A 72,089-nucleotide genomic window follows, 5' to 3' on the forward strand; every position below is an offset into this window, starting at 1 on the left:
ACCACAATAGATGTTGACCTTGATGGGAAACGGACACATACTTTTTCACTGTTTCTAAACCACACCGGCAAAATTTGTTCGGACTCGATGGTATCTAACATCCGGCACAATGACGGAACATTAATAGACAGAAGAAAGCTAGGTTTCTCCTTATTTATTTTTTTTTTTTATGATATCGAAGAATATTTATACATATACAACTATTTTCTATTGTGAGATGCAATATTTTCTACAACCGTTCTATATTAACGGAGAAATAAGTCAAAATGCATGTCAAAATGACGAATTGAGTGAACCTTGCCTCGAAATTGTTTAATTTCTCGTTAAATTGTTCACATTGTACGGAAAGAAAGGTACGGGAAGATAGATATTGACACGGAGATTGCAAATTTAGTTATTATGAGCATCTCCATAATTGTATCTCTGTGTATGGAACGAAAGAAATGGGTCATGTCAAAATGGAACTGGCCGGTTTCGTCAATGTATACAACCCGGTTTCGTCATAGATTTCAAAATGCATAACCCGGTTTGGTCAAATAAAAAAAATCATAATCGCATTACATTATAATTGATTATTTAACTTCAGCGTTCAAAAGGAGTTTTGTGGGTCGTTGGAAAACAAGTTCGTTCACCGGACAACGGCTTATTATTTATATGAGTCTCAGATTCAAATAAATAATAAGCAAAAACTTGAATTCCTACTCTTATAGAACACAAATATTTTAATTTACTTTGCATTCCGAAATTTTTTAACAGCATATTGAGATTAAAGCTCTCTAAATATGCGTTTTCTATATGAGTTATGGGAAAATATGTTGAACATGTTTAAACTTGAAATTAAAGTTTACGGTCTTAAAAATCGAAACACACAATTAATATGTGATTTTCTCGCACAAAAGGATGGACACCTTTATAAGTAATCTAATCATTCTATGTATGTAATCTTTTCTACAATCGTTAAAAATAAATCTTCTTAAGGATAAACGTTGATAATAAGACAACTGTATATTCATGCATAATCGACATAAAACATGAATGTAAGATTACAACTACCATGCATTAAAATATTTTTTTATCCCTTATTGTAACTATACTGCTATGTCCAAATTAGTATAATAGTCTCAGGTCATCGACAAAATTCAATAATAATTATTTTGTTAACATTACTAAAAAAACGAGTCTGTACTGTCGCCGTTGTGTTATGATGATCGTACACTGACGTTGGTCAATATATTTTGACAATATATACGGACAGACGGATTCAGTTTATTTCAAAGTGGACGTAATTCGAACAACTTTTACATACCGACGAGCTTAGCGAGTCGAACAATATTTTGATTTTTTTTTTGCTTTACAAAATCGTTAAATACAGGAATCAATATAGTTTTGGCAACCAAAGGTGGGGTCGGGGCGTGCAACCTATACGTCATCTAGATTCGCCACTTATCTTATAAAGTGTATACCGAATTAAAATATTGTAAGAAATAAGAAAACAGGGACACCCGGGAAATCGGATTATGTGAGTTGGATTATGTTTATTATAATAAATGCCGAATATCAAGTTCTTTTTATCGATTTCTGTACATTTTTTTCAAATATATATAAAAGTTATATAGCAAAAATGATAAGGCAGACAAATATACAAATAAATCGACTTGGCCGATATCCTAATACAACTTATTGACCTTTAATTACGAGTTTTTTTTCATTGCTTTGCGTTTTTACACGCCCGTCCCAATTTTGACAAGACGTATTATTGTATACGTCCGTCTGTCCGTCCGTCCGTCCGTCCGTCCTTTCATCCATCCGTTCCTCCATCTATCAGTCATTCGGTCCGTCCGTCTGTCCGTCTATCTATCCGTCTGTCCAGCACCGTAACTTCAGGACAGCTTATCTTAATAAAAAAAAAACAAATTATTTAAAAATGTCTATCAACATGAAAAGTTCATACAAATTCCAAGCGACAACAACCCGACCATAGAGCATAAAACAGCCGAAGGCCACAATGGGTCTTCAATGAAGCGAGAAACTCCCGCATCCGTTGGCGTCCTTTAGCTGGCCCCTTAATAAATATTTATACTAGTTCAGTGATAGTGGACTTCATAGTAAACTGCGAATACATGTATATTTATTATATTTAAGGGATAATTTTAACTATGATACAAGTTTTGGCACACATCGCGCATTTACTATACAGGCTCTGTCATCGGACGAGTTAAGGTTTTTTCATCATTTTTTATTATTTGTACTTTTGTTGTACTGTTTGTGTCAGCGACAACACTTTGACTCAGTCCATTCCCGAATCGCACGCTTGTAATTCCATGGTTGTCTTTGGTTGATTATATATATACCATATGTGTTTTGAACATAAAATAGGCAGATCATAGATTTCTTGTTTCAATTGTTTTACATTTATAATTTAGGGCCCTGTTATAGCTTGCTTTCATGCAGTTTGTGTTTTTTTCTCATTGTTTAAGGCATACGCTGACCTAAACTTGATTAATTCAACATAATGTTTGTGTCTAAAAGAAGGTTGTCTCATTGTCAATGTTTATGGGATAAGTGGTTACCGTCACTTCTTCTTAATAAGACCTAGATATAAATGACGTTCATGTTTTGCAAACCAACTTTTATTCACATTGAAAATACAAAACTGTCAGATATTGTTTTTGAAAGTTATCTTGAAGTTTCAATTGAATTTGAACTGTACAAAAAATGAATTTGAACTGTAAAAAAAAAGTGAAAAACATGCCTATGAAAATAAATGTGCCTACCAGAAACAGGGAGAAAGTTACAAATCTCACTGCTATGTTATGTATGCTTAAGTGTGAAAACTCTCTTTAGTGCGCAAGTAACACAGTATATATAGTACCAGAAAATCTGGCAGGACTGCATGCATGATTAATTTGTGCAGAACAGTATAGACTATAGTCGGTTTGGGACTGTTCGTCAATCATGATTGAATGCATAAATGTATTAATAAGTGATAGTAAATATTGTGAACTAAGTGTATATAATATAGTATAGTTAATTAAAATTATGGCACAATCAAAACACATCCTTTTATTTTTCATCTTTACATACTAATATTATAAACAAAGAAAATATAATAATGTTACAAAATAATTAGATACCAGTGTTTGCTTTTCAGTATTTATATTCCATTTAAAATTAGTTTGAAGTTAAGTGAAATAAGGGATACGCCTTTCATTAGGAAAATGTGTATTATCATAATTAACTATGTCCAAAAGTGTCCGTTTAAAATAGATTTTAACACGCCAAGTTTACTTTACAATAAATATATATTTAAATTCTCGAAAGACAATTTTCAGATCCGTGCCAAAGCAATCTAATTAAAAACCGATCTCTCATAGCTCCCGTTTTCTGATATGTCGCGTGGGAGATCTAACGAAACCCGCTTTGAGGTCACATGTGAGTGACCTCGTAGGTGTGTCTTTTTCGACCAATGAAATTGAGTCTTCCACGATCTTGGAAGTTTAACGTAAGGTAAAGGGATGTAACTCATTTTATTTACGACAAAATCGTCAGTCAAAATAATTCATAAACTTTTTTGATTGGCTTATTAATAGGTCGTCAACTCATTTGAATATCATTATAAATTCATAACTTTTAGTTCACTCACATGTGACCTCAAAGCCGGTTTCGTTAGATCTCCCACGCGACATATCAGAAACAGGAGCGATGAGAGATCGGTTTTTAATTAGATTGGTGCCAAAGCTTCTTTTCATAAATTGTTTGTTAAAAAAAAACCAAAAAAACCGGGTGATATATATAGACGAAACCGGGTGATTGTGAAATAACAACATTGACGAAACCGGTTTATTTTAATTTGACATGACCCTTTTCTTTCGTTCCATACACATAAATACAATTATTGAGATGCTCATAATAACTAAATTTGCAATCTCCGTGTCAATATCTATCTTCCCGTACCTTTCTTTCCGTACAATGTGAACAATTTAACGAGAAATTAAACAATTTCGAGGCAAGGTTCACTCAATTCGTCATTTTGACATGCATTTTGACTTATTTCTCCGTTAATATAGAACGGTTGTAGAAAATATTGCATCTCACAATAGAAAATAATTGTATATGTATATATATTCTTCGATATCATAAAAAAAATAAAAAAAATAAGGAGAAACCTAGCTTTCTTCTGTCTATTAATGTTCCGTCATTGTGCCGGATGTTAGATACCATCGAGTCCGAACAAATTTTGCCGGTGTGGTTTAGACACAGTGTTTTTGTTAAGTTCATGTATAATAAAAATTATGTCGTTTAATAAATTGTTCACTTGTTCAATTTCAAAATTTGATATAATACTATTCAAGTTGTTAAATTAATGCATTTTCAAAAAAACAAACTCATCATAGAAACCAGGATTGGAATTTTATATTTCCGCCAGACGCGCGTTTCGTATACAAAAGACTCATCAGTGACGCTCGTATCAACTAATGTTAATAAGGCGAAATGAAGTACGAAGTTAAATAGCACATTTATGTTTTAGTTACATTACTTGTTGTATTTGTAATTATTTAATTTTTTTGTCTGATTTCATAAAAGTTTATTGTTCAGATTTTGTAGAATCATACTATTTATTTTCCCTCATCTTAAAGCATTTGAGTATTTCCATATTATTTGTATATAAGCGCTTATATTGTTCGTCTAAAAATGATTTTCGTTTGTGTATGGAATTAGTGTCCTTTGATGCAATGAATATTTATACTTTTCCTACTTTTGACTTTTTCATGATTATACTAATATTATCAAAAAATTCATTTGAGCGGAATTTACTGTAACTCAAATTACCGGTAATTTTTTTTAATCCCTTAATGTAAAAAAATCCCGTTCTTTAACAAAAAATTCTTAACCTACATTGTATATACAAAAATATCAAATGTTAGAGAAACGTGATCATACTTATAGGTTGCACTTTGTAAATACAGCTATTTCTCAAACCACGCCTGTTTTAGGGAGATAAACAATATTCATGGATAATTAATTTTGTTAACGTATTGGTTCCCAGTTATGATCTCTAGGTTTTATCTCATAGAGACATAACCAGTAAATATACATATGCATATTGGTCACATTAAAATCTATGTTAATCCTGGAGTCAAGGTAGGGGTTGTTAAGATACGTAGTGTGAGTTTGAACTCTTAAACGTTTGACCTTTGAAAAAATTAGTAGTGCATATGACCTTTTTATTCTAGAATATATTTTTTTTCAAAACCTCATAGTAAAAGTGGTACAGCTTTAGCCGTAAAAGGAATTCCTATGGGAAATTGCATTGTCCATATTTACAGAAATGCAACCTATAGACCCTAAAAACAAGTCAGTATTTATTTATGCTATACATTTTCAAAATGTTCATATGTGAATCAAAATAAAATAGTTTTGGATTATGACACCTTTAAAATATATAAATTGGGACAAAACCTATACTTTCTTATATATATTTTAAATTCCTTGACAAACACAAAGCAAAGAAAATGAAGATCTGAATAAATTTAAAAATCTACTTATCCGGGCTTCAACAATGTAACTTTACCTTTTGATTTTTCTGTAAAAGCTAAAAACTACAAAAATACCGAATTCCATGGAAATCCAAGACGGAAAATTCATTATTAAATGGCAAAATCAATAGCTCAAATATATACAAAAAATAAAAAAACAACTGTCATATAAAGACTTGGTAAATACATTTCCTCATGCAGAGAATTGTTGATGAAACCTAGTGTTATAGCTAGCTAAACCTCTAACTTGGATGGGTCACATGTGGAGCAAAATCTACTTACCATTCTGGAGCAACTGAGATCACCCCCAGTTTTTGGTGGTGTTCGTTTTGCTAACTTTTTTTGAATTTTGGTTTCTCAATGCTGTTCAACTTTGTATTTGTTTGGCTTTATATCTATTTTGATCTGAGCGTCACTGATGAGTCTTATGTAGACGAAACGCGCGTCTAGTGTGTTAAATTATAACCCTGGTACTTTTGATAGATAACTATTTACAACACTGGGTCAATGCCACTGCTAGTGGACGTTTCGTCCCCGAGGGTATCATCAGCCAAGTAGTCAGCACTTCGGTGTTGACATGAATATCAATTATATGGTCATTTTCATAAATTTCCTGTTACAAAATTTTAAATTTAAAAAAAAATAAGGAATTTCTTATCCAAGGAATAGATTAAGCCCCGGTCACAACAGATCGTACGATTTTTGTCGTGGCGCTGTCCTACAAAAGGTAAAAAAAATGTCTCAAGTGGTCACATCAGCTACGACATGTCCGCGATGGTTCCGCGATGAGTACACGACATAAAAAAAAATTGTAAATGTACTGTTGTGTTGTCGCAATTCGGTCTTGCATGTTTTCATGTCATGGGATGCGCGTTTTACTGTCGTGTTACTGTCGTGTTACTGTCGTGTTACTGTCGTGTTACTGTCGTGTTAATGCCGTGTCACTGTCATATCACTGTCGTAAGACTGTCACACAACAGTCGAGGGTCTCTCGTGCGTTTCACACCGAACTTCTAGTATATAAAGAAGGCCCGATTAATTGCGTTCCATTTGTCATTTGATTTCAATATTGTTCAGTGTCATTATATGTTTGGTCCAAGTAACGGCGTTTTTCGTATTAGTTTATATCATAATTGTTCAGCGAATTTAAATGTTTCGCTGGTTCCTATTCTGTTCACGGGCTCGAATCAAGGCTTAGAGGACCATATTTTGCTCTTGTTGGAGTCCGGCAATGCCCCTTTTCAGCAACGCCAAGCGTAATCGTTCTAGTGGAATAGCCACCCTCTTTAAACGACTAAATAATCACTGTCGTACGACAGACAGTTAATGTAGTGTGATTATAGTACGAATTTTGGTATTCGTGACACAATGGTGCGACTGTATCACGAGTGTCTTGCAACAGTCGTGAGATTGTCGTACGACAGTTGTCCGACAGTTGTACGATTGTTTTCACTAAAATATTTTATATTGGTACCCATGACAATGTGTTTATCGCACGAAAGTCGCACGACTGTGGTAAGATACTCTCACAACAGCTTCAAGACCGTGACACGACAAAAAAACGTAGAACAAAATAGGTGCATATCCAATTTTCGTCCCACAGCATACGACAGCTCCAAGATTGCTCATAATATCGTTCTACTGTCGTGCGACTGCCGTACGACGGTCACAGATGACCCACGATTTGACAAAAATTCATGTCGTGGCGCTGCATAGATGTGTCGTGGGTTTGTTGTGACCAGGGCTTCTAGCCGTATTTGGCACAACTTTTTGGAATTTTGGGTTCTCAATGCTCTTCAACTTTGTACTTGCTTGGCTTTATAACTATTTTAATCTGAGCGTCACTAATGAGTCTTATGTAGACGAAACGTCCATCTGGTGTAAGAAATTACCTTTGATAACTTATTAGTCTCTATTAGTTTTCTATGTTGTGTCACGATACTATTATTTGTTTGTTTGTCTGTCTTTTCGTTTTCGCCATGAGGTTGGCTGTTCATTTTTGATCTATGAGTTTGACTGTCCCTCTAGTTACTTTTGCCCATTTTGTGTGACAGTCGCAGCAACTTCAACTTGAAAGCAAAAATGCACGCGACACTCTATGGACAGAACACATAAGAACAATTGAAAGTTAAGAATACAAAACCAATTCCACAGCACACTTACATAATTGCATTATGTATAAATACCGTCCATGCGAAAATGATATCACCAAAAATGAACAAAACAGTAAAGGATAACAAATACAAAGACAAAGAACACAACAACAGGTAATTTAAAAGAGTTAATACAACGACAGTACTTAGAATCTTAGAAGTATCAAGTTAAGTCGGATACACATCTTGACTTACATTTAGACATTGCAAATGAGGTTCGACTGAAAACTAAACTTTTCGACAAAAGAGATGTCTTCAGCTTCCCAATTGGGAATTTTTTTTCTATGTAGCAACATTACAGCAGCATCGTCAGACGGAGTATATACCTACCAACTGATACGATATTTCTGGGCTTGTATATGTCCTACCATGATTTACTTGATAGAGGATTGCTGCTTACAAGCTAAGGAAGATATTAAACAAAGATTTACCGAGGGTATAGTTTGCCGGCTTCGATGGTCGAGAGACCCGCGGTAGTCCAAATGGTGAAGTTAAAATCATCCCTTCGTAAATTTTACGGACACCATCAAGAGTTGGTTGACCGTTATGGAATAACCGTTGCACGGATGATATCGGCTATGTTTCTTGTGTCGTAACTTAAATTCCCTTCCCTTTATTTACATGAATATGACTTACCGAATTATAGTATTTACCGCGTTTGTAATAACATGTGCAACACAAAGGGTGCCACATGTGGAGCAGGATATGCTTACCCTTTCCGGAGCACCCGATATCACCCCAAGTTTTGAGGGTGCGTGTTGCTTAGTCGTTAGTCTTTTATGTTGTGTATTGTATTGTGTTGTATTAGTTGTCTGTTTGTCTTTTTTTTAGCCATGGCGTTGTCAGTTTATTTCTAATATATGTGTTTGACTGTCCCTCTGGTATCTTCCGATCCTCTTTTGTAAAATTGAAACAAAATATTCATCAACAAGGACTCGGTATCAGAAAACACCAAATGGATTCTTTATATAGCAACTGTTCATGTACCTGCACATGTAAAGGAAGATAACCTTTCATAAAAAGAAATGCATTCCTGTATGAGTGTAGCTCTTTTATTGATTTCCCACTAGGATAATTGAAAACCAAATATTTTAAAGTTATGCATGTACAAGTAGCAATTACCTGTAATAGATATCCAAGGTAGCATACCTATACTTTTATTTGAGCATATTAAACTTATAGACAATACAAATCAGACAAAGGTCAAAGACAGGTGTTCAAACAGTATTAATATGATGATCAGAAACAACAATGGCCTAATTGTGTGACATTTTTCTGTTTTTGAATCACTGCTTCATAGATAAATACTGTGCTACTATAATACCATTTTCTGCATGTATTCAACAATAGTGAAAACGTACGTTTGAACAATATCTACCAGAATAAAAGTTGGAATGATCTGATGTGTTCAAAAAAGGGAGACACTATCATGCTCCAATGTCTACTAGTATTATCATAAAAGCACATCAAGGTTCACATTGGCATGAAAATAAGAGCGCATGATATTATATTAATTTATTCAATAAATGTTTTAAAAATATTTGGACTGCGTCAAAAAGGTCTTCTCCTAGGGGAGTTCAGAGGTTGATTGACACTGATACACCACTTTCTCATTCTCGTAATTACATATACAGCTCTGGTAAATTAAGCCGTTCATTTTAACATCAAATCCAGAATCTCCAACTTGACGACATTTACCTTGTATATCTCTACATTCTGTGTAATAAAAAAAAGATTTTTATAATAATGGTTGTTTTACTACATTAATAATGATTTGGCAACAAAATAATATACGTTTTAAACCCGCCACTTTTTCGCCTCTGTCTCAAGTAGGGAGCCTTGCTCGTCAGGTGGTTTTTAGTTTTAGTTCATTGATCTGTTTTGGAGTTTACTATCACGTCCCTTTTCACTGAACTAGGGGCCAGCTGAGGCCCTCCTCCGGGTATAGGATTGTCTTGCTGCTTTTAAGAACCATTGGTTGCCTTTGGATTTTTCTGCTTTTTGGTCGGGTTGTTGTTTCTTTGACATACTCCTCATTTCCATTCTCAATTTTAGTGACATTAACAAAATTATAGACAAGATATCGAATTTACTGGAACTGGTTGATTATTAACTTTGCTTTACTGCGATGAAGAACCATTGATGGCCTTAGGATGTTTTCTGCTCATGGGAGTGTTTTTTTTAATAGTGTCTTCGAATCATTCCCCGTTTTCATTCGCAATTCTTTTGTTCGGTCACAATCTTTTTGCATTCGTGTTTTTTATGCATTTACTTTTAATTGTAATAAATAGGAAAGGACTGCATCTGTTGATGTTAATTTGTTACTGTATAACCTGCAGATATTGACCACAAGTTCATTCATACATTAATACCTACAATCTTATTTCCTTTGTTTCTTCAGGTTTTGTTTCATTCTGCTTTTAGAGCAACATTCTTTGCTTGCTTTACAAATGCTTTTCTAACCCGGATTTGTTTTGTTATTCACCATGACGACTTAACCTAAAACTTTTTTTATTTGATTTGATGTCGCTTATTTTGTGCTCAAATTACAATGAATAGAATATCTCCTGTAAACCATCTAATTTTCGCGAGCGATTTATTTTATCTACTTTCGCGAGTAGAAAAAATATCCCGAAGTTCAATCGTCGCGAATATGTAAAACTTGGATCTTTCCGTATTTAACAACATCAAGTTAATTAGAAAACCGCGAAATTAAATTGCCGTGAAATGGACTCGAAAGGGCTAAACTCGAAATAAAGTATCCACGAAAATAAGTTGGTTTACAGTATTTCATCAACGGTGATTTTTTATATTCTTGTTTTGATTCCAATGTGTCAAAGATAAGCTAAAACTAATTCATTTATTCTATATAACAGGGAAAATTGTAATCAACAAAGTATATTCATATTAAATTGAGTTTATTGATTTTTTTCTGAAAAAATGTCTCATATTAATCGCGACTAATGCTACTTATAAACAAACTCACCATGTGTAATTATTTTTTCGAAATAAGTTAAACCTTCGACGTTACATGACTTTGTTACACACTGACTTTCTGTATTTTCATCCCATACTGAACCAACAGAGTGACATTGTCCAGCTGCATCTTTACATCCTATTTTGTAAAAATAATTACGAGTAAAGTAATAAGCTTTTTCATAGGTCCTTAATTACGTGATTACTTGTCCATTTATTTTTATACTTGTTCTTTGATTGACTAGACCAAATATTTCGTGATCAGGACCCAGCCTTTGCGCAAGTAGAATTTCTTAATGATATTACTCTATGTTGTAAGCGAAACCCTAGCAGTTTAGTAGTAAAACAGGAATGTTTTAGTGCCTATCATGTGAAACTCGGTTTAAGTGCATTCTTAACAAGAATTACTCAGATAGAAAAATTGCATTATTTATTTTGAAAAATATAGTACATAAACCGCAAAGTGATAAAAATTATGATAAAAACATATTTTTATATACGATAATATATTTATTATATATTTCCTATCGTTGCTGCAAGCTTATAACTCCCAATTTAAAGTATCCATCAAGACAACAGTATTAGTTGAAATGACTCTTGAGATCTTGAATACAAACTGTAAAATTCCCGTTCGATAATTATATCACTGTACTAAAATTAAGGTTTCAAATAATCATATAAAAATGACCATGTGAGGTTTCTGTTTTTCTGTTATGCATTTATAGTCTTATGCACCAAATTGATTTACACTTACAAACTAAATGATTCGTGAGAGCATAATAAATATGTTAAGAAACATGCATCGTACCAATATTGACTATGTTTTCTCATAGAAAGCAATTGACACATGTCATGTTAATCATCACATGTTCATTTTATTCATCGTGAACACTATTCTTTATCATGCATAGAAATTATGCGGCAATAAAGTGTGACACATAAATCAAACTAGTATGTTTTTTCCTATTTGAACACCTCATCAACTGATCATGAGAGTTGAGACAAATCAACAGGAGGGTATAGAATGATAAGTATCCCAAAAAACAAGTTAGGTGAATTTTGTACACTACCTTGTTGTGATGAAAGTTGAAGAACACCTTTCGACCTACTGCAGGAGTACTGTGCACACTCTGCATCCCAGGCAGATTGATCTACAGGATAACACGTGCCGTCATCTCCTCGGCATTCTGCACAACAAAAATAAACAAAACAATGCATATGATATAAGGCTAATATTTATTCATGTTCAGCAAAATGAATCCCTTCGAGCTTAAGCACTGGAAGGGTAATCATGTCTTACAGTAATGAAGTAACATATGTAGGTAGCAAAACAAAACAAATCATTCAACTAAATAAAGTAAGATAAATCTTTCGTGATTACAGAAATAAGTGCGAGGTGTTTAAAAGTAACACGTCTCATCTATTGTTGCCTTAGCATCAGGTATGTTTTGATTTAAATGCATTTGTTTGGGAAACTTTTAAATGTATTATCTGCAGTCGATATATTAGAAGTTCATTGTAGTCACGTATTTTTTCTTCGGTAAAAATGAAAATTATGGATAATAGCTATGGTAAGAAAACTTCGCTCAAACTCTTTGCAAGAAAAAAGGACCACTTCAAGTTCACAAAATTACGTACGAAACAACGAGAAAAGCATTCACTTCACACAACAGTTGAGAAAAAGAGAAATTGTTTACTTACTTTCCCCGATTTGAACAAATGTAGCTGCATCAATCGTCTTGACACATTTATATGTTTTACATTCCATTATAACCTCGGCTCCAACATCATATTCTTTGCCAAAAGCTGACATCTTGCATTTATGATCTACATTAAGAATAATAATAAATATAGAATTAATCAATGGCTGGTCACCACTTATAAAATGTTCTTTAATAAAGTATCTTTTGCAAAGAATTATAAAAACGATTGTTATAGATGTAAATTATGCCAAGGATTTACTCTTACATGTATATTAGTATATGTACCCCTCCTTTGACCTCTCTCAACATGAATCAAAACTAATGCAAATAAGAGGTACCTGTAAGGATAATACTCAGATACATTTGTTCAGAATCAAGATGATACAAACTGATGCTCCGTGTAGGGAGACTGCCAAGTTCCTTGCATTCAAAATAATCCTATTCCTGAACTTTCGAAGGCTCTGTAGGTGATAAAAGAGGAACAAAAAGTCTTTTGCAAGGCATATTTCCTGTTCTTATTCAATATAGTCTCCCCCAAGAGACATACCTTTTACAGTAACAAGTAACCTTCTGAAATATGATTATGATGTATGTTTTACCAGTGGTGTCACTAAGATGTGGATTTTTTTTTAACAATTCTAAAGATTTAATGCAAAATCGTCAATTAAAATCTTTACCATTTTGATTTTTTGAACCATTATACTACTAAAGTGTTTTAGTTTCGTATTTACCGACAACGACTGGTTCCAGGTCTCCAACTTCACCGCAAACATATGTCATTTGCTCTGTTCCTTTTGTGTATTCATATACTTCATTAAATCCGATACAGTAACCATCAGGTGTCATACAACCTGTAATATCAAATTGAAATCATTAAAAAGAGGTATGTCAATGAAACAAACCCTACGAAAAAAAAGTCACTTTAGAGGCCAATTTAAAAAACAAAACAAGCACCTCAATATAATGTCAATATTGGAGGCGTATTATGTATTATCTGTTACAAACTGTGTATAGTTCTGTCTCATGAAAACCTTAAATAAACCAATCTACAAACACGTGATCTCCGATGTATAACTTGTTGAACGGTCCATTAATAAAAATATGTGACACAAGAGTCAACAGTAAAGAGAAAGTAGTGCATGTTGCTACTCTACATTTTTCATTCAACCTACAGAACAATCGAGAGTCAGTTGATTTTTTGCGTTAAAGCAAGATGCATTATCCTTTCATATTCCTATCCATCCTTATTGTTCAACAAAACACGGTCTGTTTTAGAATCTTTTTACCTATCAGTAAATGCAGCTAATATTGTACTCACGATTAGATATAGTTTTTGAAAATCCACCAGCCATACATTGAGTTGTTTTACAACCATGAGTAAACTCGTCTCCAACACGATGGCATTTATGGTAACAATCCCAACACCCTTTGGAGTAAATGTGTACATTCATGTTAAATTCCATCAAATATATGAATAGAAAACAATAAATATCTACTGAGTATAAAACTCTTGATATATTTTTTTTTTAAATAAATTAAATTGAAAAACAATTCAATAAACCATTCCGTTTCAATTAATCAATTAATTTGTTTCAAATATGAATAATTCAATATCTATAAACCTTTTAAAAAGTAAAAACCCATTTACGTCTTCTAATGCTGATAGAAGCATAACTTATCTTGTGATTATGTTAGTCACATGACGATGAATAATTACATTAGAGATTAGTAAATGTTAAATACTCCAACATAAAAAGGAAGGAAAGACCATCTTACGTTACGCATTCTTTAGTGTGAATATCAAATGAATATGTTGTGCATTCCACTGTTTAACGATTAAAAACTAGCTCAGGAATCAAACATTCATACGTCCACAAATGTCAATGTGACTTTATTACTAATTTTGTCGTAATCCTGGCTTTAAATGTTAAGTTACAAAAATTTTAATTTCAAAAAACGCCATGTTCCGTAAATAGTTCACACGGTTCTATTTGTGTTCTTTCCCATTTTCGTATGTTTTACACACTGACGTGTCTTAATGGTGTAAAAGTCAACATCTATCAGTGTACTACCTCGATATGAAAGATAGAGCAATATATTTAGCAAAAGGCCTTATAAATTCTTCATTTTTAATTTTAAAAAAATAATAATATTTGAATAAAAGACACGGAACTGTATGCTATCTTACCATGCTCAGTTATAAGTCTAGTATCAATAAAGTTTGGACCCTCTGCTGCAATCACACATTTCTTCCACGAACAACCTTCTTGTATGCTCATATGTAATGGCAGACATTCTCCGTCGTATTCACAACCTACATCATTGTATATGGTAGAACATAAATATAATATCTTCCTCTTTGAAACTGTTTAACTGGAGTCATTAACTTGGTTTTATTAATATTTGTGGCGTTAACTTCTTTTGCATAAAGAAACCTAGAACACAGTATTTTACTGTCTTCAATCAATTGCTATGGTTAAATTGTGTTCAAAATATTTTTTACTCATACACGTTGAAGGTGGTAGTATTGTTTGTGTGATTTTGATCGGTACTTGTTTACCATAACATTTATAGATAAGTTTTGATATAAATACCAGTGTATTTACAGAATCCATGATATCTCGGCCTATAACAAAATCCGAGTTTGTTCAATATAATTCTACATATACATGATGATAGGCCGAGTTTGTTGAAGTCCGAGTTTGTTATTTTTCGATTTTGTTATATGCCGATTTTGTTATAGGCCGATTTTGTTTAAGTCTGAGTTATCCAGCAGCGCATTTAAATGTTGTCATTACGAAAATATTGTCTAAACATTATCGAAGACATAACATTAAAATAATGTGATAGTAGTGTTTAGTCGTTTTCTTGGGTAGCCAAGAAATTATATCCAGGAGGTGGTATATTTAAATACAATATATAACTTGCACAATGTAATGCTCGCCACAAATTTTATAAATTAGAGGAACTTCACATATATAGTATCTGATACATGATTTACGTCCTTTAATAAAGTATGTGTTTACCACAAACCTTATATAAATCGCATGTTAAGGCATTACCTTACTAACGGGAGATATATTCTAATCAAATCAAATTGGTAAAGCTACATAGGCATTTCGATATAAAGTAGCCGTTCTGTTTAACAAGTGAAGTCTGAACACTAAAGATTCTAATTCAAGGAACTATATCAACATACAAGTGGTAAAATAGATTTAAAACAAACTTAAATTAAATAATCGCCATTCAAATATAAATAGTATCACAAACCTATATCCGTTGGTACCATTTTTCCTTGTTTACACTGGAACTTGACACAATCTTTTCCCTTCACTCTTGCGCCTGGGCGTACACATTTGTCAGCAGTTTGACATCCTATAACAATCATTAATTAAGGATGTTATAACACAACACAAAAGATATAATTATGTTGACAATGAAATAGAGGTGTCCTGGTGAATTATTTTCCCACCAACCTTAAGTCAAGGATTTTGAACAAGTCTTTTGCTTACGTAGACATGTACCTAACATTTGCATTGAACAAAAAATGTCTAACTGATATTAAATGTAGTTTCCCAATTATTTAAGTTTTACAATTTAATGCTTTGTACCCAGGGAAAGCGATTATTCTCTTATCTTTGCATAACATCTTTAAAAGAACCAAGTATTTATTAATCAATTTTATCAACAATAGTTAACGGATAATTAAATATAACCAAAAACAACGAAGAAGTATTTTTTTATTATGAAAAGCCATCAATACGTTCAATGTGTTGGGCATAAAAACACCAAAGGTCATTTCCAATATAGTAATAACATTTACTTTTATTCTCGAACTCCATTCTATATAAACTTTGCCAACTCCAAATGATTGGTCCCATGTTCCTACAATAGGGTCACGTTCTTTATGAATAAGGTAGGCAGCACCACTGATTGGACTTCGGAGTCCTTGAATAGACATCCGGCCTCATAATAATAATAATAATAATAATAAATTCTTTATTTAAAGAGGGTAACTCAATTCGAAATAGTCTAATTTTCATTGAGGCCCTCATGATACACAGGCTCCGGGCTATATGTATCATGTAGCCTGGGTTGATACTAACACTAAAGGCAAAGATGGCCTTAAACATATTTTGCCCAACTATTTGAAATTTGCTTTCCAAACTCAACGATTTCATTATTGATGTTGCCTTCCAACTGTTTGATAACGACACAACTGATGGTAATAAAAAACCGAAACATGCATCTGCTATAACTGAATAAAAAGCTAGTACCTGTATTAATTTCTTATATTACATACCTGAAATTCTTTCTATGACGTCAACATCGTTGGTTTCTGGATTGTAAACACATCTGTAACCCAGACATGTCTCCTTGTCAAACCATTTATCATCGATTTCCTTACAGACTCCATTAACGCTACAAGCTAAAAAAATTTATTGAAACTCTTGGTTAGATGTACAATGTGTATTTTGTAAGCACATCTCATAGAACTAAGTTTCAATAACCTGTTTCCCAATCTACTATAAATAAATATGTTTAAACTAGAAAATGTATAGCCCTGGAAGATTATAACGGTAGCCTTAATTAAAAACAAACTAAACGGATATAAACCATACAAAAAAAAAACAATGCAAAAGTAGTTGATGATACTGTGGCAAATGCGTTACTTATTTGTTTTTTCAAACTACAAATCTTACTATATGTAATTATTGCAAAATAAATACATCGACTCGGATCCATAAAACCCCCCGTTATTTCAAGTCCTGCGATTTTCCAACATCGCAACAACTCTGCAAACTAGCACGCATTTCTTATGTTGGCAGAAAATACTTTATACCAATATAACTTAATGTGTGTGTCACTGGGACAAGTCAATCAACAAATATAAGTCATTCGAGGCGAACAACAGATCGCTTTATCAATAGATATATAAGCTGTGTTGCAAAGCTGATAAAGAGAAGTCACACTGGAATTCGAATCAACATTCTAAACCTAACGATGATTGCAAATCTAATAATTGGTCATACAGTGTTAACACGTTTGTGATTACAGAGCTGGGGAAGACTAGTTACTCTGATGTTTAAACTATATTATGGAAGGCAAACGAGGGAGGTCACACTGGCATAGATGCAGGTTTTCAAGGTTTACGAGGACAGGCTTCGCAGTGATACCTACACATATGAACTGGTTGCTATGCTTAAAAGATCAGAGTACCGTATACATGCTGGTTTTCAAAGTTAGCAATGACTGATCATAGTATACTTACCCATATGAACTGGTTGTAAGGCTAACGAAGACGGGTCACACTGGTATTTGTTACAGTCATTATCTATTGTTTCTCCTGGTAATACACATCCTCCGTCAAATCCAACACAGCCTGTATACAAGATGATATTGAAATCAGTTATAATTATATATATGCCATGCTATGAATTAAGTTATATCAGCGATGCATTTTGATGACACCCACTACTTGAACTTGAACGAATTGATTATTGAAGAAAAAATAGAATTAATAATATATCATTCATTAATCAAAAGTTTAAAAAAACATAGTTATTGAAGATTAAAAGAAACCACATGTTGATTTACTTTAACTGACCTAATGGTACTTAGTGAATAACTTCGAACGCAGCATGTGTGTATGACGACTTTAGTAGGCGCTTTCGATTGGTTATATTAAATGATAAATATCCATTGATTCGATTCTTAAAAATTATATTTAATTTATTTTTATATCTTCATGCTTAAATAATAATTGGTTAAAGTCAGATTTATGTAATGTTCATTCATGTTTATATATAATGTATATATTGGAGAAGACGTTACTTAGTTGAAAAACTTGTGTCTAATCCATTTGTCTTTTTTTGGAACAATAACATATGTTTTAACTAAAGACACAAATTGCATTAATTGTCAAAATAATTGGTAAAAGCTAAAATCCTTATAATAAAAGAGTCTTGTTGACTGAAATATTTTTTAAAACGCATTACCGGTAGTAGTATAAACTCATCATATATACCAGGACTAAATTTTGTATATACGACAGACGTGCGTTTCGTCTACAAAAGACTCATCAGTGACTATAATTTTGTTAAATGATGTAAATTGATGTAAAGCAGTCGTTACATTAAATTATGTTTTATTTTTTTCACTTAAGATGATATGTCTTTTTATGTCAAGATTAAAGAACAAAAGGCTGACCAAAGTTCTCCTCTTCGAAGTCTCCTCCTGGTTTGCATTTGTATGATATACATCCATCTCTGAAAGTTTCTCCTGGCTCATAACATTTACCATCAACTCCAACACAACCTGTTTGTAAGAAATGAACACAAATCATTTATAATTTTGCAAAAATGTAGCAAACCTACTCCTGTAAAATATTTCAATAATGAATTGGAACGAAAAGTCAATTTAGCCACTGGGAATTACTATAAAAAATCAATGTTGAAATACACAACAATTTAAACAACTTGATGTATTCAATGCAATGTTCAGTGGTTTTCTTTTGTTTGTGTGGTTCATAAGTGTTTCATGTTATCGTTTTATATAGATTAGTTTTGTTGTTTGAATGATTTTACACTGGTCATTTTTGGGCCCCATAATAGCTTGTTGTTTGGCATAAGCCAAGGCTCCATGTTAAAGGCTGTACTTTGACCTATAATGGTTATCTTTTAAAAATTGTGACTCGGATGCAGAATTTCCTCGTTGATACTCAAACCACATCTTGACAAGACCATATGATGGAGTCATAAAACCCCAATTAAGCTCGAACAAAATATAACCATCAAGGAGAATCAATTAATTGTACTTTCAGTCATACAAACTCATAATAACCACAATACTCCCCTATTTTTGAAACTAGTTAGTTAGCCAAGTCACAGAAATTATAAAAATATAGCACATATTATGCTGGTAAAATCCTAAACATTAAACATTTGTCAGCAGCTATCTCATAGAATGACGGCATGATCATGACACGTATATAATATTGATATTTGTACAAATAAATAATGTTTTACTTTGCAAAATATTTCTCATTTTGAACTTTAAGAGATCTTGTTTCCATTAGCGACAACATATAATTTTATGGTGAATTGTGTTTTAAACGATCTACATCTACTAACCGTGACGTTCTGCGATCTCGGTTTCTACAAAGTTAGGTCCTTTATCGAGCATAGCACATGTGTACCAAACGCATCCTTCCTGCCATGATTCGTCAATAGCGTAACATTTGCCGTTCTTTTCACATCCTAAAATGATCCAACATGTTTCCAATAATCAAAGTGTGTTTCAAAGAAAGAGATATATGCCAGATTAGAAGATATCCTTTATGTATCACTTTTTCTTAAGTTTTTTTTTCATTGTTTTTGCCTTACTCCGAGATGTTTAACAATGGCAGATAAAGTCGTGAGTGTAAGCCTTAAACGGCCAATATTGTTAGCTGTAGTAAAGACCATTTCCTTCCATCGGTATATCTTCCTGCCATAATTGTACTGCTATTTTTGACATTTTTACTCTTTGAGTATGTTTGTTTTGTTCACGCATCGTTGACAATGTACTGGAATTTGATGCGATTGTCATACAGGTGAGAGGTTATGCTAGCTATAAAACCAGGTTCAATCCACCATTTTCTACATTAGAAAATGCCTGTACCAAGTCCGGAATATGACAGTTGTTATCCATTCGTTTGATGTGTTTGGACTTTTGATTTTGCCTTTTGATTTTGGACTTTCCTTTTTTAATTTTCCTCGTAGTTCAGTATTTTTGTGTTTTTACTCTTTTTTTCAATATTTTTTAACTTGTATTTGTTTAATTTAAAGGTTTTAAAAATGCATACGTATCACAGTTGATGTGGTGTTTACACTCCTAAAGTGGCAATATATAAACAAATCGACTAGCGTAACTGCTATATGACATCACACATAATTTTTTATATCAAGATTATATTTTATATTAATTGGGCTAATTAGAATCGTTAGATTATATTTGTTTTCATTGAGAATAAGAAACAAAGCAGTTGTTGGTGAACTTTTTATTTTGGATGCTGTCTCATTTAAGTTACCATACGTATTCTTCTGTTGATTAGTCTATAGTTCCATTTAGTAGATGTGTTCCATATAGAATATTCAATTCTAAAATTTTATAACAATAACAGTTAATATTATGTTGTGAAATAATTGTTTGTTCGGTACATGAAAATAAGTAAACTAAGTATATTTAGTTATCAAGGTTTTTTATTACCAAAAAAAAGGACTGCACTTACCTGCTTTGACAACTTGGAAGTTTCCCTTTGCATTACAAACAAATTTATTACAACTTCGCTGCTTTCGCTGGCCTTTGCTGAAACATTCTCCACTTTCATCTTGGCAACCTGAAACACAATAACATACACATAGCGATGATGATATTCATTTTATTTTTTGTATCTACAACTAGGATTATGTGAAACACAATAGCATACACATAGTGATGATGTTATTTATTTATTTTCTTATATCTAAAAGTGGAATAATGTATTACATATTGCTGTCTTGTAGTGCTTTCTAGTGGTTTTTCCTAGCCAGCTATGAGGAGACGAAATACCAAAGCCGTATCGAAAATCATAAGTCGAATAGAAACAGACAACGGTATGGCCAAATGAAAATTGACATACAAGACAAACAATAGTGACATAACATAACACGTACAAGGAAATCAAAAATGAAGCTAAACAAATTCCAACTAAACAAGATTCTTCTCCACGTGTGCCACCCTTCTTGGTATTCAAAGCAACAAATTTGCAGCGATCCATCGCATCTGACAATGTGCTTATTGAGGAAATGGAATGGATTTTGCTTTTTACAAGTGGAAAAATGAAAGACCCTTTGTGAAACAGATATTTCAAACCGGTCTTTGAAATCAGGATCTTTTAACTTTCAACGAAATGGCTTTAATTTTAAATTCCATTACAAACACATGTTGCGGTTCATAAAGTCTAAACCCTGCAAGTACTTCTGTGCTAGTACCGCATTTATATATAATCCGGCAACCCATATTAATACTGGTGACATGAATATAGTTTGTCAATATCATTTCTTTGTAAAATATGCTATCTAATAGAACGAATAAAACGTAAGCTTAAATCCATCAGTTTGAAATACAATGTTAGAATACTAATTGATTTACTTGATTTAGTTTTTGATTATGCTAGATAATGCGCTTCGCGCGCAAAACAAAACCTCATACATCCTTTCTTTGTTGATACAAGAGGTAAGTTCGTTGATACAAATTATAAATTGTAACAAAACTGAAAGTGTCTATGATTACTCAAGTTAATTTAAACTTCAAAGACCCAAATGCTTCATCTGTCAAAGTTAACCTCCATGACAAATATGTAATGACCCGCATATAAAACCAAATAACTATAAACTTTGTGCCCTAAGTCTAATAAGTTTATTCTAGATCATATCATGCATTGATATAACAAAAAATATAGTTCTGTTAAGGCATCAGGGATATTTTCCAATCGATTTTTTTTTCTAAATTCGATATTAGAATTAATATTTAATTAACGGAAGCATGCACCATATTTTCATATGTTGGTGTTATCAGTTTTTATACAATCTGTGAAACAATTCGTTGGTACTTACATGCTTCAGGTCACATTAAAACTAAGTTTGTGGTACTGTTCTGAACATAAATTAAGTATTATAAGCTTAACTTTTCAAAAGGTACGGTCGCTTTTTCAATGGTGGCGATAATACTTTCAGTACGTGTTTGTCGTAAACTTTTAACCCTTTTAAACCATCTTTATCAATTTACTGTCTCAGGAAACGTTTTGCCCTTTATTTCTCCGAATTGAATTGCCTTCAGTTTGCGACGTTTTTCATGCTTTCCTAATTGTTGGTAACAGATGTTATACAAACACCTACCATATTGTTTTTCTGTTATGAATAAATCGTTTAATACTTGGTCATAACGACATTGGTATGTTATGCATGTCCTTGGTTCCATCCATGTTGAATTGAGTGGTTTGCATTCCTTCCAATGCATACATCCTACAAAAGTTTAATATAATTTTGCAGTATTAAAATGTATATGGAAAGGATTTTACAGGTAAAATTTAGCAATTTTCTCTATAAGAGAGTTTATATACATTATAGTATTAAAGAAAAACGAAATTTTAATCAATTTCTTTTAGTAAATTTAGAATCATATTTCATTCAAATAAAATAGAAATATGAACACTAAAAAAATTAAAACGTATTATGAATGAACTAAATTCACTGGCTCAATTTTCATATATATACTTAGTTGAAACTTTTCATTACCCTAGAGATGCGGGTTGATTGCTGTAATATATACGTCATAATCAAGGAAATAACACGTCTAGTAGTAGTTTTTAAGGTCGCATTTCTGATTGTACTTTCCTAATTATTTTTATTAATTTTGTTTTTGGCGTATTCTCGTATTGTGGCTTAAACTCTTATCATTATATTTTCCCGATTTCAAGAAACACTGTTGCTTGAGTCATTAACCTAGCAAGTACTTTCGTAAAGTAACTTCATTACATAAATACCTTGACCAGTTATGACAAGTCCTCCTCTGCTCGTATCACATACATAATCAGTACATTCGTATCGTCTAGTATCGCCCTGTTTAACACACTTTCCATCTATTCCTTTACATCCTTTTAAAATAACAGAAAATGTTAAATTCAAATATTCGAACCAACAAATTGAAAGTAAAAATCAATTTGGAGGGGAAAGGGAGGGTCAAAATTTGAAACTGCTGTTATACATTTCTACAACTACAAGTTATTGGTTGTATTGCTGATAAAAACAAGCTAGCTCAGCCAGCAGTTTACATCCGTCTTCCGTTGATTATCTGAAAAAGTTCTTCACATGCTTGTTAATAAATTAAACCGTACCTTAAAACACTCACATATGTATTTGTAAAACAAGTGTGTTTCCTTTTTAAATCAATTATTGTGACATTTTGAGAAGTAGGTATAAGGCGGGTGAGTAACATATATTAAAGTGTTTTTGTACTTTTTACATGCTTAGCAAAATATCTGAAGTATTAAACACTTTTTACCTGGCTTTTCAACTGTATGCATTATAACCCTTGTTGGACTGACATTTTCACGCTTGCACTTATATGTTGTACATGTTTTTGTGTTTCTCCACACAGCTCCATCAGCTTTACATTTATCATTGTAAGGACATCCTGAAATGCAAAATTAACTAAATAACTATCAAAGACGCTATATGTTTATCATGAATATTGTCATACAAATTTGTTATTTTTAAATGGCTATGACGAAATCAAATACCACCTCTATCATAAGCCGATTCAGACAACTACGATTAGCTATGTTTTGTGTCTATCTATTCAAATACTAATTTGAACAATTTTAGAATAGCCTTCACTTATATTACCCTTTCGATCACCTATTCCTCTGTCCCTCTGGTATCTTTCGTCTCTCTTTTTTTCGTACTATATATAAAATCTATACTTTACGTTTAGACACATTTGACTCAAAATTATTATAAAAGCGCATTTAAACATTTGTTTTTAGACGAAATTCCTTTATTTTTGCTTAAATATAACTTACGAAATCAAAAATCTAAATACTCGACTTTGTAATAGGATTTTAAGAAGTGACCTTGGTTTCTACTATCAGCTCCAAATTATGTTCCACATTAATGGATACTGGTTTTAAAACGTCAATTCAGCATAAAGATTCTCTTTTATATCAATGCTCACCAAACAAATAGTAAATAGCACAAAGCTACAAAAACAACCCCGAATACTCACCAACTATGACTGGTACCATCGTACCATATCGTGTGCATTTGTATTTAATGCATGGATTGTTCTCATCTTTGACCTTGGCGCCAAATGGTCGACATACTCCAGATTCATCGGTGCATCCTTTAATAAAATAAATAACTCTGTGATATGACAATAAAAGTCCATATTCAGAGATTTAAAAAAAAATCATATAGCCAAATGCATAAACTCCTCGAACACATCTGTCTTAAATTTGTATTCGATTTGGCTTAGGATAAAAGTTTATAGTACAATCTTTTTTTGAAAATAATTTGTAAATACAAAACGTAAATGGTACACCAAAATGTATTTTTATATCGATAAACTACTGTTGTATCTTATTCCGAATATATCGATTTCTGTAAGTTACCCAAGAACTAACTTTGTTTATTAATTGTAAACCACATTAAAAAAAATCAACCAAACTTACCGTATGGTGATGGCAATATATCTGGGAACATGTTTCCCTCTTCGTATCCGCATGTCTCTCTAACACATAAATCTTGATTGACCCATGAGGAATCAAGCGGTCTGCACGCATTGTCTTTTAGACATCCTATGAAAGAACATATTTGTGTACGAATTGCTTGTAGTTCTATAACATGGACATTTAAGAGTATATGGAAAGAAAATATGCAATATCTGTTATGCACCTTGCATTATAAAATTTCAAACTACTCTGAATTTCCCAAATGGCATGTTTAAAGTGTTCATTGTTGGGGTTTTTTTTCAATTTGCATTACTTTTATCTTGATTATTACCCATACTCATTAACAATATTAGCCGATTCCCTCCATTGCCTTTCAACTTTGACTATAGGCAAGTTATGATTAAATGAAATAAAGTAGTTACCAATTTTAACAGGGACAAAACTGGGTCCAGCATCTGTTTTTTGACATTGATGTACAACACATCTTCTCAATCTCCTTTTCCCACCAAACTTAACACACTTCTTTCTTCCCATGCAGCCTTTAATATAGAAATGATTAAGACAATAATGAAATAACATGAAATAACATGAAATATCATGAAACATGTATTCGTAAGATCATGATAATATTTTATATATATAGATATGTGAACTATTTATTTTGTCTGCCGTGTGAAAATATAGTCTTAATGTATTAAAACAACATTTTTATTTATATGCGTCAAATATTTAGAGTCAATATATCTTACCCCATACAAATGATTTAACAACTGGTCGACCAGTTAATTTGCTTAGCTCGCATCTGAATTTCTTGCACTTTTCATCATTTCTCCATTTTGTTCCTAAAGGTATACACTGTCCAAGAAATTCACATTCTGCAACAAAATACAATTTCTTGATAAAGTTAGTTAGCAATCAATATCAAAATGAGGGCCGAATTGACAGAGAATTTAACACATTAAGGTCATCATACGGCCTTCAACAATAAGTAAACCCAATACCATACAGTCGGCCTTGACAGGCCCCGAAATAGAAAATGTAAAATAACTAAAACAAGAAAAAAAAAGTCATTATTAATGAACAAAATCATGAAAGAAAAACAAATATAAAATAAACATCAACAAACGGAAACCATTGAATTACAGGCTGCTGACTTGATATAGGTACATACAAGCGGCATGTAACTAGTTTTAATGCGCCAACTCCCAGCTAACATTACAACACAAGACGGTTGAATAAGCATCTCGCAAAATCATTTCTAGACAAATATAAAGTCGCAGTCTGAAAAGTTGATTCCTTAAATTTAATCTATATGACTTGTTTACGAATTTTGCGAGTATCTGATTGCACGATTAAAAGAAATAGTATTCATCTCCTCTGAAATTATTTAATTTTTCAACTTGCAAACAATCAAGCTGATTTGTTATTTTTCTATTTAAGCGAAGGAGTTCACAGAAAAAAAATAGTGATATTCTGAATCATGTGACATCAAATTAAAGATCATAAATAACGATCTGCTAACAGATGCATTATAGAGTCTAAAAATGTATCTATAATACTAAAATTACGAGGTTCAATTTGTCAGCCGTCATCACGTAAAAACGACGAAACACAGAATTCAACTTTATATATAACTAATATAGTACAAAGGTGTAGATTAAAAATTACACCACTCCAGGCCCTTTTGTTTTCCACGTAATTAACATTGCCAATAATTAAGAAGTTCCGGGTCGAGTCCGATACCGATACCAATAGTATATTCACCTGTTACCTATTACCTTATCTGTACGTTCCGCATCTGATAGGCGCACCACCAAACGGTGTATTCAGGATTAATATGCTATATACACGGGTCATAATGGTGTAGATTAAAAATTACACCACTCCAGGCCCTTTTGTTTTCCACGTAATTGATATTGCCAATAATTAAGAAGTTCCGGGTCGAGTCCGATACCGATACCAATAGTATATTCACCTGTTACCTATTACCTTATCTGTACGTTCCGCATCTGACAGGCGCACCACCAAACGGTGTATTCAGGATTAATATGCTATATACACGGGTCGTAATCACAGGGTTGACATTACTAAATTGTCAAATTGTTACCTATTGTAATATTTTAACCAGTAAGACTTTTTAAGATAACAATACGAATACTAAAAATCTGGACTAAAAATAAGCCGTAAAGGTACAGTTTTCAATTTGTTAGTGGGCATGACGTAAAACAGCGAATCAAAGAATTCAACTTTATTTATAACTTATATAGGACAATGCTGTTGATTAAAAAATACTCCAGGACCTTTTGTTTATAATTAATATTACCAATAATTGATAAGTTCCAGTTCGACGGGTTCAAACTGAAAAATTTGAAAGCAGAGAAAAAGTGTGTATTTTATAATTGGCATGACTTTATCAGATGACAATACTAATACTAAAATAAGGCTTGCGCATACTTTAATTCAGTCACGGACCAGTGATATCACGGGTGTGTTCTAGTATACCTTAACATTACATCAACTAAATGATAGACATTAACATGTTAAGCATATAAATTAAAGACTAATTGTATTTCTCAAAATAAACCTACGTGGATCTTGTATCTTAAATGTTCCGTCCCTTGAACAGACATAAGTACTACAATCTTCTACTTTCTTAGCTCCAGGGAAGAAGCATTGGTCGTGGTCTAGGCAACCTAAAAGTATTTATTAGAATATAAGCACGTAAAATGATCGCATTTGTCTTTCTCAAAGTGATCTACAAGTATTGAAACAAATATTAGCATGGATATTTCTTGCTGGACATACATAAAATAGTAGAGACACATTTTAATGACCATCAGTTATCACTGTAAATGTTCTTTATGACGATAGTTACAAACTGTGCAAAACTCTCAAATAGTAATCCAAGTATTATTGTTTAAAATTACAAAAAGAATAATCTGATTTGGTAATGATGGTACCAAAGGTGATAAAATTATGTGATTCCATGTAGTAAATGCGGACGACTTTAGCCTAGAACAATATTAATGAGTACAAAAATAGGTATCTAGTGATGACGGACCATGTTAGCCAAACACATTATTTGTAATAGATAGTCCATCAAAAAAGAAACTATACGACGTCTCATTTATAATAAGTATTCCTAATTTCCCTAAATTAGTATTACCAACCTCTTATTTCTTTGATTTTAGTAGCAATAAAGCCGTCTCCAGCACTTGACATAACACATCTGTATTTAATACATTTGTCTGAGTCAACTCTATAATCATTCACTTTCATACATTCACCATCTAACTCACAACCTTTGAAACAAATTATAGGGTTCAATTATCCTTTCAAATATATTCAACGTATAATGTAGTAGATTATTAAGGCTAACATATTTTTTCTCCTATAATAAATATAAAAAGAAAATAAATATAAAAATTCTATATACGATTAAAGACAAAAGAAAATCAGATTTCAGCTGTATTCTTGGTTTTGTAATTAATTGCAAATGAAAACATTCAAAAGAAGCAAAACAAGAATCCGATCGTGAACTACCAATTTATACACAGTAGAATATGCTGTTGTATTATTTCTTTTGTATTTTTTATGGTATTCCTTTTTGTTTGTTTGTTTGCTGTGTCGTTGATGTGTAACTCGTAATATTCGTAAATTCGTAATTTATTTACCAACTTTCTGTGGCACCAGTTTTCCATTGTTACAATCATAACTGATACAATTGTCCTGATCTAAATCTTTCCTGTCATTAATACATTCGTCATTCATACCACGGCATCCTGCAAAATAAAATAGTTTCGTAGTTTTATATTATTCGAAAAGTGTTTGTGCTTTTATGTTAAAAATATTAATGTAAACTATGAATTATCGTTTTGTTCAATTAATGAACTTAAACATTTAGTAAGTAAGTACCTTCTCTTTCAATAGAACACACTTTACTATTTGATTGTGTTCGTTATGAATGGATATGCATGTATAAATGATCAAAATAAAGTTTATTACGATTAGAAAAAAATGGTACTTCCTAAAAATGTTGTGATGTTTTACACCTGTTTTCTTTACATTTTTCAAACTTATTAAATTTTTCTTACCATAGGTAATTTCTTCTATATCTAATCCATCCTCATCTTCAAAACAACCGTATCGTCTACATGTCTTCTTGTCAAACCAGGTCTGATTCAAATTTTTACAGTTGTTTTTCCATGGACATTCTGAGCGAATAATTGGAAATTTATACTATTTAACACAGTACAACAATAGTAATTGCATTTCAGTTCAACACATGAGTTGCCTATCAAAAACCTTATTGCTTCGAAACTCATTTTTTTAAACCATTGTTTTCTTCTTAGTATGGATAGAATTAGATATACTTCAATGACCTTTGCACATCTTAATATGATTATATTCCACTTTTTTACCATTAAGTAAAATGCACAAAGACAATTGTTCCTTACATTTATCTATCTTAAAGCGTTAACACTACATTGGCTAAAACAATTATAACCAATTCAAGTATATAAACCAGTTACATCAACCTTTTTGTTGCAAATAATTGCTTTTGTCAAAGTCCAAATAACTGTTGCTCATGACGCGTTTTAATGACAATTTAGACTAATTTAATCTTCCATTAAATAACTTACTAGAATCAATTATCTGGAATCCTTGTCCATTTGGCTGGCATTCATATTTTTGACAATCTTTTTCGTATGTATCACCAGGATTTTTACAGATGCCTTCTTCCAAGCAACCTAAAAAGTCACAAATACCATATAGAATCATACAAATGAATATACTATAGTCAGTAAGTGTGATACAAATAAAGTTAATGATTTTAGTTTTTTTGTCATGAGAGAGTAGTCCGACTAGCAGATGTTGTTTTCTTCTTCTCATAGTTTCACTGTGATGCTAGAAAAACCATACGGAATAAATACCATACATGCATTTATAATTCGCATGTTATTCTATATATATAGCTAAGGATTAGAATTTGTATCCGTTTTAATATTTTGTACAAACTAATATCCATTTTCCTCATGAAACATTATCAGCATATGTACGGTTAATGCTTCAAAGGGAAAGAAAAACAAATTGATATTAAAAAGGTAAAATCACAAAAATACTGAACTCCGAAGATTAATAATGTTTAAAAAGATGACTTATATTTCTATCAATTATACATCACGTATATTTATATTTATTCTTTCTATCAAATATTTTAATGTCACATATTGACTAACTGCATTCAATTAATCTAAATTATTTATAATTTACATTCAAAACTATATTTGTGTGTATTAATACATCAACTCTTACCGTATGGAGAAGAAGACAGTTCTGATTCGCCAGTAAAGTCGTCTTTATAACAGGATAATTTCAGGCATTCAGCCATATCAACCCATGTCTCGTCAGAGCCATAACATTTGCCCTTAAACTCACAATCTGTAAAGGTTTTTCCATAATATTTATTGAATACAAAATAATATAATCAATGAATGATAAGATTGCTTTAGCTTCAACATTCAACCGATGATCCTCTGAACATTTGATAAATTAAAAAAAAAATAATACCTCTCAAAACCGTGACTTGTCGACTTAAAACCGGAATGTAACGCATTTTGTTGAAATGGGTTCCATCACAAACATTTACCAAATGTAATACTTCATACATCAAGCTGTTATCTGATTGCATTAGTATTAACTTGTTTCCTATTATTCGAAATATAATACTCGATATATCATCTTTTTCGTCGAAGTATTCTGATTTCGTTACTGGAAAAATTGATGGGAGATTATTGTTTATTAAACCATATTAGTTCATAACTTGGAATCTAACCTTCTCGTCTCAATATATGGTCTGAATAACATTTATATTTCACACAACTTCCGTCCTTCACTGCAAACTCTCCTGGTGCAAAGCAGTTTCCTTTGTCATCTTTACAACCTGCAATGGTTTTCACAACATGTTTAACAATGGAGTGTAACTAATCTATATAACGATTTGAACAAATTATCAGTTATTTTCAGAGAAATCAACTTAAAAACTACAGTGTTGTCCTCTGAAAAGTTTCACAAAACAATTAACGACAAAAACTGGTCGTACGTATTCTGAATTGTTTGCGGTCAATCTACATTACCAACTATATTTCAAAATCACGACAATATGAATCCATTCACCATCAGACAGCAACCTAATATAAAAAAAAACACTACAAAAATATCGAGATTTTAATTGAACGTATCTGGTTTAATACATTTATTGAACTATACAATATAAAGAAGCCCAATACTACTGTTTTTTTGTTTTCTGCATACTACATTATATTACTAGGGGACGATTTGTTTTCCATTCAGTTGATGTGTTTAAGCTTTTCATTTGGCCATTTGATAAAAGGACTTTCTGTTTTGAATTTTCCTTTGAGTTCGGTATTCGTGCTATTAATCATTTTACATTAAGTCTATCTTTTTTAAACATAACTGGAATTATTAAAATACTACTACTATCAATTCTCATATCATATTACCGTATTTCCTTCTAAAGAAGACAGCCCCTAACTTTTTATCAGCCCTACAAACCACGTGTTTACATCTCTTTCTGTCCACCCAGTCATCTCCAATATCATAACATTTACCATCATATTCACATTCTGTTTGGTACAGAAAAAGTTAAGGTTTGATTCAGTTAAACTTTAACATTATAATAAGCCATTAAGATTTGGCATATTTAACAGATGTCTAGTCAATAAAATGCATTGCAAAAACAAGATGTGAGTTGAATATTTTGTAATTATTTGTTTTCATAGTTTCCTATGCTATACATTCTGCACTAATAAAGTCTTATATTAACTTGTTTAACTTTTTTTTTTAATTATCCAAAATATAATATAGTACTTTTATTTTTTTTATTTTTTTTCAATGTAATACAATAAACCATAAACACATGAATTCTTACTTGCAGCAACTCTATCTAATTTGCCGTTGTTTTTACATCTGTAGGTCATACAGTGGTCATCAAATTCTTCACCAGGTTTTACACATTCTCCATCAAAATTGTGACATTCTGCAAAATCGAAAATGTACGTGATTTGTTTTCACCTATTTTGCGATTAGATTTATGATTAAATCGAAGATTTATCGTCATCTCTACAAATAAGATGCGGGTTATACATGAATATATAAGTCAATGCAAAGACAAAAAACAAAACATTTACAGTGTCATAAACTGATAAAATTGTTAGGCAATTTTGTTTTAAACATGTACTCTATTTCATAATATTGAGCAATCACGCCACTATAGGTATTGTAGCGACCAAGCTTCAAATGTTCATTCAGAAAAATGTCATACAATTTAATTATATATATATATAAAAGACAAAAAGGTGCGAAAATACATATGAAAAGGAATGGGGACCAAGGACGTCAACTTGGTCGGCACCGCCTAGTACATAGTACATAGTACGAATATACACTACCTGTCTATCAAACCCCACATAATTATTAGCCTCGATTTCGACAAAACTGTTTATATTATCTGCACAACGTAAATATATATGTTGATATGTGGCAGAATACTACTAATGAGTTCATGGAAAACAGTCAAGCAAGGCGAAAGGTGTTAGCTATATACGTTCGTATTTTGAAGTGCCGTCATACAATTAACATGATTAAGGTTGTTTATAAACTCCTTGTAATCGTGACTGTTGTCGATATAATCACGGATGGCTGGTATTTGTACCATGATTGTCATTGATCGTATTACACATACAGTTTACAAATATGTGCTACTAAGAATTATATAAATATATATATACAAACCCAAATCTTGTTCAATATCTGTTTCAACTGAGTCATCCATTGTGTCTACCAATACACATCTAAACACTGCACACTCCCCAGGTTGTCGCCATTTTGATCCAACTGGTTTACACTCTCCACCAACATCACATCCTAAATTTATTCATATCTAAGTTAAAAATGAAGACTGAAAAAATTCCCAGTTTCTGTCTTTGTCTTAGCAATATTTGGCACCACTTTTTTGGCATTTTAGATCCTCAATGCTCTTCAACTTTGTACTTGTTTGGCTTTATAACTATTTTGATATGAGCGTCACTGATGAGTCTTATGTAGACGAAACGCGCGTCTGGCGTACTACTACATTATAATCCTGGTACCTTTGATAACTATTTGTCTCTATCATATAGTTGGTATGATTTTAATTCTTATTTTGAAACCTTACAATACGATTTTTTAACGTTACGTTATAAGCTATGCTTTTATTAAATGTTCAGTTGGTGGCTTAATGTTCAAATTGATTTGATAAAGAATGTGTAGGCCAACTGATTAAGTTTTATTTTATCAATACTTAAAATCAGTGAAAAGTATTATAAGACAAAACTATCTTTGAATAGAGATTATAGAAATTACAGTCTTAAAACATATCTTTAAAGTTTTAAAACCATCTAACCTGCTCCAATCAGTTCTAAATTTCCTTTGTTGTCGCACTGATACTTGATACAACCCTTTTGGGTAACGACATCACCTTTGGCAGCGCAACTACCATCTGTCCCTTTGCAACCTATGAAGGAACACAACAATGAAACAAAGTCATATAAACTATCAAGTTTTGTCGAATTTAAATCAAATGAAGTTAACCGGCTATATCAACCGGTAAATGTGATGTAAAATATTGGTTGTTATATATAGAAACACCAGCTATTGATAGATTTAACAAACATTCTTATGTCAAAGTCATTAAGACTTTTTTTGGTTAGTTGTGGCATTGAGATCAAATAATGCATGTTTGCCTTTTACCACCCCTTTTCCCCTTTAAACAAAAAAATTGACAAAATGGATACATGAACAAAGAATACCATTTTACTAAATAGTTACATTGCGTTATTGGAAGGTCAATATTTCTTCAACTTGTTTTTGATTTAGATATATTATTTGATATTGTTTAATACATGTCAATACTTTACGTGAATATGATTGTATATACCTGCAACTCTTTCCTTCATCACTAGCCTGTTTTGTCTCTTAGAGTATGAACACACAAAGTTTGTGCATGTGCTTTCTTCAAAGACCTTTTGATTTTTCATCAAACATTGTCCATTATGTTCACAGCCTGAATTAAAAAAAAACAATTGGGTACATGTTTTTATCCTATATTTTTACAGTTGTCCCAAATAAATGTATACAGTGAGATATTTGTTAATATTACAATGTGAGATATAGTCAGTATTAATACTATTATAGCACACAAGTTTTTGAAATAACTCGAGCATTACTGAATGTATTGTTCTAAAACAGGCAATCAGGGATTTGCTTCTACTGTTACCGAATGAGACTTCTTGTCACTTCTGGTTTATTTGATTTAGGATACAACTGCTAAACAATCTACGGAGCAAATATTTCGAATTGATCCAACACTACCTTTCTCTCTGGTGCAGCGCGTATTGAATATTGACAAGATTTTCTATGTGCTGTTTCTTTTGTTGTATGTTTTCGATTGTTTTAATTGGCTAGGATTTAAATTGTCATCATTTATCAACCAATTGCATTCAGTTTTTGTTCTCGGTTTTGTGTTCGGCATACTTCATATTTTCGAAATCTATCTCTATATCGATTTCCTATACATGCAGCAACTAATATTTCGGAAAATGGCCTTTGAAGCATGGAAATCATTAAATATTTAGAACATTAAATACCTTGTGATTCCAACATAAGTTCATAACCCATTGCTTTGTCGTCATAGTTGCAGATTAATATGTCACACACTTCTGTTACCCTTTCACCGAGCTGTACACACTTATTGCCATATTTACATGCTGAAAATAAGGTGAAAATATTTATATGTGAAAAATTGTCAAACACTTATGACTTATGAGGAGAAGTTGAACTGCAACATAATTATCACAAATGATGCACCAGCTATAAATATTCGTTAAACAGGAGATTGATCAGCAATACATATGATTACACATTATAAATTGTATGAATCAATTCAAATGAAGCATAATTCCGAAATTTATAAATCGTTGGTATGTAATTTCTGATAAATAAATAGACATTAAGACATGGCCATTATGTGTGAAATGATATAAAAGTATTCGGTAAAATTGGATGAGCAATGAATATGAAAATACATCACACTATATAACCTGAAGCAGGATACGAATCTGGGAACAGAATGGTTAACAATATATATGTTCCTGTTCAAACCAACCAAACGTTCCACTGACAAATATGTGATTTAAAAAATCGGTGGCTTTCTGAATAAGGTTAGATTAACGTATTCATAAAACGCGAATGCTTTATTTCATTACAAGTATAGAAAATTACTTACCGGTATTCACAGGTATAAATTCAGCAGTAAGGATGCCATTGAAAGTTGAGGCTTGACATTCGTAGCTGATGCAGTGTTCTTTATACGTGTAACCAACCTCATTACATGTTCCGTCAGATCGCACACATTCTGAAAACAGATTTTATCAATCATGTATGTTATAAAAGCTTCATACATTAAATTTTAAATATGATAGTACAATGTATATTTAACTTAATTTCTTTTAGGAAATAAGTAATTTAAAATGTAGTGTATTTTTTTTCGAAAAAAAAATGTTTTTTATCTCTTTGATGCAAGTATAAATGTCGTTTAAGCAAGACAACGGACGGTTTATATATTTAAACCGGTACTACCTTGCTAACATACAGAATCTAGATCAATTCTATAACATCAACACAAAACAAATTGAGAATGATTATTTTTGATACATAAATTATGTTGTCGTTCAGAATACAATTATTAAAACATTCACCATGTATCTTCAAATATTGCTACAGCTTAACGTTAAAAAAAAATTGATAAAAAATAAAAACGAAGAACGGTGACACACAAACCTTTTCCGACCATCAAATATTCGCTGTAAACTTCATTGTTATCAAAGGTTCGTCTGATACATTGATAGTTGGCGCAGACATTTGTGTCCTCGACAATTTTATTTTCATCAACGCATTGACCGTCGACCATACACCCTGCAAGACAAAGTAATAAAGGGTTAAGATAAATCACTTAAACGCCATTCACCCTGCAAGACAAAGTAATAAAGGTTTAGAATAAATCACTTAAACACTACTCATCCCGAAAGGGAACGTAATAAATGTTTAAGAGAAAAATCACTTAATCACATTATGTTCTTATTTGTTTTCAATTGCTCAAATATTCAAAGTTAATTGGATTTCAATTTGACCATGATTCTCTATTTTGTCATTTTGATCTACATTAGTATGTCCTGTATTGTATTTTAAAAATACTATTTTTCTGTTAAAGTAAGATAGGAAGATTGATGTACCTTACTTAATAAATAAAGGCAACAGTAGTATACCGCTGTTCAAAACCTGTCAAAAATAAGCCTGCTGATGAACCAGCCCTGATTAATATACTAATTTACTAGCATTTGTTTATCATTATGGCGTATTCTTATATATAAGTTATATGCTGACGTGCCCGAATTGAAAAACCTGATGACATATACTTATTTATACACCTGCTAAAGTACCAGTATCGATAACAAGATGATGTACAAACAGTGATACACCTATGATGATGTACAAATAATGATAAACCTGATGACGTTTTGATAAATATGGTTACGTTCCTGCATATACAACCTTAATGACGTACCATCATTGATAAACCTGACATATAACTTATTGTTAAACTGATGTTGTACCAGCATCAATAAATCTGATGATACATGTATACCTGCATTAATTAACATGATTACAAATCAACCTTGCTTACCATGATGACATACTAACCAGGATAAACCTGATAATGTACCATCATTCATTTACCTGGTTAAATCCTAATGTTTGAAAATATCCATGCGCATCAGTATTAAAAACACTATCGACATGCCTAACTGATAAACCTGAAGATGAACCATCGTTGATAATTCAGATGACATACCTGCATTGATAAACTTTATGCCATACCTGTATTTTCAACTCTGACCCGAGAACACAGTTATATCGGAGTATTATTCTTTTAGACAATATACTCAATTATGAAAATTCGCTCCGATACCATCTCAAAAAGTGAAGTGAACTACTATTGGGACAAATTATATGAAATTTCTATTAGCTCTAACTGAAAATATTGACAATTCTGTGTTAAGAGGATCTAAAATTATGTTTGACAAATTTAGACATACTAATGTTTTACCGTTTTTAACTGGACCATACTAATTCAAATAAAGATTCATTATCCAAATTATTTTAACATGTTATTTCATTCACTATCTTAATATTTCATGCATTAAATATCAAGAAATAAATTGTAAAAGTGTATCAAAAATGCAAGTTATACAATGTTTACACTAGGGACAATATTCGTAGACAACGACAAAGTCAAAGGACGATAACTGTGTCATTTAACACGCTAATAATGTACTTTTATTGAACAGTCGGTTGACATACCTGCATTGATGAGTCTGTAGTTGAAGCTTGGACACAGATTATTTGAACAACCGGCCGGTTTGGAACATTTATATTGGTAGCATATATCACTTCGTTTTTCTCCCCATTCAAAGCATTTTCCACTATTGATACAGCCTGAACGAAATAATATATAATACAAGCATATATCAAACCATTTTAAAGTGAATTTGTAGTTTTAAAAAACGCATATCAATAAAACTACAGAAGTTTAGGTAAAGAGATAAAACGTAATTTAAAAATATATAATATTTGCAGACAAAAAATTGAAAGTATGAAAAAATGTAATTACCATCAGGTCAAGAAAATGTATTTACATGAAAAACAAATGAAAACATAATTTTTTCATGAATGTGACCTACAAAATTAGACTATTTACCGGATTTGTTATCACATAAGCAACCCGACGGGTGCCACATGTGGAGCGGGATATGCTTACCCTTCCGGAGCACATGAGATCACCCCTAGTTTTTGGTGGGGTTCGTGTTGCTTATTCTTTATTCTTATAGTTTTATATGTTGTGTCATGTGTACTATTGTTTGTCTGTTTGTCTTTTTTCATTTTTGGCCATGGCGTTGTCGGTTTGTTTTCGATTTGTGAGTTTGACTTTCCCTCTGGTATCTTTCGTCCCTCTTTTATAAATATTGGTGTTTTGATAAGATATTCATATTGTTAAGATTTTCACTTCTGACATTATTTTGATATATAATATATAAGAAAATGTTGATGGATTTCTTTCTATAGGATATATCATCATGGATTTTCGGATCCTTCTTTCAAATCAGTTTATTTATTTTTGGTGGGATTCGTGTTGCTCTGTCTTCATTGTTCCAAATGGTGTTGTGTGTACTTTTGTTTCCCAATTGGTATTTCTGTCCCTTTGGTATCTTCAGACTCTCTTTTAGATCTGGCGTTGTAATAGTAACATAGTAATGTTAACATGCACTGCGATTTTAGATCTTTGGAATTATGCAATCTGATTTATATAGCATTACTTTTGTAATATTTTATTTATACAAAGACTTTACTAGTATGGGGTATAAATTCATCGTCGGTATATGTAATACTGCCTTTGATCCTTTTTGTATTGTAAATACCTTCTAACATCAAACTGTGTCAATTAATGTTCAGATGAAGTGGATATATATGTAGTTTGCCCTATAAAATTACTTACCAGTAAAACCCATCTTTTTCCATTTTGAATTGATGCATTTAAATGTACGGCATCTTTTTTCAAACACTTTTCCTTCTTCGTAGCAAGGAGAACCTTAAATTAAACAAAATAATCACAATTAATTTTAAGTGTTTAATAAATTTAAGTGATTCAGAAATCAAGCAATCTGAAAGGCATTACATGCTATGTTGGTTTTTCTTTTTAAATAGCTCAAAAAGTAAGTTTTGCCGCAAATTTTTATTTATAACCGTTGACAAATAGTATAAGCGCATACGTTACAAAGTATACTACTAACGGAATAGTAAACACTTTGTGGTATAATATAAACAACGGGTATCTGGATCCGAAATACTTGGAGGTGGGTTGGTGGTGGTGGGGAGTTGCTCGAATCCCAGGGGGTGAGTAAGAAAAATCTGGATCCGATTCTCTCCCACGTAGGATAACTTGCGATCAGGGTTCTACCGCTGTATAGCCAGTCAATGTCGTTTAAAACTTCCATCGCCGTAAAGCAGTTTTAAAACAATAACTCATTGTTTTTACGTATTGGATAATGCAAGAGAATGTTCGACCTGCATTCTGTTTTCATTGTATGTTTTTGTTTTTACATAATTACATTGATTACAATACCTGTCAGTGCACTGATGATGTTTAGACCCACAAGGACCCAAATATCTTTAGAACCGTTCTTTCAAAATATAAATGGTACCATTTGTTTCTGACGTACGAATCATTTCTTTTACATTATGGAAAATTCATAGTAAACAATGCTGACAAATTTTCTTTTTTCATTTTTAGATAAAATAATTACTTACCATTCTGTATAACTGTATTCTGTTGTATAACTATGGAAACAATAAAACATGTGATTAGTAGCACTGTTTGATAATATATATTTGCAAAAATAAGACGACACTAGATCATCCTCCCTTATAAAATAACAAAAGAAGTATACAATTTTCGAAAACATGGCATGCGCATACAAAAGATGACGGAAAATTCTCTTTATCATGAATTGTAAAATTGCGGTAAAAGGAAGACTTTAAACTTACAAGAAAGCTGTGTTACACATATATTAAAAAAAAAAATGATTTACGAAATAATTCTATATCCTATTTCACTTTATATCATATAAATGTTAAATGAAAAATTATTTGACCTACTTGGACACATATTGTCAAAAATAGCAACTTTTAATTCTTCGAGGGCTTGGTAATCTTTCAGCATTTGATACATATCAGCATTCCCAAGATCTGGTTGTCGAACAATCGCCATTAATTCTTGTGAGTTTTCCTCAAGTTCTTTGCCAATACCTAAAGCGTAAATAACAGCAACGTCCTTAAGATTGTCAGCATATTCGATCGTGAGATCTTTTCTATAATTTGAATTTCCATCTGTAACAAGTATCACGAAATTAGGGATATCCTCTCGGTCCCCTTTAGCTGCAGTGAATAAGACGTTTTTGGTTACGTTTAAAGCACCAGCTGTGAAGGTTACACCGTCTGTGTACTTTATTTTTGACATATGTTTATCAATGTCAGCTGATGTGGTGTACGAGTCTAGATGAAATTCTATTTCTACCGTCGTTGAATAAACGACAGCCCCGACTCTGACCGCACCATTATCTATAGACAAGTGAGTGAGAAATCCTCTCAGAAAATTCTTCAGTCTCAAGAAGTTTCCCCAACCTATGCTATTTGAAGCATCAATGATAAATACCAGATCCAGTTCACCAGAGACACACACTGCGTCTAAAAATAGAATAGATGTACAATTGAAAATGGAAATAGGGAATGTGGCAAAGAGACAACAACCTTACCAAAGAGCACATAACATACATTTCTATATTAATTTATCGGAAAGAAAAAAGTATATAATAGTCAATACCTGTAAAGTTTTAAAAAATGCATTTACAATATCTGGTAAAATGTTTTGTTAAATATTCGGTTGCAGGATACAAAGAACATCTTTATTTGGGCAAGCATTTTATTAGTTGGGCCTTTATGCTCTTAAACTACGTCCTTGATTTAGCTTTTAACTTTCTTTTTATCTAAAGCGTCACTGATGTTTTTATTTAGAACGAGCTTCAGGTAAAAACTTTATAAGACTGGTATCTCCGAAAGACAAACCTAAATACATTGCGGTGTAGGGTGTAGGTAACTGAATCAAGAACACAAACTACAAAAAAATATGTTTTTAGTCCAAGAACAAGAATAAAGTCGCTTTAATTTTGAAGTTAAAGTTATTTGAGTCTCTCTGTATTGATACTTATATTTAATACTTCCAATATGTATTTACATGTATAACAACTTATATTCTGATCAAAGATATTTCTCAAACTTAAGTAATTGTCTATTGATAAATTGGAGAGCTCCCTAGAAAATTAAATAAATTTTCCGTTGACCTAAGATTATGATGGAACATTCTGTATTATATTTGAATATAAAGCAACCAGAACATTTTTCCATTATTCTGTAGAATTATGTTTTTTTCCTGAAGTCTTTGATATACATATTGTTGTCTCTCATTTAGTTGACATAATCAATATAAATAGACGTGTTATTAACTGTTGGATTACTAATCTTACCATTTTGAGCTATTATTATACCAAACGACAAACAAAATGCCACCAGCAATAACAACAGGCGAGACATCGTGTAACCTTGCTGAAAAAGACGTACATGTACATAAGATAATATAAATCACAAGTATAACATCCCGATGACTACATATAAAAAAAAGATGTGGTATGATTGCCAATGAGACCACTATCCACAAAAGACCAAAATGACACAGATATTAACAACTATAGGTCACCGTACGGCCTTCAACAGTGAGCAAAGCCCATACCGCATAGTCAGCTATAAAAGGCCCCGATAAGACAATGTAAAAGAATTCAAACGAGAAAACAAACGGCCTTATTTATGTACAAAAAAAAAAAAAAAATATGTAACACATGAACAAACGACAACCATTGAATTACAGGCTCCTGACTTGGGATAGGCACATACATACATAATATGACGGGGTTAAACATGTTAGCGGGATCCCAACCCTCCCCCTAACCTGGGACAGTGGTATAACAGTACAACATAAGAACTAACTATAAAAATCAGTTGAAAAAGCCTTAACTCATCAGATGGACATGTATATGATGATCAATACATTTTAAAATCGCAAGTTATTAGTTATCATTTCTATAAGCTCAATAAAGCATTTGTTGCTAAATTTAAATATATCAAATTTTATGTATTCAAAGAGTTTGATTTAAAATTGCAATATTTAAAAATGTTCCCTCTATAGCAAGAACCATAGCGCAAAGCGTAGGACAGCATTATTTCTATTCAGCCGGTAAAATACCATGGCATGACTCTTAGCAACTAAGAGAATTGATTTGTTTTTTCTATATTTTTTTTATTTTTTTTATAAACTGTTTATAGCACACATCTTCTCGATAAAGTTCAAATTATGAATTAAGTAAAATATAGTTTAGAGCAATTTTATCGACTACCTTTTGTATGATAAAAACTCTTTCGTAAGATAGGAAAACAACATTGAATTTGGTCCTAGCAAAAACATCAACCATGTTGATTATCTCGTAAAACATTATTACAGTGGTAAACCGCTGTCCAAAATTCAAAAAACAAGAAAACACGAACAGAAGTATAACAAAACCAAACACAAACATGTGGTAACAACAGCAATATTCATGACTTGTTACAGGACTATAAGGTTTCAGAAAACATTTAAATACTCGTTAATTAAAACAAAAGCATAACTATCATATAACACTGACTCATAGTTGAATCAAACTTTCAACAGTGAGCAATGATAACGGTGATTGTAGTATTCAATTTAATACACTTCCATCTCAAGTTCATACTGTCATATATCTAAAACCGATGACTTTTACTTTTTGTATTATGAAAATTGTTTAAAACTACTTAGTATGTCAGACAATGCATGGTATAATCAATGTTACATATCCTTTAAAATTAAACATAACTATCTTAAATGACGAGGTTTCACCCGAAAATTATTTTCAGCATGGTTTTTCAAGTCAACAAAATACGTGAAGTTAAATGTTTAAGATATATATATTCATAAGATTGACTCAATCCTAAATATCTTTGTAAACATCGTTGTATGTAGTCTGCAATTAAAACTTCAGTGATATCATACGATTCCAAAAGGAAAATCATCGGCATGTCGTTAAATTCTTTCAATCTGCTAGGCATCAATAATAAAACATCTAGCCAAGTTTCTCAACAATGACTTTTGACTCCTGTTTGACTATGTTTTTCTGACGTTTGATTTTAAGTAATATATAGTTCTATAGTTTTAATCTCTATTAGAGCCAATGAAACGTTAAAGGAAAAGTGAAAAATTTACCGCAAGTCCCTTTTGAGCTTCATTTTAGCGAATAACCCGTCTGATCAATTACAAGCCTGGTATATCTCAAGAATGTTTTAAAGCACTTCTTTAAAAATAAGTAATACAAATATCCCAGAATATCATATTTTTTTTCATTTTGAAGGGACACATAATTGAAAAAGTACTGTATTACGACAATGGATACATACTAGTTGCAAGAATGAATATCAAACAGTGTAAGTTGTCTATTTAATCGACACCAAAGTCTTGTGATCGATACTTGCTCTTTCATTAATCGTCATCAGCAACATTCAAAATTAAAATATTGAACCTCAATTATAAATCATTGCAAATGCCATATTAAAAAAATCAATACTTACTAGAAAAGCCACGTTTAGAGGATAGTTGTAATGTATACTAATTACAACAAACAAAAACAAAGTCACTTACATATGACTCATAATTCAATAATAACATTAATTCCATTAAGCGTTTCTATTTTCCCATTATTGGGCATATATAGATCAAAAATGCTCACCAGAAATGACCGTTCCTGCTGAATGAAATGGTTACAACTAAGACTTTAAAAGTTTGTTTCTTTATATATGATCTTTTTTGGCCGGACAGCATTCAATATGGATTTATACAGAACAAAAAAGACAGAATAATAAAGATTTATCAAAGTTGTTTGAAAAAAGAGATACAACAATAGAAGTTTGTAACACGTATCATCACATTAATCTTTTTTAATCTTTTTCATTCATTTCTATGAAAAGATGTCCTGTAAATATTCCTTACGCTATAAGTATAACATATAATCAAACAAGATTTAGAAACAACCCACGTTCATACTTTACGTTTGCGTTTCTCTTGTGTTATTCAGTCCACATCACTACTTCATCGATTGACATTATGACCTGTTCGAAAAAAATATAAACTTTGTTTCTTAACGATTGGTAATATTTCGTGTGCAAGTATGACTAGAGACGTCCCGCATTCCCACTTTCAAAGCATATCTTCTCTCGGTTTTGCACCTTCATTCGTACCATGTGAAGGATGTCAATGCAATGGAAATAAGTATGGCGTTCATTATCACTGAACTAGTATATATTTGTTTAGGGGCCAGTTGAAGGACGCCTCCGGGTGCGGGAATGTCTCGCTACATTGAAGACCTGTTGGTGACCTTCTGCTGTTATTTTTTTTCTATGGTCGGGTTGTTGTCTCTTTGGCACATTCCCCATTTCCATTCTCAATTTTATCTTCAACTTCGTACTTTATTTGCCTTTTAACTTTTTTGGATTCGAGTGTCACTGATGAGTCTTTTGTAGACGAAACGCGCGTATAGCGTATATACAAAATGTAGTCTTGTTATCTATAATGAGTTGATTTACTACCACTGGGTCCATGCCACTGCTGGTGGAGATTTATTTCCCGGAGGGTATCACAAGCCCAGTAGTCAGCACTTTTTGTGCTGACATGAATTATCATTGATATGGTTATATTTATAAATTAACTGTTTACAAAATTTAGAATTTTTGAAATACTAAGGCTTTTCTTCCTCAGGCATAGATTACCTTAGCTGGATTTGGCAAAACTTTTAGGAATTTTGGTCCTCAATTCTCTTCAACTTCGTACTTTATTTTCCCTTTTAACTTTTTTGGATTCGAACGTCACTGATGAGTCTTTTGTAGACGAACTGCGCGTCTGGCGTATATACAAAATTTAATCCTGGTAATCTATGATGAGTTTATTTAATACTGTAAAATTTGGCTTCTCTGTACATATGTTTATAATGAAAAGAAGCCAGCATTATTCTTTAGCCTCATGTTCTACTATATGCATGTACATTAGCTCCTCTTTCTGAAACTAATTCAAAGCTTGTTAACATATATATCTCATTTTTATATTGCAATGCAGGTTATTAGACATGAAATTTGGTCTGTTTCATTTTTTGCTATAATGCTTTGTCTATGTGCATTTTTGTGTTGTTTTTTTTGTTACTTATTTGTTTGCGTTTATAATAATCAAAATTATAACACAATGACTTATGTTGACTGTTGTTCTCATCTTTTTAAAATTTTGACCTATTTTGTCTGTTTGTTTTGTTCACGCATTTTTGTCAATTCAATGGAATTTTGTGCGAATGTCTTATAAGAGAGATGTTTAGCTAGCATTAAAGCTCGATTCAATCACAATTTTCTACATAAGAACATGCCGGTACCAAGTCAGAAATATGACAGTTGTTATCCGTTCGTTTGATGTGTTTCAGCTTTTGATTTTGCTATTTGATTAGGGACCTTTCTGTTTGAATTTTCCTCGGAGTATTTTTGTGATTTTCCTTTGTTTTTGGCAGAACTCTCATTAACAAATTTATGTATACCGGTTATGCCTACATTGAACATCACGATCCAAAAAGTTAGTGCTTTCTTCTTTGAAATGTATTTCATTGCTTTGTAATGTGAAGTTTTAAAAAGCGTACTTTCCGGGTTGGGCTTTCCTCATTATTAAAAGGCTTATGATGCCCTAGTTATGTTCGCATCATAGTCGGATGCTATCTAGTGGATAGTTGGCACGAATTCAAACCACTTTATCTTTTTTATGTTGAATACTATTTTTCACAGAAGATTTTAAGTGAAGAACACACGTTCCAACTGATCATTGTTGATTCTTTTTATTTGGTTGTCAGTTACAATAAATCAACCTTTTCACTACACTTCACGTATGGCATCTAATTCAAATTTAAAAGAGGGACAAAAGATACCAAAGGGAAAGTCAAACTCATAGATCGAAAATAAACTGACAATATCATGGCTAAAAATAAAGAGACAAACAGACAAAATATAGTACAGGACACAACATAGAAAACTAAAGACTAAGCAACCCGAACCCCATCAAAAACTGGGGGTGAAATCAGGTGCTTGGGAAGGGAAATCAGATCCTGTTCCACATGTGGCACCCGTTTAACTGTTGAATAAAAAAACGATATTTTTATCAAATGCTTCAAAATTGGAAAGAAAAAACATTTTAATATATTGATCCCTTTAAGAGGTTATAAGTTAAGTTCGAGAAGTCTACAAACGTCGTACGCCAAAAATAGTAAAAAAAAACTGCTATCATATGCCTCTACTGAGAACAAAAACAAAAGTATGATATATTTTTATATTGACGATAAAAAAATATTTTCAACAAACATAATAAAACACTGTTTGGAAAAGTTCCTTTTTTCTAAATAATGATAAAAAAAATGTGATAATAAGTTTATAGCATCATTCCATATTTTTTTTTGCACTTAACATAATAAATGTCTTGTATAGTTGTTTTGTACCCTGCTCTGTAATGGTTTTGACTGAAAACGTACCATTTAGGGTTTTTTTTACCGGAATTTACCGACTATCACCGAAATGACATGCGATAACGCTCTGGGAATACATGTGATAAAAGACGAAGCGTGTGATACATTTTCATATCAGCCCGAAAAACATAATTTCGGAAATATATGTAATCCACGTAAATTTGATGCTATTATCATACTGTAAAAGTGACAAGATATTTCTGTATGATAAGCTAGATATATTAACTATAACCGCGAAAGGTTAAAGGCTTAACATCATCCTTTTACGTTTCGGCAAAAACATTTATTGACAAGTTAATGTATTCATATGGAAATCATTCTTCAATATCAGATTTGTGCGTGTATTGGGTGAAAATCATAACATATGGCCAACCACATTAAATATCGTAAGTCCAAAATTGAAATTGCAACGTGCAGTTGGTCTCTGTCGAATTCGGCTAACGTAGACCAAACGCGCGTCAGGTGTTACAAATTATAAGCCTGTTACTTTTAATCAATATTTTGGCTTGTTCTTCATGTATCAAGAATGTTTCCCTACTACAAAAAATACTAATACTGATATATATAAGGCGTTCTTAAAGATGACCATAATTAACCGATGTTTTTTTTTAATTTGAAAAGACATAATATTGTTAAAAAAAATCATCGCTCTTAATTTGATTTGCAGGTTTTAACATTAAGATTAAGAGAAAGTAGAAAAATAAAGCATCGTATAAATATAATGAATATTACAATTCTCGAAAATAACCCCCTTTATAGTAAGTATAAAATTAAATTAAAAACAATACCAAACTCCGAGGAAAATTCGAAACGAAAAATCCCTTGTAAGCAAATGGCAAACTTAACAGCTCAAACACATTAAACTAAAGGTTAACAAATGTCGCATAAAATTTCATTATATTTACAACGGTGTTTGAACAAAATAAACACATATAATAGGTAACAATATAAAAAATAGGTGTACAACAGTCAAAATGGTTATATTCTTAACATCTATAATACACAAAAAAGACGTGCCAACAAAGAAAAACCCAAAACGGCATATATACAAAGCACATTGGCGTGTATGGGCTCTTTCGGTGTAAAGTGCAACCTTGTGTACACGGAACTGTAGTTTCCCGTGTGCTGTTTATGTCTGCAATTGTATGTATATTAATCTGTATTTTTGAATACATTGTTTTATATCTTTTAATTGGTATGATTCAGATTCAATGTGTAATTTATGTTAGTTCTATTATTTATCTGCAGTTTTTATTTTCCTTGCGAAATTTACATATTACTGTTTCAGTTTGTACGACAGAAATGTGTTTGCTTTCTCATTAAAATGTTACTCATTGGATAACTTGATATGCAAAATAAACATATAAACTTAGACATTTTATTTTCAAGGAGATCTTTTGACAGACGTCTACACATAGAAATGTATTTGATAGCAATTTTAAAAGTTTTATTTTCTGTTTTTGTATCAACATATATCTCAGGATAATCAGATTAGAAACATATGGTGGATATATAAAAACGTTTGACAATCCAATAAATCAAAGCTTTGTTTTTTTCTGATTTATCGATGATGAAATTTACAAAAAATTCTTTTAACTGAAATGATTTTAAGTATTGAAACGTGGTTTCTCGTCGGACATACGCAACAAATGTCATCAAAATGAGACAACGGATTTCAAAATAGTAGGGATTATTATATACACAAAGTTTGTGAATGTCACCAAATGATTTTTGAAACCACAATCGTACATTTGAAGGAGATTATCTATTAAAATATTATTTCAAATATGATCATAGAATGTATAATTGTGTTATTGTAATGTTGTACCAAGAAACTTAAATTTATAACTTATTTATAGGAATTATTTGAAATTGTTTATCTTTCCGATAACTAACAGATTATCTAGGTAGAACTTAAAAGTACATTCCATAACATCCACCACTTTCCAAAGCTTTCCACATATATTATTCCAAAAAACTTATCCATTTTCAAACAAACATTAAGTCTAATTTTTGTTTGGGGAATTTTGACTTCAGATCTAAATTTTCATGTCTGTGCACTAAACTCAGAAAAGATTCATACCTATATAGATATATTCAGAAAGTATACTGCAAATTAAACAAAACATAAAATTTAATGCCAATACTAAACAACGTTAGTATGTACATAAATAATTTGTAACTAAAACAACTATTTTCATTTGAATTTTCTCAAAAACATAGCAGACTGTCGTCCTTAAACGATAAGTTTTAAGATATCAAAAATTACATATCAAGATGAAAACAACATCGAGAACAAACAGACTTGTATCATAAAATTTTCAAAGAATTATTCAATCTATAACAAAACAATATAAGCCGAAAGAAAATATCAGACCCTTAGTTATTTTTGTTGGATTCATTCACCACTGGAGTCGTTAGTGTATGCCCCATATCGATGGCAAAATTCTTAACTATAGATAATTATTATAAGTACATTTTTAATAAAATCTAATATTACAATTTGGCATACACTTCATCCACCTGCCTTATGTAGACTACTATATAAAACATGACATAAGTATTTTTCTAGAAACAATTTTGCAGTATCATTGACGGTCTTTACACAGTTATTCATTGAAATTAGTACTTATGGTACACCATCTCACATACTACAAGCCTTATTCATAATCTGTATTACATGTCATGTGTCAATTTCTAATAAAATGATTGGCAATTTTACTTTTTCTTAATTCATCGCCATTGTTAACATGTGACCCTGCGAAGTATTTGTCTCCCTGGAGTTATCCAATACAGATTAACGTCAATAAAAATATCATTTATTAACAGATAAAATACTCTTTAATGTGTTATAAATTGACTACTTAGTTTAAATAATTCAGTATCGACTTGACATTTTTTACCAATAGTCCGAATTATATCGTGGTTTTATTTCATCAAACTCCACATTAATGGCTGATATTGATAAAACCTTAGAAAATCCTTCATATTTTCAGTCAACAATAAGATCATGATTCTGGGTCCCTTTACAAAGTTGTGTTTGAAGTATTTTTCTACAAAATAAACGGTAAGATCATTTATTATGTTTATGTAAAAAACTGTTCACTTATAAGACGACAACAATAAGATACGAAAAGGATAAGAAATCTTGGGGTCAATCTGAGGTCTTGAACAATAAAAATGTATTTATAAAAGTTTTGAGGCTGCAAATCATCTAAAGTATTAATTACTTCTTGCACTTTTATCTAATTATTTGAATACACACATTTATCAGATTATCGTTGCATAGAACTGCGGGGTAACTCAAAACTGAAATTTGCATATGCCACAAAGATTTTTTTCAGTGATAAAGCAAAGTAATTGGTAAATGAAGGATAAACAATAAACAGCACAAATCTTATAAATCGGTACGCAAGACACGTGTACCGTGTATATTCAGAGATGAAGCAAATTAGATGACAAACCTAATCAAAAATAACACGAATAGCAATCTCACCATTAAAAAAGTTACCAAAAAGAGTTATGTCAAATATAGCTATGTTTATTTTTCGCCTATGGCGGTGAAGTAAAAAACCAAAACTAAGTATTTCGATTTGATTATCATTAGATTTATAAGATACTATTCTGATATATTAAGTTATGTCCCTCATGCAATAGGTCTGATTTCACAGGGTGTGATTTATATTTGGTCCGTTTATTACCGGATTTTGTTATGTAAATGCACGACCTAGAACATCAAACATAATTGTTTAATGTTCTTCTGTTAACATATTTTATGATGATGTCATTAAAAAATATTATAACGGAATCTTATCTTTAAAAATGTAAACTTAAATAATTGCACTGGAAAATGCCGTTATATGATATACAAAAATAATGTGTTTTGTTTAACAAACCATTATAATTTTTTTATGTCTGTAAGTCGATTTGAAATTGACAAGTCATTGCATTTGTCCGTACTTTGTTAGTAATTTCAAGCTAATCATGCAGCTATCATTTTGAGTATTTGTCAAATGAAAATAGAATTTTATAAATTTGAAGCAACGGAAAGGACTTTCTGGATTAATCTAAATAATGAACGCCAAACCCTTAAAAAATGAATGTAAAAATATTATAAATATCTGAATACATTGAGAGCATATTTGTATTATTTAAGTGTTACTAGATAGTTAAATATAACATGTATCTGAAAGTACACTAAAAGTTCATATATATTTAGTATAAAAATGGAAAAAAAATAATCTGGAAAAATTAATCAATACAGGTCTTCGTATATTCATTTGTTAAAATCGCAATTAAGTTTTGGATTTAAACATTTAAAAAGAGTATTCAACTACCCTGAAATTCAAAAATAATTTTAAGTATTGAAGATATCATTTCATCAATACATATTAAACATCGATATATACAAATACTTAAATGTAATCTGCGAAATAAAAAAATATATATATTGTTTGTCGGTATTGATTTTTGCACTTACTGCCTAGTTTGATAAAGCGTGAATGATATCAAACATGTTTTATCAAAAGGTACCGAAAAGATTATTTCATTAAAAATGAAGGAAAAGAACTATGTTACAGCATTCTGGGAGCAAACACAGTAACTGTTTTTTAAGACAGATATAGAAGTCTTCTATATTAATTACTTCGGTTTAGATACTTAATATTTATTCTTAAAAAGCCTTTGTTTTTTAGAAGACAAAAACTTGTTTTGCCGAGAAAATATCTATCATAAAGAAAAACTGATAGTAAGAAACATAAACACTCGACAACATGATTCGGAAAACATTTCAAATGTGAAATGCATCGCTCCGAAAAGTAATGCAATGCATTTCAACAGAAGTTTACCAAGGTTCGTATCTCCGCAATGAATTGTAAATATATAAATCAAACTTCTTAAACAATCGCAGTTCGTCTCATTCATTGCAAAAAAAACCCGAAATATTGATCCGAACTGAATCTGATTGTTGCTTTTCAGAAATAGACAGCCAAAGATATATATCGAAATATGAACCAGATCAAATTGTGTCTTTAGTTTTCATTATTTCAAATTTGAAGATTCCTACTCCAAAATAAAACAAATTTGAATTGGGTAATATATGCAGCTATTCATGACGTTTAACTGAATGCTTTCCTCTTTTCGTTTTTCTTTTATATACAAAAAAATGTCATTTTGGCTCCAATATTTCATCACAGATGTTTCTAAAGATTATTCTGGTACTTCTTGTTCCTGCAGGGATATGGGCAGCAAAGGGTTATACAAGTAAGTAAAATATAATCCTGTTTTAAACTTTAGAAACGCACGTCACAGTTTTTATCAATGCATTGTTTGAATACAATTTACAGTAATAGTAGGGAATCTAGCCTTAGTGATTCTTATTCGTTGCATGTTTTCAATAAAAAAAATTGTGTAAGCGTTGCCAATCAAAGTGATCAGCACTTTTTGCTCTTGCATCTTGCAGCTTTATGCTGAAAAGAGGTTCTTAAATCATATTTAATTGAAAGAGTAGACGACAGTATGTTTTTTTTTTAAATCAAGATAACTTATAGAAACAACAATAATATTGTACGCATTACTTCTACAACTGTCTTTCTTTAGTAATTTACAGAAATAGATAGACCACTAAACAATTCTATGTTATATAATTGTAGTTCATATTTAAACAAATGCCACACATCATGTAACATGATAGCTTTGTCTTCAATAATTGAGACGAAAAGATAAATCCCTACAAACTATTTTCCATTTTCAGTGCCTTGCGCTAGTTTGACATCACTAGACGAAGATCTTTACAAACATAGAGAGGAAATCAAAGACTCTCGCTTATCTTGTAAATACTATAGATGTAACAATGGTAGCTGGGTAGAGGGATATAGAGGTTTGTATTGTTTCCCTACATAATTTGTGACATGATGTTTGCTGGTGTCACATTTATAATGAAGTATTAAATGAGACCGGAACTAGAAAGGACGGAAACTGTCCACACTATTTTATAATGTTCCTATTGTTTGTTATTTTTTGGTTTTTCCATTTCCACCTGAAAAAACTATGAAATGTAATCGGGCAACACTTCTCCAACACCACACACAGTTAACAATAAAAATATCAAGGGAAAACCAATAAATAGATGTTTGATTTTAATGTATTCAGTCTGATCATGGTTGCACCCGATCGGTTGAAAAAAAATTCTACATCCAAAACATTTAGTTAACAAATAAAATCATCAGACAATAAGTAAAAGAACTCAAAGCAATCATCAAGAACATATCTTGTTCAGATGCTCATAATACAACTAGAAAATACTATATCAAAAATGTGCTGGCAATTATTTACAATAGCTGAAAAGTGTTAGACATCCCTAAATTTGTTAAACATGTTAAATATTCTTTTATATACTGTCAAAGGACACAATTGGGTCTGCAATAAACCACAAACGAATGAAAGTTTTAAAAAAACCTTGACTGTCTTTACAGCCCTTGCACGGTCGGATTAAATACAGTAAGAAAATCCCGCACCCAGATGCGTGCTTCGGCTGGCCCCTCAACAAATATATGTACTAGTTCAGTAATAATGGAAACATATTATAATTTTACACTATATGGCCAACATATGTGTAAGGATGTTTGGACATATAACTGATTTGTTCTCATCACAAATTTACATTAAGCATCCGTTGTTCGTTGCTGTATGTCTTGCAATATTTCATGGCAAATTACTTGTCACTATTTCTTTTCATCTCTTTAATGTGTAGTAATTTAACAAATTTTAAGTATTTCTTATTGTATTTTCATGCAATAATAAATCCTCATTGCCCATCAAATAATTAACTTTTTTATGATATTTTTCGTAAAAATAGCATGTGTTTTCAACAACCGATGTTATCCAGTGAATCGGAAATGGACATCTGGCTGTAATAAATTGAAGTGCGTTGTAGAAAACAAATCGATGCTAGAAAAAATCTACAGGACAATCATCACATCTCCAGGTAACATTATCTCTTTAATTCAGTTAAACAATAAGGTCCACAAACAATATTGCATTTGTTATTAATAACAATAGTGTCCGTCCTCCATGATATATATCCTCTATGTGTATATCGAAATTATGTCTTTTCACAGACAAAGTTTAACCATTGTAAAACGGCTGATTTCATATAGTCATTGTCATAAAAAAAAACTTTGTTATACTATTCTATACATTTTTAATAACCTTATCTTAATAGACTGCGTATTTTGTCCACTGTTCATTAAATTTGCTGTCCAAAATATGTTCTACGGAAGCTATTACTTGATTTATTTCACCTGACTGGGCGGAGTTTAACCTGTTCGTTTATAATAGACCAGTCCATCTATAAACAGGTGTTTTGGGATAAACTCATCAATGAAGTGTACAGTATTGGTCATTGATCCTCTTAAATTATGTAAACACTATACACGTATTCGCAAAATAAACAATGAGACACAACGGTTAATTTTCTTGTGAAGCAAAGTTCATTCTCTATAAATATCAAAGTATTTGGAAAAATCAAGAAACGCATAGTCACAGATTTTAATGAAATTTTGTATCAAGACTTCTTTAAGATGTCTTATTGTGGAAAAAAATAAAAGTCGAAAAAAAATCTGGTTGCCATGGAAACTGATTACCCTCATTTTGAGCCATTTTTCATTGGAAAAACATGATTTTTTTCAGAATTTCAGCACTTCATATTGCAAAATACACAGAACATGCAATAATGAAGCTTATTCTGTTCAAATTTATCACACTTTAACTTTATATAACTAAAGTATTAAAGATTAAAACTAATTTCTAGACATGCAGTGGCATGCATATAAAGTAGTTATTTGGCACTTTTGTCATAAAGCTAATAAAGTGATTTTTCAGCCTTTTTTAAGAGTCTAACACCAAAAAACTGGACAACAGACCTTATTGAAACTATTTGACAATGAAGATCCATTAGTTATCAGCACAATATTAAAAAATTAGAGATGTGATATTTTTGGTATTTTTTTTAATTTGAAAATTGCTCTCAATCCTGATATTTGACAAAATCTACATACATGCAGTGATACATAACCGGTATATAATTAAACTGCATAAGAGAAATTGAGACAAACTTTCCAAAAGAACTTTTGAGAGAAATAGACAACACTTTTTCAGTTTTTATCATTTTATGTGGTTGCCATGGAAACATAATTTTGTCTATAAATAGCCAATTATTAGCATGAAAACAATAGAGATCATATATCATAAAAAAACATGTAAAATTTGTCCAACTTTGGAATCTGTGGATAAGAAAACTACGCGACATCAGTTGCACAATATGCATATGTTGTTATACAATTAATTTTTGAAACAATTTTTATCCCTTATATTCCGAATGCTTTTGTTTTTTGGTGGGGGCAGGGGTGACCATTAGTTTATTTTGTTTGTGTACATTATTTCATATGATTGGTCATTAAATTTACGATGTTTATTGCTTCTTTGATAATGTCAACATTTTATCTACAAGAAACAAATGGCGATCATTGATCATATTTTGTAGAATGTTTTTTTGAGGGCCAATGCAAGAAAAAGGGAGCAACATGGGAATCAAACTGCATAAAATATAGATGTGAATTCAACATAACAAACAATCCTGAAGGACCAATATATCGAGAGAACCTAATATCAGAAGCAAGTAAGTAACAATAGATTAGATGCTATGACATTAACATGCATATATAAGTATGCATATAGATTTACAATAATTAAGTGCATAGTTTGATTTCTCTTTGTATACGTACTTCATACACATGCATTGGCTCCGTGTTGAAGACCGTACCTTGACTTTTATACATTTTGACTTGGATGGAGAGTTGTCTCATTGGCACTCTTACCGCATTTTCCTGTATCTATATGTATGGTATGGTATGTATCTGATCGTTAGAAGATATGAAAATAGTATAAAACACCACATAAACAAAATGTGTGTGTGTGTGTGTGTTTCCAACTCGATATTATTGATTTATCGTTCATCAATTTTTGATTACAGGTTGTAAATGGGGAAGGAAATGCATTAAAGCCGACGAAATTGTCGAAAAGGACTGTCTAAAGTACAAATGTCATATAGAGTACACTACTGATGACTGGGGTGTCAAACATATCAATCGACATGTCAGACTTGAGAGTAAAGGTACGTGTAACAATTGGATTGGTGTTTTTGTGGAGTCATTTCATTTGTTAATTTGTCGGTTTGGCTAGTCTAAATATCTATAATACTAAAATTACGAGGTCCAATTTGTCAGCCGTCATCACGTAAAAACGACGAATCAAAGAATTCAACTTTATATATAACTATTATAGTACAAAGGTGTAGATAAAAAATTACACCCCCCCCCCCCCCCCCCAGGCCCTTTTGTTTTCCACGTAATTAATATTGCCAATAATTAACAAGTTCCGGGTCGAGTCCGATACCTATACCAATAGTATATTCACCTGTTACCTATTACCTTATCTGTACGTTCCGCATCTGACAGGCGCACCACCAAACGGTGTTATCAGGATTAATATGCTATATACACGGGTCATAATAACAGGATTGACACTACTAAATTTTAGTATTTTAATCAGTAAGACTTTCTAAGATAACAATACGAATACTAAACATCTGTACTAAAAATAAGGCGTATTGGTACAGTTTTCAATTTGGTAGCGGGCATGACGTAAAACAGCGAATCAAAGAATTCAACTTTATTTATAACTAATATAGGACAATGCTGTTGATTAAAAAATACTCCATTCCAGGACCTTTTGTTTTCCAAATAATTAATATTACCAAGTACGTATAACTAACATATATACGTCCTTGATATTATCAATAATTGATAAGTTCCAGTTCGACGGGTTCAAACAGAAAGATTTGAAAACAGAAAACTGTGTATCTTATAATCGGCATGACTTTATCAGATGACAATACTAATATTAAAATAAGGCTTGCACAAAGTTATATACTTTAATTCAGTCACGGACCCGCGATATCACGGGTATGTTCTAGTGTTATATATACATCAAGATAAGCAACAATGTACTATACAGTAAAAAGTCTCTCCTACTTTTCCTTCTTAATCTTTTACCCTATGTTTAAAAGGTTATAAAATAAAGAAGAACAAATCAAATTCATTAAGGAAATAGAAAAGATTATATAATATAATTACACAATATTTTCTATGTACTTATCATCATAAATTCAATTTTGAAAAATAAAATATGGTGATACCTATAAATAGCGTGACTGACAAAATTCTAACAGATTTTCATTTATTAGGAAATATCGGAAGAATTTTCCCTTATAAAAGCCCATTAACATTGTTTTAACTGACTCTTTTCGAGCCCAGCTACATTATACAACTTTATTATACATCAGTCATCATTTTCTATATCAAATAAGTACACAATATTTTCACTATTGTTTTCAAAATGCAAGCGTTGAACTATTGGACCGATCAATAGTTTCCAACTATTAAATCTCGGTGAAACTATTTGACAGCAGCGTCATCATATTTCACAGAATTTCAATCGCAGCTATGGGATTGGTTAATTTTGAGAATGCCGCTGGAGTTGCAACTTCGAGTGATACGTCTAGTATCTAGAGTTGTATCAGTGCCGAACGTAGCCTCACCATTCAGACTATATAGGAAGTATACATGAAACAATATAATTGTGTTTCTGTTCTTTATATTACGATAGTTGATTTAGTCCAGACATTTATAGTATGTTGTCTCTTTCGATATAATAAAATACTTATTGACTGGATATTCGTGGAATAGTAAGTTTATTGTCCCCTGTGTACAACTATTGTCCTCGGCTACGCCTTATGACAATAGTTGCACCCCGAGGACAATAAACCTTCTATTTCACTCATACCCAGTCAATAAGTGTTCAATAGTATATCTTAAACAAAAGGGGTTACGAGTTCAGTTTAGATTAATTAGTATACGATACATTTTGTATTATTTCATTTTCACAGCAGTGCAAGCAATTAAAATTACCACTTACAAAAACAGAAAACGTACAATGTAGTCATTTTGATTAAAATAAGTTAACATTTAAAAGATTGCTAAACAAGCAATAGAGTATAAATAGAAAGAGGAAACACAGCTTCGTAGCCATCAATAGAAATTCAATATGCACGTTTTGAAAGATATAACAACATATGAATGGTATAATTTCCTTTCCAAAGACTTTATGATAACTAAATTGCATCAAGTTGGCAATATCCGCCAAGATCAAAATCACGAGGAATAAAATAACCTACTTTTTGATCTGTGTGTGTGAATAAAATGAGTTAACACTGCACTTCAACTTCCTTTTCAAAAGTAATGGTCTTAAGAAGCAGCTCTAGTTGAAAGTAAATGTATTTTGTGAGAAATTGTGTTCAAGTTTCTCCAGTGCAATGAAGTCAAACAGTGCCGCGAATAAGAAATATGAGCAATACAGTATAATCAATCTATGTTGTGCTATATCTAAAAGAAATTGTCAAAACAGTATTTACTCAAAAGATATTTGAAAAACGAATAAAGGAAAAACCAAAATATTTTCAAAGAAAATCATCGTATAGGAAATGAAAACGTTGCACTTGACAAGCAGGACCCTTTTCATAATCTTACCGTGAGCACTGTATCAGCATTTCATGGATTGCATCCTTGATTTCCAATTGTGAAGTTTTGGTTCCCCGTTCGAAAGTTCTATGAATAATGTCAGCCTTGATGTGACCGATATGACCCACTTCTTGTGACGACCATCTCGTTTTTTTCCTTTAGTTGTGACATTATGTTATACTACCTAACACCATACTTTCAATGAGTCGCTCTTGGTGTTATAGTTGAGCAGCAACTAACTTATTCTCCCGTGTGTACCCAAGTTTATTTGATGAGCTTCCAGTTGCTCATTCTTTAGAATCTTAGAACCTTGTGCTGTTTTTTTGTTACTATTTTGAGTTGAATTTTCTTTGTAGCCATGGTTTAAACTGTTTTATTGGAGTTACGATTCGTGATGTTCCACTTGGTATCGTTCCTTTTAGTTTTATCATTACCTTCGTTCGAACTTTACCGGAACCATGGTTAAAAATACGGAAAATATACTGGAATAGCGAGGGGTACGAAATGGTCATTGAAAATCATAATTGAAGCTATGGACAACATCAACACTTGAATTTACATATTCTCTCAACAGTACATGCCCAAATGACAAGATCATGCCTGGTTGGAAATAGAATTCAAAAGCAAGTCACAATAAAACAACTATGTGACTACAAAAAATGAAACTAAAAAATATCATATCTGATACATATATTTAATAGAGAACAAATAAAGCACACCAATTTGAGACTGGTTTCAATTTTACTCTTTAGTTTAGAATCTGCATTGTTAACATCAAATCTTTATCAATGATATTTTAAATAAACAGCATGCTCCAAAATACTGCAGTTTATTTGTTGCTTACTATCAATTTTGATTTGCAATGAAAATCTATTAAATTACTAGATACACAATTGACATTATTTCATTGACACGCGAAACAAAAATGAACACAAAAGCAAGTAAAGCAATAGAAAAAAAAATGCAAGAGTTTTCAAAACCTTTCTGCATTTTGGCCATCAAAATTCATCAACTGCCTATTCTGCTGTGTCTTTTAATCACGTCCATACTAACGTTAGTTATGCGTGTTGTAGACGAAAAGTGAAAGAGAAAAAGATATCACTTTGGTCACTGTAAGTTGTTCATAACATTGTTCATTATCTGTTGTAACATGAGAGTGATTGACAGACGAATTGACCTTTGAATTATATCATTTGTCATCTGCGATATATCTATTTAATATAATAGTCTACTGGTTTGTAGTTATTAATGCAAGTGGGAGAATTTACACTTCATTGCAGTAAATTCCTGTTTAATTTGTTGATTTCGGAAATATATAAAGCTATAATGTTTAAATACTTTTAATTCCCTGATGGTTTCACAAGCCCAGTAGTCAACACTGATGTGTTGACATGAATTGTCATTCATATGGTCATAATTATAGGTTAACTGTTACCTCATAAAGATTACTTAAGCTGTATTTTACAAAACTTCTCTGAAATTTTGGTCAATGCTCTTCACCTTTCTGCACAACATGATTTTGAAATTTCAAATTTTGTAAAATGCCGTATACGAAAGCGACAAAAAAACAGGATTCTACAAAACTCTTAGCAACATGGCACCCATAATGACTAGACCAAATCATTTGATCAGTGTTATTCAGTAATATCAATAGTTTTCTAACATTGAGCAAAAAAACATTTTTCACAGTTCATTTCGTATTGTAGTATTCTATTATTGCTAATTTCCGTTAGATATTTTTTTATACAGCTTGTTTTGGAATAAATAATAAGAAGTCTTGTATACCAATTGGACAGAAAGAAAAGTTTGTATGTTCAACCTATGAGTGCAAACAATCAAGAAACGTCATGGAAATGGTATTAACAGCGTATGGTAAGTGCATCTTTTAGAATGCAAACGTAGAAAAAAACATAAATTCTGCATAAGTTCGTTTTATATTTACCAGAAATGTTTAAACTGATGAATAACCATTTCGGATGTTCTTCGTTTAATAGTAATTCTACAATGTTGAAACATGAATACATCAATAAAGGGTAACACACAAGAAAATCAAATAATATACCAGTAATAGGTACAATAGCAATCCGTTTGACTATTTTCGAGTGAAGAACTTAGAATACTTGAAGGTTTTTTTTTCAATGAAAAGGAATACATGTCTATATAAAAGGCTTTATGATCCAAGTGAGGTTATCAGACAATAGTATTATTAAACCAGGTTTAATCCACCATTTTCTACATTTGAAAATACCTGTACCAATTCAGGATTATGACAGTTCTTGTCCATTTGTTTTTCATGTGTTTTGTCATTGTTATTTTGCCACGCGAATATTGACTTTCCTATTAGATTTTCCTCTGAGTTCAGTATTTTTGTGATTTAACTTTTTATTATACATTAATACAGGTTGCAAGGACAAAAATGGGGATTGCGTTTACGAGTCAGGCATAGTAAATACTACGGCATGTACACAGCATACTTGTACAAGGACAGGATGGCAGTTAAACTCATATGGTAAGAACATTAAAATAGTATCTTTTAAATGAAATGGAGAACAATATTAATCATACATTGTTAGACATATTCAACAAACGAATCACTAAAGTTAGACTTCTCACAAATAGTTTGTATCATTTCAACAAGCTTAAAGACACATTCGGGCGTAACCAAACTGCATAATGTTTTATCTACTCTAAGCTAACACACCCATCATGTTCATTTAACTTGAAATCACTAAACGATAATCCGATAATAATCGACTTTTCATAAAAGCAATGTAATTCATTTCCATATCTCCTAGAGGCCTTATTACTGTGTCCTTTCCGTCTTTTCGAATTTGGTAATTGATATGTTTAAACAATATCTTACAACATGATGTTCTGATATTTTTTATTTGGTTTCCAGCATGTTCATACAACAACGAATGCATACTAGAAGGCAATAGTGTATATAATAGAACAGACTGTGTAAGACGAGTATGCACATTGACCAGAAATAAGTCCGGCAAAAACAGACGTGTTGTTATGGAAATGAAAATAGCTTACACAGGTGAATATCACTGATCTTGAAGTATATATATATATCACCATCATTGCTTGTGATCCGATGGATAAATCTTTTGTAGAGTTGTCACTGACTCACACCAACTTATAAAATATATAATTATTATCTGTGACTGTATCTTGCATTAATTTGTAGGATCCTTTACTATAGATAATTGAGCTGATCTGTAACAATAACATCCCCATGCCTTATGTATCATGTACTGTATTACATGTACGCTAGATTAAAACTGACGAGGAAAGGTAACACCCGGCCACCAAAAGCTTTATTATTGTGAAGCCAAGGCGGTCGTGTGGTCTAGCGCACCGAATACAGTGCAGGCGATTTGGTGTCACGATATCTCAGTAGCATGGGTTCGAATCCCGGCGAGGGAAGAACAAACAATTTGCGAAAGCAAATTGACAGATCTAACATTGTTGGGTTGATGTTTAGACTGTTTAAACCATCTTTTGGGGCAACTCAGACAGCAACTCAAATCAAGAGGTTATAAGAACAAAAATATTTCAGAAGCTTTCGGTAAAGCAAAAGAAAAAGACCGAACAAACCTACTTGAATACAAAGAAAAGACGACCCAGACAAATAAAATCCCGTTTGTTGTTAGCTTTCATCCTTATCTGACAAATCTTTCATCAATTGTCCACAAACACTGGCGTCTGATTGAAAATTATCCTTCCTTAAAAGAGATTTTTCCATCAGCTCCCGTTATGGCTTACCGCAGACCCAAAAACCTCAAAGATATTCTAGTAACATCCAAAGTATCTAAACAGGAGATATCAACAATCGGAGGTTATAAATCATGCGGAAGGGACAATTGTAAGTGCTGCAAAGTCGCCAACATCGAAACCCAATTCGTCAGCACAGTCACAAAAATAAAATACAAAATATTTATAATATCAAATTGCAAAACGCAAAATTGCATTTATGTTCTAACGTGTGGAACTTGCAAATTACAATATTTTGGTGAAACTGAAACACCATTTAACATCCGACTAAATAACCATCGGTCATTTTATACAAAAGAAAGGAACTGCCCAATTAAAAGACACCTTTCAAGAGCAGGACATGATTTTGAAAACGTCACATTTCAAATCATTGAGAAAAATCAAAATTGGGATACACAAGGAAGACAGAAAAGAGAGAAATTTTGGATGCACCAGTTACGAACTCTTGAACCTGATGGACTCAATGAGACAGACGAAAAAAGATTTAAAAGCAAATCAAACCCATAATTATCTTGAAATCATACAAATTAATTTATAGAAATTCATACAATTATTCGAACATCTATAAATGTGTTAAACTTTTATTCCAACTTTATGTAGTTGTAGCTACAAACATATTTTATGCCACATCAATCAATATGTTACACTTTTTCTCAACTCTTGTATAGATTAAGCTACAAAAATATTTTTTTGTCATGCATCCGATTTCACCTTGAGAGATGCACACGCCTGATGAAGCTAATTTGTTTAGCGAAATATTTCGTATTTCTATTTAAAATCTAATAGAAGTTTTAATGTATTGATTAGCGTGTTTAAGTTATATTCTTAGACATGTGTATATATATATATATATATATATATATATTTATAGATACATAAATTAACGCACATGTTGTGTATGTATCAACGAGATAGAACAAACCCTGAAAAAAAATATAACCAGAAGACTTTTTGATTAGATAGGTGGATTAGCAATTAGCTAAACTCATCATAACCAAATAAGATGTAAAACGGTGTTAAAAATCATGTAGGGATTTGTATACAATTTTATCCGCATTGATATAAAACATCAGTTCTAATGACAACGGAACTTTGGTCGTTCGCCTTAACACCCTCTTGAAATAAACATATATAGATATCAATATATAGAATATTTGATCATGTTAAAGGTACTTATCTCGTTATATTTTAATTAAGTGATGCAGTTTTTACACATACACACCACGTTTTGTGTGTAAGTGTTCCAAGTCACGAACCTGTTTATGTGTTTAACTTTGTGTTTTGTCCATAAATAGGTCGCTGGTGTGAATTATTACACATTTTGTCACGTCTGTTGTTTGCTCATTTTTGAAGTCTGTGCGATGGCCTATAGCTACTATGTCTACGTCTCTGGTAGAGATTTTCTCGTTCCCCTGATTGTGAGATTTTCGACATCAATTTCCATATTTCAATTTAAAAGTTACGAAAGTACTATTCGTCTAGGATATTTGGATATAAGAAACGGATCTCTTTTTATATGAATACATCTATACAAGAAACCATAAAAAAAATTGTCGCAACTAGGTTGTCTAGATCTGAAAAAAGTCACGCAAAGGGTGTATCCTAGAAAAAATACATTGTTTAGAGTAATGATTTTATTCTTAACAGGCTGTCCATTTAATGGTACTTGTAAAGGAGACAACGAAAAATGGACAGACGAACATTGCGTTGATAGAATTTGCAAAATAACAAAACGGAGTAATGGATCATACTACCGGAAGAATAATATTGTAAAACCAAGTGAGTAAAAGAATTAACGTGTTGTTCCTCGATATTTCTTATCTAGCCACGAAAAGTTTCAAGACACCAATATATCATGATGAAGCTTGTGAATCCGTCATGTTGTTTCTGTATTTAGAGATAAAAACGGATGAAAAACTGACTTTTTTCGACATATCTATTTATTTCGCTATTCAGAAAGACGTAACATAGTTTACCAGTTTTGCGCTTATTGTAACGGATGCGCTTTATCAAATATCAAAAACAATACAATTCATGTCCGGTTACTTAATTTGTCTAACACAGAATGCAATATTTAAATTTTCTAAAATGAGTTTGTATACTAAATTATCTCTGTCAATCATGATTGTAAAGGTTAGCGACAGATTTATATATGTCGTGTGGTTATTTTGGGACTTTGTGGGGGGTTTTGGTTGGGTTTTTTTCGAAGAATATTGCGGCTTTATATAACTACTTGTTCAATAAATGTAATACTTTGAGGAATCACAACTGTTAAAGTACCTCTTTTGTTGTAGATTGTAAAGATGCGGACGGATATTGTGTACCGCTTGGACAGAAGCTCAGTGCAAATGTAGATGGAACAAGATACGACGATTGTAAGTGCTCGAGGAAAGGAAGGAATGGAAACCAAGTCACGTGTAGCAAAACGGTCATTAAGCGCGATTCAATTACACATTCTTAAGTCCTTAAATTGTTTTTTTTAGATAATAAACATTAGGTATGGGTCTTTTGGTTTTTTTTATCTGTTGGTTTGTTATTTTGTGTCAATCAGTTTGAAGTTTTCTAAAACAGAAAATTGTCCTGTAGTTTGACAGGTTAACAATTCGTCGTTCATCAATCATTTATTTGAATTTTTAAATATATATATATATATATTTAGAAAAATATTCTGTCTGTAAAATGTTATCATAGGTACCAGGATTATAATCTAATACGCAAGACGCGTGTTTCGTCTACATAAGACTTATCAGTGACGCTCAGATCAAAATAGTTAAAAAGCCAAACAAGTGCAAAGTTGAAGAGCCTTGAGAACCCTTAATCATAAAGTTGTGCCACATACGACTAAGGTAATCTATTCCTGGGATAAGAAACTTCAGCTTAAATGTTTTGTAAAGTCACCTTCAAAACTTAGATTTAAGGTCTGAGTTTCATATGATAGATGAAACCTTCTATTGCAAGAGTTTGTATGATAAATGTCCTTTGCAATTGTAAAAATACTTTGTATATGTGTTTCGATCAGATGCAGTAAATTGTTACATTCAAGTTATACAATTTTTGCAGCGTTAACATTACTTCACAATAAGTTCATGCAATATGAAGACAGTTTATCAATAACAGTAATCATTTGTCATTGTAGCAACCGATGACCTCATTTCTCAATGGATCAATAAACAATATTTTTTTGTCCACGTATCAACATGCAAACTATTTGTTTAGGATTCAATAAGAAAACTCATTTGTCTAGAATTAATCTGTCCTTTTAGTCCCTCTTATACAACAAACAAACAAACTTATTTGTCAGTGTCAAGGTATCAACTTAGAAACTCACTTTTAATGGATCGTTTGTTAAGGTATCAACATACAAAGTATTTTTTCAGGATTTAATTTACAATTTTATTTGTAAGAGTATCAAAAAACATACGCATTTGCTAATGTTTGAACAAACTAACTAATTTGTAAATGTATCAACACACAAACGCATTTACTAAGTATCAACATAAAAATTAACTTATAAAACAAACCACTGCATAAAAGTTTAAAATTATGTACACTAGAGTCTCGTGTCGTTTACAAAACACTCAGCAAAGACACTCGAACGGAAGAAGATAATAAACTAATCATAGATACCATGATTAAAATGTTGTTTTTACACCAGGCGCGCGTTTCGTTTACAAAAGACTTATCAGTGACGCTCGAATAAAAAAATGTTTAAAAGGCCAAATAGAGTCTGAAGTTGAAGAGCATTGAGGACCAAATATTCCTAAAAGTTATACTACAAAGATGAAACCAACATTCCGAAAATTTTTGCCTTGGGTTAAAATCCTTAGTATGTTAAACTATTTTATCTTTTGAGTATAACCAAATGTCAATGAATCAACAGACGAACATATCAATAGAAACAAGATAGAACCGCAATCGGGATAAAATAGACTGAATGAATCTATATTACATTAGCAATTATGTGTTCAAACTGGCTTTAACTTTAGAATTAAATCTACTCATATTGTTAAGCAAACCAACACTTGTAATGATTGTAACTTGAAAAGATGTAGTATTAAGTGCATCAAATATTATTGACTATTTTTAAATTCAATTCCAATGTCAAATGGAAGACACATAGCAATTAACAAGGATTCATACAGTTCAAACCTCATAAGACTTCTCATTATAACTCGCCTAACGAAAGTTAAGCGACAAAAATATGCACTTTTTTTTTAGAAAAGTTCATTACATACGCAAATTACTGGAACAAATGTATTTTGTGACTTTTGCAATTAATCAAAATGATATCATAGGCCTGGACAAATCAAAACTTGTTGATCACTTTTTAGATCTGGATAAAAAAAAATGGTTGAAAATAGTGTGCGCTAGAATCGAGTGTCATCTACAAAAAATCATCAAATAAACAGGGTAAATTATTCTTAAAGCTTGACGCGGATGTCGTCTACAAAAAAATTCAAATAAACCAGTTGTATAATTTTGAACGATAGACGTGCGTGTCATCTACAATAGACTCAACAAAGAAGATCGAATAAAGAAGGTTAAAAAACTATATAACGAACGAAGTTAAAAGGTATTGTGAATTTAAAAAGCTATTTATAGGACGAAGTTGAAAGGCATTTAAAACTTTAAGTTTTCAAAAGATTTTGCCTTTGGTGTTAGTATTAAGTATGTTTTACAAGTCCACGTTTTAGTTATCTTTTAATATATCCAAATATCAAAGAATCAACAGACGAACTAAAAGATAGAAACAAGAAAGAACCGAAATCGGGATGAAATTGACTGAATGAATCAATATTACATTAGCAATTATGTGTTCAAACTGGCTTTAACTTTATAATTAAATCTGCTCATATTGTTAAGCAAACCAACACTTGTGATGATTGTTTCTTGAAAAGATGTAGTATTAATTGCATCAAATATTATTGACTATTTTTAAATTCAATTTCAAAATTGAAGGCACATGACAATTAAGAAGGATTCATACAGTTCAAAACTCATTAGACCTCTCATTATAACTCGCCGTACGGAAGTAAAGCGACAAAAATATGCATTTTTTTAAAAGAAAAGTTCGTTACATACGCAAATTACTGGGACAAATTTATTCAGAGACTTTTGCAATTGATTAAATTGATATCAAAGGCCTGTGTAAATCAAATAAAATTGAGAAAGGAAATGGTGAATATGTCAAAGCGACAACCACCCGACCATAGAGCAAACAACAGCCGAAGGCAACCAATGGGTCTTCAATGTAGCGAGAATTCCCGCACCCGTAGGTGTCCTTCAGCTGGCCCCTAAAATATGCATAATAGTACAGTGATAATGGACGTCATACTAAACTCCGAATTATACACAAGAAACTAAAATTTAAAATCATACAAGACTAACAAAGGCCAGAGGCTCCTGACTTGGGACAGGCGCAAAATTGCGGCGGGGTTAAACATGTTTATGAGATCTCAACCCTCACCCTATACCTCTAGCCAATGTAGAAAAGTAAAAGAATAACAATACGCACATTAAAATTCAGTTCAAGAGAAGTCCGAGTCTGATGTCAAAAGATGTAACAAAAGAAAATAAATAAAATGACAATAATACATAAATAACAACAGACTACTAGCAGTTAACTGACATGCCAGCTCCAGACCTCAATTAAACTGATTGAAAGATTATGTCTTCATCATATGAATATCAGGTACAATCCCTCCCGTTAGGGGTTTAGTATCATACTATCATAAAATATATGAGAAGAACATAACCCGTGTCATGCCAACAACTGTTCTTTTTAGAAATAAATGTGTTTAGTTCCGATGCAAAGACCCTATCAGTGAATCAATGTTAAAGCCAAAATATACAATCTTTAATGACCTGACAACAGTATCGTAACTATATCCCCTTTTAATAAGTCTATTTAAAGGTTTTGTTAGTTTCTGAGGAGAATACTGACATTTTTGTGCTTTATAAAGAATATTTCCATAAAATTTTGGATGTGAAATACCTGAACGTATAAGATGTCTGCATGTTGAGTTATATTTACGAATTATTTCCTTATACCGGTGATAAAATTTAGTAAATGTTTTGACCAGTTTGTGATATCGAAAACCCTGGTGTAATAATTTTTCAGTAATACATAAATTTCTCTCGCTAAAATCTAATACATTGTTACATACACGAGCGAATCGTACAAGTTGAGATATATAAACACCATAAGATGGTGACAAGGGAACGTCACCATCTAAAAATGGATAATTAACAATAGGAAATGAAAAATCATCTCTTTTATCATAAATTTTTGTATTAAGCTTCCCGTTTATGATATAGATATCAAGATCGAGGAAAGGGCAGTGGTCATTGTTATCATTAGTTTTATTTAAAAAGCTTGTTTATAACTTTATGGAATATTCTCATTAAAACACGGATATTTCATTACTTAATTATATTTTTCTATGTCTATCTACGTCTAATGTAATATAATTATAACGTTTTCCGTTTCGTAGTATACATTTGTTTAATTACATTTGCCATTGTCAAAGTGCAGTTAAAAGTTGAATAATTGCTTACGTCTACGACATAATGTAAATGATCTTTGGAGATAAATAAAATCTCTGGAAAGAAAAAAAATCATCATAGATACCAGGATTAAAATTATAAATTTGCGCCCCCGAACGCGCAATGCGTCTACAAAAGACTCGACAGTGACGCTCAAATAAAAAAAAGTTAAAACGGCGATGTAAAGAACAAAGTTGAAGAGTATTGAGGACCAAAAATTCACAACAGTTAGTCAAAAACAGCTGAGGTAATCTTTTCCTGTAGAGCATAGTTGTCTCATTTGAATTGGACCACATCTTCTTATTGTTATAGTGTATCAAATAACTTGGGTGGTTCATTTATTTAGAACTTAAAGTTTCTTAAATAGATATATCAGTTCATGCATATGAATCTTTTGACTAAATTACAAAATTAATATTGGTCAGTCATGCGAGTCTGTCCGATACTTCAAAAGAATTAGTGCAGAGCTCAGAGACAGACAGATAAGATTACTTTTCAAATGTAGCAAGCAGATCAAACACTTATAATAATCTTTTAATGAGGAATAACACTAGTGGATTACATTACAATTAAAGACGAACGTTTTGTTTTGGAACAATATTTCAAAGAACTGTTTCATAAAATATTGGTTAAGCCTTCTAAACTAGTTTAGGAAACATCAGAAGAATACGTATTTCAGAATATGGATTTTTTTGTGGATTAAATATCTATTATAATGAAGAAAGAACAAGTCCTATCCTGTGACATCTATAACAGAAGTGAAAATAATTCCTTTTCTAAATTCACGTTTTTTGAAATTCATAAAGCAAACTAAAGTATGTATATAAATTTATCGAAAAGAAATTTAAAAAACAAATTGAAACGAACTCTAAGGAAAATTCAAAACAAAAAGTCCGTATCAAATGTCAAAACTAAAAACGCAAACACATCAAAATTAATGAATAACAACCGTCATATTTCATACTTTGAACAGACATTTTTGATGTAGAAATGTTGGATTACACCACATAAATTTCTTTGACGTAGGTATACTAAAACATTATCTTTACTAGTTTTAACATATGCCCGAATATATAATGTAGAACTTCCATGTAAAACATGTAGCAACCTCCACGGAATTTTGAACCTATGAATGGTATCTATACTAAGTAATTTACACACAACTTGGAGAACAAAAACAAATATACTTCCGGCAGCAATAGTAATACATATCTATTAATCCAATCAACAGTCTTAATGTTAAATATCATATTGTGAATACCCGTCATAAACGGACACTCACCGCCAAGGAAAAATAAAACAGTTTAGTAACCTGCGTCACGGAGCAATGCAAAAACTGCTTCTGGGTAATGATGCCAAACTTCATCATGAGTATGATTATATACAAAGACAAATTTTCATACAAAATAGGAATTTAAACTGTGCGCTGTCTGCGGCTAGAATGACCACCTAGACAATTTTTTCACGAACCCTCGAAGAACAAATTAGCATAACAAAACATTAGGTTACCTGACCTATCAAATCATACATCATTGACCCATACAAAATATGATAGAAACTTTAACACAGTATTTTCCCGCTATACTGGGAAACGCTGAAAAATATATATATATATATTCAACACGATCACTATTTTGATAACGCCAGGGGCACAACAAATATAATTACCTCACAAGTTTTAATGGTTCTGTTCTATTAGACAGAGTGTTCATTTGGATGAACAATAGTTATCGAAGGTACCATAGTTATAATTTAATACGCCAGACGTCTACATAAGACTCATCAGTAACGCTCATATCAAAATAGTTATAAAGCCAAACAAGTACAAAGGTGACGATCATTGAGGACCCCAAATTCCAAAAAGTTGTGCAAAATACGGCTAATGTAATCTATTTCTGGGATATAGCAAGAGTGTTTATCAGGAAATGTTTTATAATCATGTTTTAGGAAGAAGACGTAGCTTCTTGAAATAGTGAATTGGTTTTTGATTAAAGGTTAAAACAACAATGATGCATGCCAGATGAATTAGTGACACGTTATGCACATAACAGGGTGTTTATATATGATTTAACAAAGTCCTTCCGTAATACCAGGACGTATTTCACAGACATAGATTATTTGACACTTTTGTCTGGCTAGTGTTGTCATTAGATCCATAAAGTTATCCCTATAATCTGGGAGAAAATAAAACATCAGTATAATACACACTCTGCCTTGAAGCTTTTCGCCAAAAAATCATGTAAAACAATACTTTTATTTGGAATTTTGGTCCTCAATGCTCTTCCACTTCGAACTTCGTATTTGGCCTCCTTAACTTTTTTGGATTCATGCGTCACTGATGCGTCTTTTGTAGACCAAACGCGCGTCTGGCGTAAATACAAAATTGTATCCTGGTATCTATGATGAGTTTATTAACAACCACTGGGTCGATGCCACTGCTGATGGATTTTTAATTCCCAATGTTATCACCAGCCCAGTAGTCGGCACCTCTATGCTGACATGAATTAGTATTGATATGGTCATATTTATAAATTAACTGTTTACAACTTTTGAATTTTATGTAATGCTTAGGCTATTCTACTTCAGGAGTAAATTACCTTAGTTGTATTATGAAACTTTTTATGAATTTTGGTTTTCAATGCTCTTCAACTTCGTACTTTATTTGGCCTTTTTAACTTTTTTGGATTCGAGCGTCACTGATGAGTTTTTTGTAGACGAAACGCGCGTCTGGGATAAATACAAAATTTTATACTGGTATCTATGATGAGTTGATTTAAGTATAAACAACAATCTAGTTTTCAAAAACATAAAGGGATGAAAACAACTATTAACTACAGTTATTAATTTCTGAGTCATTTTAGTCTATTGTGAAGAGTTGTCTCATTAGCAGTCACACCAAATCTTCTTGTTTATATATATAGGTCAAAAGAGATATTATATTAATAAACAAAACCCTTACCCACTAGTTATCTATAAGATGCCCCTGAAAAAAACGACCTAATTAAAGATATTTAATAAGCTAATATCAAAGTAGGGTTCATGCAGATATGGAACACAGGAAATTACTTTTGAAAGAGAAAAATAATATGTATGTGTTGAAATGAAAATAGTTTGATAAGAAGATTATGTTGAATCATATTAAAGAGATTCGGCAAATCATAACTGTCAACTGAATTAAAAGAGCTATCGAAACCCTTTAGATTATATAAAACATCAAGAGAATATTTTATAGTCGTAATATAATTTATTCGATAACTCTCACATGTTTGATCTTAATAACAATTTATCAATTTGTAGTAAAACAATACTTGTTCAAAATGACAGACAGATAAGTCGTTGAACGCTTGATATAGAAACGATTCCGATACATAACATACAATGGAAACAATACACAGTAGGTCATTTATACAGTCAGGAAAACTTAAAGCTGAGATTTTCTGATAATGAAGGAATGAAAGTGTTTTCTTATTGACTCTCAATGGAGTGCATGGCTTATCTTTTTCTTATCTTTTTCGACACTACTGTATTTCTTTTAGGGGGAGGTTAGAGATAGCAGGAGTGCCGGAAAAACCTTCGACCCAAAAAAAGGTAATCCTGGTCAGTTAAGATAGGAGTTTTTTAAAAATTAAAAATTGTTTTTTAAATTGTACATTTTGGTATTGTTTACCTGGTATTATAATTACGAAAGATATATTCACAGCACGCTCCTTCGTGTAACTTTGAATTTAGTTCGTGTATGAAATGTTCTCGGACAATTAATTCATAACGTATTCGTTATATTTTAAGAAAACCTTATATATTCGTGGTTTCTGATGTGATTTGAGAAATTTATTAAATACCAAGACATCTATGCATTTGAACTTACTTAATTTCGCGTGCATATTTTCCTTAAAGATATTCCAGAATTTCCTAATTCCAATTTAAATTCAACAAAAGGTAATTACATTAAGATTGAACAGGATATCATGTATTTTTCATTATGTCATAGTTTTTATTGAAATTAAAACGCATTGCATATTCAGTCATTCAAGTTCGTGTTGACATTTTTCAGAATACATTAACATGTTGATCTCGTGTATCATGATGTATCGACATCACTGAAATATTGCA

At 31.7% G+C, this 72,089-nt stretch overlaps 2 protein-coding genes across 2 annotated transcripts; one reads left to right on the forward strand and one right to left on the reverse strand.

The window, feature by feature from the left end:
* Positions 1–9,190: 9,190 nt before the first annotated feature.
* On the reverse strand, positions 9,191–40,957 carry LOC139523297 (uncharacterized). Its single transcript, XM_071317165.1, has 40 exons — positions 40,879–40,957; positions 39,455–40,042; positions 39,107–39,136; positions 38,295–38,387; positions 37,103–37,237; positions 35,522–35,656; positions 34,968–35,096; positions 34,330–34,449; positions 33,621–33,746; positions 33,087–33,197; positions 32,438–32,569; positions 31,575–31,682; positions 31,147–31,269; positions 30,459–30,566; positions 29,939–30,064; positions 29,266–29,373; positions 28,717–28,836; positions 28,297–28,404; positions 27,793–27,924; positions 27,211–27,315; positions 25,372–25,497; positions 25,045–25,161; positions 24,623–24,748; positions 24,178–24,294; positions 23,455–23,586; positions 22,937–23,047; positions 22,290–22,415; positions 20,642–20,749; positions 19,503–19,628; positions 18,580–18,687; positions 17,642–17,752; positions 16,673–16,798; positions 15,640–15,744; positions 14,558–14,683; positions 13,688–13,795; positions 13,101–13,220; positions 12,368–12,493; positions 11,737–11,853; positions 10,677–10,805; positions 9,191–9,406 (listed from the first exon to the last, which is right to left on the reverse strand). Exons 1-40 carry the CDS (start codon positions 40,943–40,945, stop codon positions 9,258–9,260), a joined length of 5,118 nt encoding a protein of 1,705 aa, XP_071173266.1. The 5' UTR covers positions 40,946–40,957; the 3' UTR covers positions 9,191–9,257.
* An 8,001-nt stretch (positions 40,958–48,958) lies between these two features.
* LOC139522340 (uncharacterized) lies at positions 48,959–63,938 on the forward strand. The gene is made up of 11 exons (XM_071315873.1): positions 48,959–49,084; positions 51,213–51,279; positions 51,770–51,895; positions 52,874–53,002; positions 54,560–54,694; positions 55,049–55,189; positions 59,403–59,525; positions 60,055–60,162; positions 60,553–60,696; positions 63,081–63,212; positions 63,728–63,938. The coding sequence occupies exons 2-11, from the start codon at positions 51,213–51,215 to the stop codon at positions 63,892–63,894; spliced, it is 1,272 nt and encodes a 423-aa protein (XP_071171974.1). The 5' UTR covers positions 48,959–49,084; the 3' UTR covers positions 63,895–63,938.
* Positions 63,939–72,089: the final 8,151 nt, after the last annotated feature.

This window comes from Mytilus edulis, chromosome 5 (assembly GCF_963676685.1).
Source record: "Mytilus edulis chromosome 5, xbMytEdul2.2, whole genome shotgun sequence".
In the NCBI taxonomy this organism is placed as follows: domain Eukaryota; kingdom Metazoa; phylum Mollusca; class Bivalvia; order Mytilida; family Mytilidae; genus Mytilus; species Mytilus edulis.

Coding starts and splice junctions, on each gene's coding strand:
- LOC139523297 (XM_071317165.1), bottom strand. CDS start 40,945: ATGTCTCGCCTGTTGTTATTGCTGGTGGCATTTTGTTTGTCGTTTGGT. Junction 23,587..24,177: donor GATGGTACCAGTCATAGTTG/GTGAGTATTCGG, acceptor TTTGCATTTCAG/GATGTCCTTACAATGATAAA. Junction 23,048..23,454: donor GCATACAGTTGAAAAGCCAG/GTAAAAAGTGTT, acceptor TTATTTTAAAAG/GATGTAAAGGAATAGATGGA.
- LOC139522340 (XM_071315873.1), top strand. CDS start 51,213: ATGTTTCTAAAGATTATTCTGGTACTTCTTGTTCCTGCAGGGATATGG. Junction 60,163..60,552: donor ATGGCAGTTAAACTCATATG/GTAAGAACATTA, acceptor TTTGGTTTCCAG/CATGTTCATACAACAACGAA. Junction 60,697..63,080: donor AATGAAAATAGCTTACACAG/GTGAATATCACT, acceptor TATTCTTAACAG/GCTGTCCATTTAATGGTACT.